Source organism: Sapajus apella, unplaced genomic scaffold, assembly GCF_009761245.1.
Source record: "Sapajus apella isolate SASKATOON/1434 unplaced genomic scaffold, GSC_monkey_1.0 scaffold244, whole genome shotgun sequence".
Lineage (NCBI taxonomy): Eukaryota > Metazoa > Chordata > Mammalia > Primates > Cebidae > Sapajus > Sapajus apella.
This window is the reverse complement of record NW_022437184.1, coordinates 187068-257845: the sequence shown is the minus strand read 5'-3', so window position 1 is coordinate 257845 and position 70778 is coordinate 187068. Positions and strand designations below refer to the sequence as shown.

Sequence of the window (70778 nt, the reverse complement as noted above, 5' to 3'; positions counted from 1 at the left end):
AGTCTTACACAGTCTGCTGTGGTTATAAATATTATAAAAGGAGCGTCTTTTCTTCTGGAGATTGACATGGGCTGGTCGTCCCCTTCCCGGCAGGCATCTCGGCGCTTTGGCACCATGAGCTCCATGTCCGGGGCCGACGACACTGTGTACATGGAATACCACTCATCGCGGAGCAAGGCGCCCAGCAAACATGTGCACCCGCTTTTCAAGCGCTTCAGGAAATGATGCCTAGGCGAGGTGCTTTGTTCCAGACCAGGCCCTTGACGCCCTCGTCGGAAAGGGATCTTCAGTGAAATAGTTTCCTTCACCTCCTTGACTTTCCCTCCAGCGTTGGCCCAGCTCTATTGAGGAAAATGCATCAAGGACTTGGCTCTGCCTTCGTGGGTCATCTAGGGTTTTATAAAGGAGGAGAAGATGATATTTTTTTGTGTTTTCAAACTTGTTGGGGAGTGGGGTCATTTCTGTGTATAAAAAATTGCAGTATTTAAGGTATATTTACGTTACTGTTCTGAATAAACAGAATGGACCATTGAACCATTCTTCATTGTGGAAGTGTTTTTATGCTTTGTCCTGGGCATGGGTAATGTCTGACCAGCCTCCAACAAGGCCCTACTTTGTAGCAAGCTCAGAGGAGTAAGATGGAGCCCATCCCTAGTGAGCATGCTAAGATAGAGGAAGCGTTGGCAGGAAAGGCCTGGAGAACGTGAAGGGTGATCCAGCCAGAGGGAAGAGCCTGCGTATTTGACTGTGGTCCCTGCTCACAGCTTAGCCTGGTGGATTCACACTGGGGCTTCAGCCCCTCAGCTTCCTGCTGTTCTGGTGCTCGCAGCTGTTCCTACAGCTTTTCTGAGGTAGACACCCACATCATGTAGGCCTTCCGGGTCAGCTCCTGGTGGCTCGTCTGAGAGTGACCTCTTATTTCTCCCTCAAAGTATGTTTTTAGGTATTGTCGAGAGGCTAGATTTCTCTTCTAATGGCAGTTTAGTGCCCTTGGGTGTTTAGTTGCTACTTCCTTTATTTTTAATGGCTTTGGGCTGTTCTCTTATGTTCCTGGTATGAAGGCAAAGGTGTTGAGGAAAAGACAGGTCAGGCAGGATTGCTTCTTGAAAGGTAGGCATGCACGAGGCATATCCGCCTTGCAGAAAGACTTGTGATTCTGAGGAGCTCACTCTAACAGGAAGCAGCGCTCACACTTGGGGAGTATTGAAACCCTGGATACCCAGAAGGTATCCAGGCTGTTGTTGAAACCCAGAAGGCTTCCAAGTGGAGTCCCTGCCCATCCCCACAGCTCAGCAGCAGTTTCCCGGCCTCAGCTCCAGCACAGGTCGGCTGCTCTCCGTGATGCAGTCACAGACTGGGGAGAAGGTTTTTTGCGGCTTTCGCCATTACCTTTGCACCAACCTAATATTTCTTTTATCAGAGGGCTTCGAAGCAAGAGCCACCTGACCCACATTCCGCTTCTCTGAGCTGACGTTGGTGACAAACACACTCTCATAATCTGCTCAGTAGCTGGTGCTGCCAGGCATCTAGCCACTCTTACCAGCGCAAACCCTAGGAGCCGGCAGCGGGGCCCTCGCTACGAGGAGAGGATCTGAGCAGCCCCACTCGAGGTGTGCGCCTCAGCCTGCAGACTCACCTATCATGTAACGATGGGGGTTGGCACTCAAATGTTCAAACTTGACTGTAACCGTTACTGTTTTCAGTCTTGCCTCCCGTCATGCCTTCACACTTGAAATCCTCAAATAATACTGAGCACTTCCTGTATTTTCACATTTCTAGCCCTTGTTCTCTTGTCTATTGACAATGTTGAATTTTACCTGTGTCCTGTGATCCTAGAAAATAGATACATTTAAAGGAATCCCTTGTCCTTGGTGTTCTGGAAAATAGCTTACTACAGAGAACTTCCTGGTATGACCCATGGATACCCCCTTATTGACCCCATACAAGGCCAGACACAGGCCTTCCAGATTCCCATTCTTTGCCTCGTAAATTAGCTAAACTGCTTGTCCCTGCTGATCAATGGGAAGAAGATGCTTGTGAATCAAACTTCGGTTTAGATTCTCGTCTACCCCCCAGACCCCTGAACTTCGGCTCATTCCTCCACCCCCTCCCGAGAATAGACTGGACTCAGGGTAAGTCACTGATTGATCTGTCCTACTGTGTCACGCCCCTTCATCGACCTTCCTGTCTTTTACTTGTTTCCCCCTCCCTATAAAAGAAAACCCCATTTACTTAACTCTGAGACAAACAGATCTTATATTCAGTGCATTCTCCCTATTGTAATAGTACACCCCTCCCCACCACTTTGCAACAATCCTTTCAAATAAAGTCTCCCTTTACCAAGTCCAGATTTTTTTTTCTTATTTTTCTTAACATTGCCTGTTCTGTAAACTTAAGGTCCAGATTTTTTATTTGACATCATGTAACAAGTTTTCATCTAAATTTCCAAATGTCTGTTAGTAGCATATAAAAATATAATTTGTTTTTATATTTCAGTTTCTAGATATCATTCAGTTTTTAGATATGCTAAACTCGATTTTTCTGTGGATTTCTAGAAGTAGATCAAAATCAGTGAAGACATAGAAGACTTGAACAATGCTACTTTTTTTTTTCAGCTGTTGTTTATTGACAGGTAGGCTCCATAGCAACAGGCCCGGAGGTGCTGCAGTAGTTGGGGAAAATGGAAGGTGGAGTGTTTGCTGCGGGACAGCTGGATGGAGGGCGGGGACAGATGCGAACTGCAGAGGCCCAGGGGGTTGGGGAAGCAAGTAAGGGCCAGGGCCAGAGTCGGCTTAAATAGAACAACTGCTCTGTGCACTTAAGGCCCCTAACTTGCTGGCTGTTTCTTGACTCCAGATGGTTGGGAGTCCTCTGGGCATCCATTTTCTAAAGGGACTGAACAGAGTACACACAGGAAGGGAAGCTGTCACCCTCTTGCCATCTGGCTCCTGGGGCCTCCAGTCTGGCATTCCTCCTTCTTCCCTTGATTGGGTGGGGTCACATGATGGGCAGCCAGGCTCTGGGCTGTCCCACCAGAGCAGGCGGTAAACACAGCCATGTTTCAGCGTTTATCTTCTTCTCTGGTGTCCCAGCCCACCGGTGCCACACTACAGCCCAGAGTGAGCTCTACGGAGCGTTGCTGGCCTAATGGATGGGTTGGGGGAAGAGGGAGGGGCAGGGGCTGGAGGAGGGGCTCTGGAGTCCATCACGGCACAGGAACAACATGCATGTTGTTGGTGAAGCCAGAGCCAGGGGACCACCCGGTCAGCACAATGTCCACATCTCCTTGAGGAAGCCTCAGGCCTTGTCAACATTCACCGGCGAGTTCACCCAGCAGTCTACGTCCTCAGCCCAGGCCTCCTGGACTGGGTCCTTGCACAGCACAGGGCAGATGCTACAGTTCAGGTGGGCCTGACGAGCTGTCTGGGGATTCCATGTCATAGCAATGATAGGGGCACGTGGGCAGCATCTGGCCACTTGGTGAGCAGAACTGCCAGACTTGGTGAGGACGATTATGGCCCCACTGCAGCACCTGAGGGAGGCCTCCACGGCACCCACAGCGGTGGCTTTTGTGGGGGTCACTGGTAATGGGCGCCAGGTGGTAGAGTTCCTCAAATAATTGAAAGTGGTAGATGGTGGCCTCTGCCTCATGGGCAGTCAGGTGCTGCATGTGCACGGCCTCCAGAGGATAGCCTCTTTGGCTGTGTCTCCAGAAAGCATAATGCAGTCGGCTCCATCCAGGACTGCACTGGCCATATCACTGCCCTCAGCCTGGGTGGGGCGGCGCTTCTTGATCATGCCCTCCAGCATCTGAGTGGCACAGATGACAGGCTTCCCAGCTCAGTTGCACCGCCCAATCATCATCATCTGAGCAAGGAAGACCTTCACTGCAGGAATCTCAATGCCTAGATCACCACGAGCCACCATGATCCCATCACTGGCCTCCAGGATTTCATCAAACCTCCGAATCCCCTCATGATTCTCGATTTTGCTGATTACTTGATGCCCTTCTCTCCCAGGACCTTCCTCACTTCATGGACATCAAATACCTTGCAGATGAATGATGCAAACACCATATCGACATCCTTCTCGACCCCAAACTTCAGGTCCTGGATGTCCTCTGACACAGCAGGCAAGTCACAGCAGCCCTAGGAAGGTTGACACACATCTTGCTGCCCAAGGAGCCACCATTTTCCACCTCTGTCACCGGGAAGTCAGCACCTTTCTGCTTCACCTGGAGAGAAATAAGCCCATCGTCCACATAGATCTTGCTGCCCACTTCCACCACCTTGCAGATGTTCTTGTAGTTCTGCCACAGGGTGTTCTCGTCACACTTTTCCATGTAGGCGTTGTCCAGCGTGATTTTGAGAGTGGCTCCCTTCTTCAGCTCCACCTCTGTGGTGCCGCTGCCCTTGATGAGGCCAGTTCGGATCTCAGGTCCTTTAGTGTCCAGAGCCACAGCAACAGCCCGGTAGAAGATGGGATCAGAAGCAAAGCTTTCCGTGGCTGCGTGCACGTTCTTGATGGTCTCCATGTGGTGCTCATGAGTTCCATGAGAGAAGTTCAGATGCGCCACATTCATTCCAGACTTAATCATCTCCTTTAACATCTGCACTGACCGTGAAGCTGGGCCAATGGTACAGGTGATGCCAGTGTTCCGGGCTGGGATGGGTGGTGAGTCAATGGCGAGGTGGCACATGTGCTCCAGGAATGTGTCAGCCATGGCTGCGTGTAGCTGCTGGGTCTGAATGAAGGCAGTCCCGGCTTCACTATGTGGCTTCGATGTGGCTGCTGAGGTCCTCCAGTGCTGACCAGCTTAGGCTACGCTGCAAATGTGAGGAGGTCAGGAGCCCCAGGACGTGCAGCTGCTGTGCCGACTTGAGCAATATCATTAACAAACTTGACCTAATTGACATTTACAGAATACTGAGTAACAGCAGTATAAGCATTCTTTTCAAATACACAGATCAATTGCCAAGATAGAATCAATTTCCGGCCCTACAAGTCCTAATACATTGGAAAGTATTTAAGCCATTCAAGCTGTATTCTGTGCCCACAGTGGAAGTAAGTTAAAAATCAATAGAAAGAGTCTGGGAAACCCTCAAATATTTGGAAAAGGTAGTAGTTAATTTTAGGTGTCAGCTGAGTTAAGGGATGACAGGTCGTTTTTTGGTGTGTCTTGGGGAGTGTTCCCAGGAATGAGGAGCATTTGAAGCTGTAGACCGAGTAAAGCAGATTCACCCCCACCAACTTGGGTGGGCTTCATATAATCCGTCAAGGGACCGGGCGGAGGAAGGATGAATACAAATTGCAGAACAATATTGATATATTTTTAAAAATCAATTGGTGGGACACAGTGGCTCATGTCTGTAATTACCTAAGGTCAGGAGTTCGAGACCAGCCCAGCCAACGTGGTGAAACCCCATCTTTACTAGAAATACAAAAAAGAAAAAAAAATTAGCTGGATGTGGTGGCGGGTGCCTGTAATCCTAGCTACTAGGGAGGCTCAGGTGGAGGAATTGCTTGAACTTAGGAAGCAGAGGTTGCAGTGAGCTGAGATTGCACCACTGCACTCCAGCCTGGGGCAACAAGAGTAAAACTCCATGTCAAAAAAAAAACACTATATATATATATAATCTTTGTATATACTTAGCAACAAACATTTGGAAGTTGAAACAAAAATACCATTTACAATATCATAAAAATATGCAATGCTTAGGGATTATTTTAAGAAAGATGCCAGTTCTGCCTGTATTAGCCTACTAATTTAATCCTTTTGTTTTTTTTTTTTTTTTTTGAAACAGGATCTCATTCTGTCACCTAGGCTGGAGTTCAGTGGTGCAATCAAAGCTCACTTCAGCCTTGGTCTCCTGGGCGCAATCGATCCTCCTGCCTCAGCACCCCAGTCTGACCCAGTAGCTGGGACTACAGGCATGTGCCATCATGCCTGGCTAAATTTTTTAAAAAATATATTTGTAGAGACAGGGTCTCACTATGTTGTGCAGCCTGGTCTTGAACTCTGGGGCTCAAGTTATCCACCTTCCTTGGCCTCCCAAAGTGCTGGGATTAGAAACATGAGCCGTGGCACCTGGCCAGTTTAACCTATTGTAAATCCAATTCTTAACCAGATTTTTCATGGAAATTTACAAACTAATCATAAAATAAATGTCAAAGAATAAAGAAACAAAAATATCAAAGAGAATTTATAAGAATAGAGCAGTAGGCACAGAACAGAAAAATATACCAGTTGGATGGAATACAGAGCCTAGAAAAATATTGCTGAGAACTTGATCTGTGATAGAAGTAGCATTATGTAAGTGTATATACACACACACCTACGTATTCTCCTACACCTATATCCATTTCAACAATATCTTTAACTATCCCCATGAGTTCACACTGACACCTCTACACAGGGTTTATTTATTTATTTATTTACAGACGGAGTTTTGCTCTTGTTGTCCATGCTAGAGTGCAATGGCGCAATCTTGGCTCATTGCAACCTCCTCCTCCCAGGTTCAAGCAATTCTCCTGCCTCAGCCTCCTGAGTGGCTGGGATTACAGGCACTCGCCACCATGCCCAGCTAAGTTTTTGTATTTTTAGTAGAGACGGGATTTCACCACATTTACCAGGCTGGTCTCGCACTCCTGACCCTAAGTGATCTGCCTGCCTTGGCTTCCCAAAGTGCTGGGATTATAGGCATGAGCCACTGCACCCAGCCCACAGGATTTTTTTATCCTTTATTTTACATTCACAACTTCCTTCTCTTACAGTGGGAAAACTGGCTCCCATCCTACACAATATATTAAATATTTTCTTATTTGCTCCCTTGTAGAATGTACTACAGTCGTTTCAGAGCTGTTAATTTATGCCTCTGTGAAAATTAGATTCTAATTTTAATTAGAGTTCTAATTAGATGGCTCTAATTTTCATTTAACTCTAATTTTAATTAGAGTTAAGTGTTTGTTAGGGATGTTTGGGTTTGTAACCTGAGGGCATAGGGTCACAATCTTGTTACCTGTATTTTTCCCCCAATCCTCCTTTAGTGTGGTTATGTCAGTCATTTGATCAGCAGTTTCATTCATTTGAGGGCTTTTGTATCAAACTTTAGTTTGTATAAGGCTATCCCTATCTTTGTTGATTTTATTTATTTTTCTCTTTTGAGTATGTAAAACACTAACATGATTCCAAAGTCTAGACTGCACCAAAAGTTACATTTAGGAAAGTGCCTTTTTCTTATCCCTGTTTCCTTTATATTTTCCATCCATTTCCTGACATCCCTTGTAGATATCTAGTTTCAGTTTCCGGTTTTTATCTTGCCTGTGTTTCTTTTTTGCTGAAATGAGCAGATACATGTGTATTTTCTTATTTTTCCTTCTTTTTTATTTTTCCTTCTTTCTTACACAATGATATTATACTGTAGATGATCTTTTGCACTTTGTCTTTCTTTAACTTAATACATTCTGGAAATCATATCAGTTCATTGAGGTCTTCCTCATTCTTTACAACCTCACAGTGGTCCATTGTGTAAATTTACCATAGTTCATTTAAGCACTGTTATATGTGTATCATTGAAGTCGTTTAAATTATTCTGCAATTGCAAACAATGCTGCAATAATAAACCTTGTTCAAATGGATTTTCTTACTGTTGGAAGTATAATTTCAGGGTGAATTCCTAGAAGTGGGATTGCTGATTCAAAGGTAAAGGCAGGGACAGGTGCAATGGCTCACGCCTGTAATCCCAGCACTTTAGGAGGCTGAGGCAGTAGGATCACTTGAGGTCAGGAGTTCGAGACCAGCCTGGCCAACATGGTGGAACCCCTGTTTCTACTAAAAATACAAAAATTAGCCGAGCACATGCTTGTAGTCCTAGCAACTTGAGAGGCTGAGGCAGGAGAATCCTTTGAGCCCAGGAGGCAGAGGTTGCAGTGAGCCAAGATTGTGCCACTGTACTCCATCCTGGACAACAGAGCGAGACTCCATCTTAAAAACAAAACAAAACAAAAAAAAAACCAAAAAAACAGGAGACTGGGTATGGAGGCTCATGCCTGTAACACCAGCACTTTGGGAGGCTGAGGTGGATGGAACACCTGAGGTCAGGAGTTCAAGACCAGCCTGGCCGACATGGTGAAACCCTGTCTCTACTAAAAATACAAAAAATTAGCCAGGCATGGTGGCAGATGCCTGTAATCCCAGCTACTTGGGAGGCTGAGGCAGGAGAATCGCTTGAACCTAGGAGGCGGAGGTTGCAGTGAGCTGAGATCGTGCCATAAATGCATATGTAGTTTTTTTTTCTTGGTGTAGAACATTTATTTATTATTTCCATGAATCAAAGTTTAGGTCAGTGGGAAAGAATTTTAATCGATGAATTGTACAATTTCTTCCCACATATCCTGCTTTGTATTTGTATTTGTATTATGTCAGGAGTTCCAGATCAACCTGGCCAACATGGTGAAACCTCGTCTCTACTAAAAATACAAAAATTAGCCGGGCATGGTGGTGGGTGCCTGTAATCCCAGCTATTCAGGATGCTGAGGCAGAAGAATTGCTTGAACTCAGGAAGTGGCTGTTGCAGTGAGCCAAGATCATACCACTGCACTCCAGCCTGGGCAAGAGCGAGACTCTGTCTCAAACAAAACAAAACAAAAAAAACCCTGCAGCTCGAACCATCATGTGCTGTTTTTTGTTCTTTAATTCTCTCTTCCAGGCTTCCTTCTGGACTTGGTCTGTGGGGTTCATACATTTTCCACTCTCGCTGGATGATATAGATCTCCATCCCATGTTGACAATTTGTATGGTTTACTTCTTCATTAAAGAAACAGAGAAGAAGAAAAGAAAAACCCTTCTGCTGTGCTCCCAGGACTGCGAGAAGTGGGGAGGTGGCAATTCCCAGCCTCGTTCACTTCATAAGGGGCTCTCGGTCAACCCCTCAGCCACTGCCGTCCTGAAACCTCGCGCCCCTCCTGCGTATATCGTTTTGTGAAATGCTGCCACGTTACCCCTTACAGGGCTGCACTTACTCACATGTCCCCATTTGTGTGCAATGTTCACCAGTCAGTGTTTGAAGGAGAGAGCAAGGAAAAATTTGAGGGACTGTTCCAGACTCTTGACGACTGTGTGACGTTCCAGCTATTTAAGAGTTTCAGACGTGTCTGCATAAACTTCAGCAATCCTGCATCTGCAGCCCAAGCTAGGATGAAGCTTCATAAAACCCAATTCAGAGGGAGTAAATTAAAACTCTACTTTGCACAGGTTCAGACTCCAGAGACAGATGGAGAGAAACTGCACTCGGCTCTCCCCCAGCCGGCCAAACAATTTCTCATCTCGCCCCCTTCCCCCCACCTGTCGGCTGGCAGCCCGCCAACAGTGCCATGCTAGTCCTCAACTACGACCTCCTCTATGCTGTGGCCAAACTAGGACCAGGAGCCAAGTATGAGCTCCATACAGGGCCTGAGTCCACCCCAAGTGTCGTCGTGCACATGTGCGACAGTGACGTAGAGGAAGAAGAGGACCCAAAGACCTCCCCAAAGCCAGAAGTCATCCGGACTCAGCGTCCTGGCCTGCCACCCTCCGTGTCTAACCACCTGCTCTGCCTCGATGATAACAGCTGTCTCCTCTTTATCATGCTTCCCCCCACTCTTGTTTGTAAAAAAAAAAAAAAAATTGCCTTTAAATTAAAAAAAAAAAAGCATGAGATGCTTGTCTGTCCACTGCCTTACCATCAGAGTGTATTGCTAAATTTTTTAAATTTTGAAGGGTGTTGGCTCATGCCTGTAATACCAACACTTTGGGAGGTCATGATGGGAAAATCACTTGACGCCAGAAATTTAAGAATAGCCCGGGTAACATAGTGAGTCCCTGTCTCTACAAAAACATTTAAAAAATCAGCTGAGTGTGGTGGTGTGCGCCTGTAGTCCCAGCTACTGCAGAGGCCTAGGTAGGAGGATCCCTTAAACCCAGGAGCCGGAGATTTCAGTGAGCTGTGCTGACACCATTGCACTCCAGCCTGGGCAACAGAGTGAGAACCTGTCTCTAAAAATACTCTGAATAATATAATCTCCTATTTTCTTGAGGGTTTTTTTTTTTTTGACAGTCTCATTCTGTCACCTAGGCTGGAGTACGATGTTACCATCTTGGCTCTCTGCAACCTCCTGCCTCTCGGGTTCAAGCTATTCTCCTGGCTTAGCCTCTGGAGTAGCTGGGACCACAGGTGTGCTCCATGACACCCAACTAATTTTTATATTTTTAGTAGAGATGGGGTTTCACCATGTTGGCCAGGATCGTCTCGAACTCCTGACCTCAAGTGATCCACCCGCCTTGGCCTCCCAAAGTGCTGGGATTACAGGCGTGAGCCACTGCTCCCGGTCTTCGCTTGAGTTTTAACATTTTATTTTATTTTTTATTTTCTTGAGACAAGGTCTCACTCTGTCACCCATGCTAGAGTGAGCAGCACGGTCAGGCTCACTGCAGCCTCTGAGGAGTCCTCCTGAGGAGCTGGGACTACAGGTGCACTCCTTCTGTAGATGTGGCTAATTTTTTTTTTTTTTTTAGTAGAGGGGGTGTGTGGCTCATACCTGTAACACCAGCATTTTGGGAGGCTGAGGCAGGCAGATCACTTGAGCCCAGGAGGTCCAGAGCAGCCTGGGTAACATGGTGAAACCCACTCTCTACTTAAAAAACAAAAACTACACGCTCTTGAGTTCTTTTAAACAGGAGTAGGTTAGGAATTTGAAAGGGCTTTTAAAAAGCATCTATGGAAATAAACATATGATTTTTCTCCTTAGATCTGTAAATACAGTTTGTTAGTTCACTCCAATTTATCTACTTTTTCTTTCTTTTTTTTGAGACAAGAGTCTTGCTCTGTCACCCAGGCTGGAGTGCAGTGGTGTGATCTTAGCTCACTGCAACACCCACCTCCTGGGTTCAAGTGACTCTCCTCCCTCAGCCTCCCAAGTAGCTGAAATTACAGTCACCCACCACCACGCCCAGCTAATTTTTGTATCTTTAGTAGAGACAGGGTTTCGCCATGTTGGCCAGGCTGGTCTCGACCTCCTGACCTCAGGTGATTCAGCTGCCTTGGCCTTCCAAAGTGTTGGGATTACAGGCGTAAGCCACTGTGCCCCGCCTTTCTTTTCTTGTATGTGCGTTAAGTGTCTTATCTAAAAAACCACTGTTTAATCCAAGGTTACATTTACTCTTATATTTTCTTCTAAGGGTTTTATAGTTTTGTCTCTTACATTTAGGCCTTTGGTCTACTTCGAGTTAATTTTTATATGTGGTATGAAGCAGAAGCCCGACTTCATTCTTTTGCATGTGGATATCCAGTTGTCCCAGTACCATTTGTTGAAAAGACTATTCTTTCTCCATTTAACTGTATTGGCATTTTTGTCAATAATGAAATTGGGCCAGGTGTGGTGGCTCACACCTGTTATCCCAGCACTTTGGGAGGCCAAGGTGGGAGGACTGCTTTAGGCTAAGAGTTCGACACCATCCTGGTCAACATAGCAAGATCCCATCTCTGAAAAGTAAATAAATAAATAAATAAATAAATAAGTGAAATTGATCCTAGATCTATGGGGTAACTTCTGGACTCTCAATTCCATTCCTCTGCTGTAGAGGTCTATCTGTATGCCAGGGCCACATAATCTGGATTACTGTAGCTATGAAGCAAGTTTTAATAAGTTTTGAAATGAGGGCATATGAGTCTTTCAACTTTGTTTTTCCTTTTCAAGGATGTTTTTGGCTATTCTGGGTCCCTTGCATTTCTCTACATATTTTAGAATCAGATTGCCAATGACTGCAAAACGAGCAGCTGGAATTTTGATAGAGATTACATTGAATGAGTATGTCAATTTGAGGAGTATTAGTAAGATTAAGTCTCACAATTCATATATTAAATGAGATGTCTTTTTTTTTTTTAGATTAAAAATATTTATTAAAGGCAGATTTGCTTTTCCCAAGAAAAAGAAGTACTGGAAACATTCAGAAAACACAAACTGGGTTAAATGTATTCCCAAGTCCATTATCAAGTAAGGTATCACTAAAGGAAAAGATAGGAGTTTAAAATTAGGGAAACCGACACAGGATTTAGACAAGGGAAAAGAAAAACAACTCATCCAAAAAAAGTCAGAATGATCCTTTATGTTTTACAGTCTTCAATTAAGCACATAAAACTGCACTACGTAATATATTTCTCCATGAACTTTTTGTGAAATTCAGATCGCAGTGCGTCATTTACAAATCTTTTGTCTTTCTTCTGGTCATATACACCTATTGCACAGTTCTTGAAGACAAAATCATCATCCCACCTTCTTTTACCTCTGAAGTTGGCCTGAGGCTGGGATGGGCCAGTGAGATTAAGGAGAGGGTTTCCGCTCAGAATGTTTTCCGTACGAATCCTCTATTTTTCAGCTTTTTGTTCTTGTTCCTTCCTGGCCTGCTCTTCAGCTTTCTTCGTAAATTTTTTCCAGTTCTGCAACAAGAGCTGCAGTATCATCATCGTCACTTTCTTCTTCAAAATCTTCACCTTCCTCATCTGTCAGAGGGCCATCTGCATCAAGGTTGGCAGCAGGAATCTGGTCTAACCGTGGCTTTTTTGACACTGAAGAGGAGGTTGTCTGTCCTCGGGTTGGACGATCCCTGCTTTTCTGTCTTGCAGCAGCTCACTCTCTTTCTTCCAACTCTCTCCTGAAGTCACGGTTACGAACCTCTTCAAGGGCATCCTGAGTATTGTCTGTATTTTATCTTTGTATGAGAAGGTAGGTCTCTGCTTGAATACTGCTTTGAAAGTTGGCTCAAGTCACCTTCTCCTTTTCCTCTTCCCCCGCTTGCAGGTTCAAAGGTTGGCCTGGCTGTGGTTGTCAACTTCGTTGATTTGCTGAGGTCCGATGCAGCAGGCTCTCAAGATCATACAGACGCCATGACGACTCTTGGCTCCCGGGATGTCTTTCCATTTCTGTAGGTCTTAAAATATTTCTTTCAGCAATGTTTCGTGGTTTTCAAAGTCCAACTCTTGTACTTCTTTTCTTAAATTTATTCTTAAGTGTTTTATTCTTTTTGATGCTATTGTAAGTGAAGTTATTTTCTTACTTTTGTTTCCAGATTGTTCAGGGCTAATGGGTAGAGATACAACCAACATTGCTTACTGACCATGTGTCCTGAAGCTTTGCTGACCTTGTTTATTAGCACTAATAGCATTTTATGTGTGTTTGGGGGCAGTTCTTTTTTTTTTTTTTTTTTTTTTTGAGACGGCGTTTCACTCTTGCTACCCAGACTGGAGTGCAATGGCGCGATCTCGGCTCACCGCAACCTCCGCCTCCTGGGTTCAGGCAATTCTCCTGCCTCAGCCTCCTGAGTAGCTGGGATTACAGGCACGCACCACCATGCCCAGCTAATTTTTTGTATTTTTAGTAGAGACGGGGTTTCACCATGTTGACCAGGATGGTCTCGATCTCTTGACCTTGTGATCCACCCGCCTCGGCCTCCCAAAGTGCTGGGATTACAGGCTTGAGCCACCGTGCCCGGCCGACAGTTCTTACAATTTTATGCATACAAGATCATGTTGTTTGCAAAACCAAAGTTTTACTTCTTCCTTTTCAACACGGACTTCTTTTCTTTCTTTTGCTCATGTAATTACCCTGGCTAGGATCCCAGTACAGCATTACGTAGCAATGGCAAGAGCAGAGGTGCCTGTCTTGCACCTGGCTTGGGGGAAGCCTTCAGTCCTTCATCATGAACTATGACTTTATGGGTCTATGGGTGCCCTCTCCAGCATCCAGCATCTCCGTGATCCATGCAAGGGGACTGCAGCTCAGAAAGGTTGACTAAATTGTTCAGCCAAATAGCTGGCAACTGAGAAACTCAGGGTTTGAACCTATTTTGTGGCTTTCAAAGGCTCTTGGTGCTTTCCCCCTCTGCCTGAAAGTGGCCAGCAAGGAGAGCGCCCAGGAAGAAATGGGAAACAGTGAGGGCTCAGTGCTGAAAGAGCAGAGCTTCTCCATACTGCAGGTAATGCTGGAAGTCATCCATCCCCGTAACATGCCCACCTCCTAGACAGTGGTTGGCCTGCCCTGTGGGCTGACTCTTTGCTCTTTTGTCAGCAGCATTTGCTGGACCCTGGAACATTTGGAACCCTTTGAGACACATCTTTGTCTGTGTGTCTGCCTCTTCAATGGAGTGCAGGGTTGTCCCAGGTAGGAGTACTTGCTAGGAAAGTCATGTGTTGGGTGTAAATAAACTTTCACTCCTTCTGGTTTCTCATCTGGACTTTTTTTTTCTTAAAAGATTTCCACAGTCAATCTTTATTAATGTTGAGAAGTTCTACTGCCTCACGAGTGTCTCATCTTAAAGAAGTTTTTCTCTGAGAGATGTTTGGATTTCATTTTGGAATTTAGATATGTTCTTCAGATCTTCCTTATGCTCTGATCTGATAATGGAGAAATTAAATAGGAAATGGAGGCAAAAGCAGTTTGGGTGAATTCCCTAAGGTCAAATAGAAAGGTACAGCCCTGCCACAAACCGAGATCCGCTCTTCCAATTTCTACACTGCTGTTTCTTTCAGTCACACAATATTGCTCACAGAATGCCAGGGTATTTTCAGAGACCATTTATTCCCCACACATTGTCCCCGGTGCTCTGGTATGAGAGCTTAGCTGTGAGCACACAGTGTTTGCTAATGTCTGGGCTTGGAGCCTGAGACCTGGGCTTGAAGTTTAACTGTAATGTTTACTGAATGGGGGCCATGGTCCATCTAGTGATCCTCCGTGTCAGTTTCTCCATCTATAAAATATAAATAAGAATGTTGGCCTTGTGGGACTTTTATGAGAATTAATTGACAAACTGTGTAGTGTTTTGTATAATGCCTGGTATATTGTAAATGTGCAATAAATGATAGTTATTATTATAACACTTTTTCACAGTTCAAAGGAGGCTGTTTGAGTTGTTAGCGGATCTGGTTCACCCTGCTGGTGGCTTACCTTCACCTGTGCACATTTCAGCACCTAACTCCCTCTGACTTCACGGCCCAGTCTGAAGGCTGTGAAGACTTTCATGGATGGTGGAAATCTATGTAGCTTTTCCCACTGGCCTAACAAAGATGTCAGGCCGCCAGAGAGTTAGGGTGATTTTATGGAGAAATATTGATTCTCACTTCTAGGTAGGGGACTGTGTATCTTTACAAAGATTATAGGTAAAAGAAAAACAATGCAGTGGTAGACATCAAAGGCCTGAGCCCCAAAATGTGACTGAATAGAGAGCAAACCAGAATATTTTCTCCTCCAATTTCCTGCAGGCACAGCTGTCCTGGGAGCTCCCCACACTGCAAACCTTGGGGCTCCCAGTGTGCTACTGGGCTCCTCTGGAAGCCTGCCCATGGGCATGTGGGAAGGGAAAGGGCGGTGTTTTAGTCTGTTTGAGCTACTGTAACAGAACGACAGACTCGATTATTTTTTAAGGAACAGAAATTTATCTTCTCACAGTTCTGGAGGTTGGGAAGTCCAAGATTAAGGCAACAGCATCAGATGAGGACCTTCTTTCTGTGTCCTCACAGGGTGGAAGGCAGAAGGGGTAAGCCTGCTCCCACAAATTCTTTCTCAAATTTTATTTTTATTTTTAGAGATGGGGTCTTGCTCTGCTGCCCAGGCTGAGGTGTAATGGCACAATCATGGTTCACTGCAGCCTCAAACTCCTGGGCTGAAGCCATCCTTCTGCCTCATCCTTCCGAGTAGCTGGGACCTCAGGCATGTGCCACCATGCTGGGCTAAGTTTTTTTTCTTATGAGGTATCACTATGTTGCCCAGGTTGGTCTAGAATTCCTGGTGTCAAGCCACCCTTCTGCTCTGGTCTGCCAAAGTGCTGGTCTGCCAAATTACTGGTGTGAGCCACTGTGCATGGCCTACAAACCCTTTCCCATAGCAGCATTAATTCATTCATGAAGCTGCAGCCACCTCCTACACTGCACTGGGGATTAAGTTTCTAATGCATGAATTAGGAGGGGAATATTCAGACCATAGCACTCAGGGATGGCAGAACCCTGGCACCCACACCCAGCACAATGGTCATCCCTAAGCACCCCACATTCTTGCCTGGAACATCAGTCAGCCTGGTACACTCTCTGCCCTGGAAGAAGGTGGGGAGGGTTCAGGTCAGGAGTTAGCCTGGAAATCAAAAGGTCGTGCAGCCTGGAATGTGTGGGAGGACAGGCCCCTGTCAGTTCTAAAACCGAGTGCCCTAGAGCCTCCTGCTACATGGTGCTCGAAGCCCAGATGTGCCGTAGACAGATCTGAGTTTGAAGCCAAATTAAACCAGCTTTCAGTGCCCATCTGTGTGACTTGGACAAATAACTGCACCTCTCTGAGTCTCAACATTCTCATCTAAAGAAGAGGGGACTCTGTGCTGTTTACGGGAGGCCTGATGGCATCTGGCAGTGGGTGATCAGCAAGTGCCACCTTCTCTTAGTCACTTAGCTTTGCTCGCTCTTAATTTCCACGCCTATGAAATGGGGATCCTAATCCTCTACCTACAAAGCCCTCAAGTTTAATGCAGAAAAGCACAGACACCAACCTCAAAGATGTCACAAGGCAGGATGGCATGGCAGAAGATAGATGCAAAGTGATTTGGAAAGAGAGGGCATGTTCTGTGCTATGAGGTGGCCAGAGGAGCTTCCATGAAGGGGTGAAACTTGACCTGTCCCAGTGATGGGAGCAGTTAACTAGGCAGAGAAGACAGCAGACATTGCTTGAGAATGAGGAGCGGTGCAGCAGGGCTCAGAAGAAGGAATGTGCATGCCCTGTTCTGGAATCAGTCTTCCAGGAGTCTCTCGCTTTACTGGGAAGCCATGTAGCCTCTTGTGGGTTCAATGCTGACATATCAGTTGACTAAGATGAGATCAAAACATGATGAAATCAGCCCTAAATGGGGAAGGAAAGCATTGAGGGAATAAAAATGTACTGTCAGTGCAGCATTCTCACCCTTAGGTATTTTATTCATGCAAAAACCTGTACATGAATGCTTAGAGAGACTTTATTCATGATTACCAAGAACTGGAAATAATCCAAATGTCTCGAATTGATCAGAATGATCCATAAATGAGAGTACATTCCTATAATGAAATACTAGTCAGCAAGAAAAAGGGACAAGATCCTGATAAATGAAATAACATGGTAAATCCCAAATGTATTATGTTAAGAGCCAGAAACCTGATTCAGGAGGTTGTCTCCTGGATGATTCTGTGCATATGATATTTGGGGAAAGGCAAAACTATAGGGACCTAGCTGGGGTTGACTAGAAAAGAGCATAAAAAAATCTTTTGAGGTGATGGAACTGTTCTATATCTTGACTGTAATGGGGATACACAACTGTATATGTTTTCACAACTCATAAAACTGTGCACCAAAAAGAGTGAACTTGAAATAATGCCACTGGACAAAGGACAAGGGAATTGGTATCTGGGTAGGCAAGCTCCCATTCTAGTCAACTTGGCTTGGTATACTCCACATACAAGGAACTCAACAATCACAGATCACAACAAATAGATTGTACTGTCATCAAATTCTGGGATGTTATGTTGAGACTCGCTTGGGGTGGCTGGCAAAATATTAGGGAAATCTTGGGGAAAGTTATAGATTGTGTTCTCAAACCTTGTGGAAGGCTGAAAGGTTTTATTGGGGCAGGCTAAAGGCAGCTGGTTCGTTTACATTAGATTAGGGAAAAGACAGGGGAAATAAGAGGCTTTCCCAGTTAAGTCTGTTTACCCCAATCCCTTTGTCTCTACTCTGTTTCCTCATGTAAACTTTGTGTTGGATGGTCCTCTCAGGGGAGATCACAGGGGAATTACCCATTAATCGTGTTTACTCTGGGCCTCAGAACCTAAAGCTTTTATTCATAAAACCACTCTTTTAACAATGTTAATTATCCACACGTTTGTTGACTTAGAACCTCTGTTATGAAATCTTTACTGAATAAATGTGAGGATGGGACAGGGGGTCTTGGTTGACTGGCTGCAGTTACCCTCTGAAAGCAGCTCACAAGCATCCCTAGCCCACTTGAATCACTGAAATAAGTGTGAGAGTGCATTCATTCATTGATCATTGAGTCAGGGTCTGCAGGACAGACCTCCACAGGTGGTGATCAACATCACAGGAAATACATCAATAAGATATTTTCAAACCTAAGTTTGATTTCTATCAGAACATGTAAGGGGAGAGGAAGGAGTGTGGGACTAGGAGTTGAGAAAATGGGAGTCATCTTGGCCAGTTGCCTTCTGTCTGACTTGGAGCAAGCCGCTTGAATCATCTAGTAATTAGTCTCTGACCTGTGTTGTCAAAGGGCTGTTGAGAGGGTCACATGAGAAGAATGTATGCTAAAATAATGTATGTTGTAAGTTATAAGTATGGCACACAAATCAGGCAATGATATTGTCATCGATCATGTGTTTTCAAATAGGGAATACAAGTATCAGAATTTAAATGACATATCCAAGAAAAGAATCCTAAGATGAAACCCCATCCTATAGCATCTCAAGTTAAAGAGTTGACACTCTTAAAACAAAATTAAAACAAGCCTTGAATGAATGATTTCAGGTAATTTAGAAGCCATAATAATAAGAAACCTACAAATTACTTAATCTATAAAAGCCTCTGAGCCCTATTTGTTCCAAATAATTCATTTTTTTAATAAAAATATGCTGCTCCATAAGGTGCCTGTGTCCTGTGTGCACACCTTGTATGAGGCATCAGGGCCCACCTGGCGTGGGTGGGGCTGGCCAGGGCTGGCTCCTCAGGATGGGGGCCAGGGCACAGCTCCTGCCACTCTGAGCTGCACCTGCAAGATGACAGAAGGAGGCACTAGGCCTTGGCAAAGTCTGCACTACAGCTGCTGTGGTCTGAAGGCTTGTGTCCCCCAAATTAACTGATGCAAATCCTAACTCCCAAGATGACGGTATGAGGAGGTGGGGCCTTTGGAAAATGATGAGGTCGTGAGGATGGTGCCGTCATGAGTGGGATTACTGCCCTTATAAAAAAGACCCCAGAAGGCTTGCTTCTCCTCTTACCACCCGAGGACACAGCGAGAAGGCAGCTGTCTGCAGCCCGGAAGTGAGCACTTACCAGAACCCAACCATGCTGGCCCTGATCTCAGATGCCCAGCCTCCTGACCTAGGAGAAATAGGTGTCTGCTGTGTCCAAGTCACCTAGTCTATATTAAAGTGATTCGAACAGACTAAGAACAGTTTTTTTTCAGTGGACAGTGAGATCACGAATTAGTTTAACTCCGGGGAAGTAATTTGGCTAAAGTTAAAGTCATGCTTTACCATTGCAGAACAAGTTTCCATTCGGCAAAGTGTTTTGTGGTTTATTTCTTTTGGTACTGGAATGGGATTTCTTTATTTTGCCGACTCAAACAGAAATTTCCTCTTTTTTTTTTTTTTTTTGAGACGGAGTTTCGCTCTTGTTACCCAGGCTGGAGTGCAATGGCGCGATCTCGGCTCACCGCAACCTCCGTCTCCTGGGTTCAGGCAATTCTCCTGCCTCAACTTCCTGAGTAGCTAGGATTACAGGCACGTGCCACCATGCCCAGCTAATTTTTTGTATTTTTAGTAGAGACGGGGTTTCACCATGTTGACCAGGATGGTCTCGATCTCTTGACCTCATGATCCACCCGCCTCGGCCTCCCAAAGTGCTGGGATTACAGGCTTGAGCCACCGCGCCCGGCAGAAATTTTCTCTTAAACGTGTTTGAGTGTCACTAGGTTCCTGCTCTGCGTTGGCTTGGGTGAATCCAGCCATGAGTCAGACACCGCCCCAGCCCTCAAGATGTTTACGGCTCTCCACTCTGGCTGGAAATGTGTTATGTAAACAAGGAAGCCTGGGAAAGAGTTAAAGGATGGCAGATATGTCACAGGCAAAAGCCTGGGCTGGGCTCGCCAGGCACCCTGCCGACGTCCAAGGAGGAAACACACTGGAAAAGGGCAATTTAGTGAGACTCTCCCAGAACTGAATCTGAATCTGTAAGATTGAGTACCACACCCTGAGCCACCAAGATAAATGCCACTTAGAGAGAGAGAGAGAGACAGAGAGAGAGAGAGAGAGAGAGAGATAGCATGTGCTGACTCACAAAGCTGGAATTTACAGAGGGGGTGGTAGGTCTCCTCTAGGCACAGCTGGATGGCAGGTGTCTCCTATGAGGGTGTCAGGGCTTTCTCCATCAGCTGGTCTCTGGACAGATGGCTGCCTACATTCCCAAGCTTCCAGGGGCCTTCAGATTGCAATCCCCAAACAAGAGTGTGTCTGCAGTGATTGTTCTAGCAGAAGTCCCATGGAGGACTCTGCCTCTGACTCTGCCACCAACCCCCGGATGAGGGGCCATGGGGAGCCAGCCCCATCCAAACCTCTGGGACTGAGGAGCACTGCTAGGGAATGTGGGAGGAAGGCTTTCCAAAGAAAGGTGAGTGAGCAAACCTACTGTCTTCCCCTGCGGTTCTTGCTGATACCTACCTTCCTTTTGGAATTCAGCAGCGTCTCATTCTCAGTTACCATCCCATGATCAGTAGCTCAGAAACAGTGAGTGACATGCAGCACAGCCCCTATTCAGCGCCTACTCAAAATTCTCATCACTTTCATGCAAAGCAAGTGTGGTGAAAGGTATAAAAACTTTGGAAGCAGATTTGGGTTCAAGTATTAACTTCGCTCCTAACTTCACTCTTTTGGGAACGTCTCTTTAACTTGTTTCTTCATCTGTGAAGGAGGATAATGTGCCCATGTCACAGGGTAGCTGTGAGGACCAAATGGATTCAGAGGTGCCTATGATCGTGTGTGATGCTCAGCACATGCTTAAAACGTAAACCAGTGTTTGATAAAGCTCATCAATGAAAACAACAGCTCTTCATCATGGAAAGTTAGAGCACTTCGGCAGTGAAAAAACTGCTGCTAAGGCTTTACTGACGGACAAATCCCACTGGGAAATGCCCACATTCTTTGTAGGAAGAAATGTTTATTTTCTGCCTCAAGTGACCAGGATTATCACAGCTTCAGTAGCAATACCCGATTCGCAGTAGAGACGATTTGAGATCTCTGAGTTCTGTCTCCTGGCATCACCAGGCTGGAGTGCAGTGGCATGATCTCGGCTCACTGCAACCTCCCCCTCCCGGGTTCAAGCAGTTCTCCTGCCTCAGCCTCCTGAGTAGCTGGGATTACAGGTGCATGCCACTACACCCGGCTAATTTTTAGCAGAGACGGGATTTCATCATGTTGGTCAGGCTGGTCTTGAACTCTTGGCCTTATGTTCTGTCTGCCTCGGCCTCCCAAAATGTTGGGATTACAGGCGTGAGCCACTGTGCTTGGCCCTGTTCTTCCTTTTTATTGACAACTCTGGGGAAAGTAACAAGATCATACATTTAATTCTTTTTCCTTTTTACCCATTAATTATTAAGTGGAAACCGGCCAGTGGCTTGGGATTGAAGCCCAGGAAGCTGGTGTGGCTGAGAGAATTTCATGCAGACCACAGGGAAGCTTGGAAGATCATCCCTGCCCCACCGTGACCAGGAGGTCGGGGTTTCAGAATTCAGAGGCTTGCTTCCTAGAATGTCTTGTACAGCAGCTCCCTTTTCTGAGCTCCAGTTTGACTATCCCTGTTCTATTCCAGGGATATACACCCTTCATTATCCTCTGCTTACCTACCAGCCCTGACATCTCCATCCTGCATGCTAGAAGTGTATCCGTGGTCATCTGGCTTGGAGTTCCGGGTGGTGTTAAACGCTGTCTCTCCGTTTTACTTCCACAGATGATAGTTTATTGTGTATGGAGTTTATTTACCTTTTAGAGGGCAACCCGTTTTCCTATTTTGCTGCTGTCCCTGGCTGCTGTTGGGAGCAGCTCATGCTTCTCTATTACTGCCAACAGACTGGTTTTCTTGAAGGAATACATCTGTGCAGAATCTCCCAGTTTCAGTTCAGACAGGGACAAGTGGTGCCCTCCTGTTGGAACCTCACTTCTGTTTTTCTTGCTCACTGGAAGGGAAAGGAACAAACAAATGAATAGTGTTTTCCTATTTTGGAAAAGTATTTTTTCAGTTTTTCTAAACTTACATTTAAGATTTATGTATTTATTTATTTATTTTCTACGATGGGGTTTCACCATGATGGCCCAGCTGGTCTTGAACTCCTGACCTCAGGTGATCCACCCACCTCGGCCTCCCAAAGTGCTAGGATTACAGTTGTGAGCCACCGCTCCCGGCCCTAAGATTTCTTACAACATTCCATCCTTTATCCCCCGCCCCTGCGTTGAATTCCTCACAACTATGACAATCATTTACTTTTATTTTAAATAATTTTTTATCATAAAGGCAATATTTTTACAGAAAACTCAGAGACTGAAGTAACATTACATATATATATGTAATATATTCTTCCAATCAGGCTGATTTATTCTATTTCTGGGTTCATATATGTTTTCCACCAATAGTTACCTACAAAACAGTAATAAGAAAGCAGCATACTGCTCTATTGCAGTTTCAGACTGAACATTTATACCAATGTACTGAGACCCTAAAATAGCCTTTGGCTTAAAGGATTATAAACCCTTCTACTATAAAGACACATGTACACATATGTTTATTGCAGCACTATTTACAAGTGTACAAGTCACTCAGTCTATGTTCTAATGATTCGAACAGACTAAGAACAGTTTTTTTTCAGTGGACAGTGAGATCACAAATTAGTTTAACTCCTGGGAAGTAATTTGGCTAAAGTTAAAGTCATGCTTTATCATTGCACAACAAGTTTCCATTCGGCAAAGTGTTTTGTGGTTTATTTCTCTTGGTACTGGAACAGGATTTCTTTATTTTGCTAACTCAAACAGAAATTTGTTCATGAACGTGTTTGAATCAACCCAAATGCCCATCAATGATAGATTGGATAAAGAAAATATGGCACATATACACCATGGAATACTATGCAGCCATAAAAAAGGATGAGTTCATGTCCTTTACAGGAACATGGATGAAGCTGGAAACTATCATTCTCAGCAAACTAACACAGGAACAGAAAACCAAACACTGCATGTTCTCATTCATGAGAGTTGAACAATGAGAATGCATGGATGCAGGGAGGGGAACATTATGCACCGGGGCCTGTCAGCAGGTGGGGGGCAAGGGGAGGGGAGAGTATTAGGAGAAATACCTAATGCATGTGGGGCTTAAAACCTACATGATGGGTTGATGGGTGCAGCAAACCACCATGGCACATGTATACCTGTGTAACAAACATGCACGTTCGGCACATATATCCCAGAACTTAAAGTATAATAATAAAAAAAATAGCCTTCCACTTAACATCATTAGAGCTCAAGGCAAATTTCGGAAACTGTATCTTTGTTTATTTTTATAATTATGGAAACTAGCTTTAGACAACAGCAGAGATGACATCTAAGAGGCAGGAGAGCAGGGGAGTTGCAGGGAACCCTGTCTCCATGTATGTTTAAATCTTTCTTCTCCCTGTCTTTCTCTGTATTCTTCCTTCTCCTCTTTCATCTTTTCCTTATTTCAGTGTTTTCCTTAATTAGCCTTCATAGAGAACCAGCTGCCTCTAAAATCATTGTTTATCTATATTGAACAATTTAATATATGATTGTTTAACAACCATAAATCATTTTTTATCTACATTGAGCAGTTTCACATCCAGAATGGACTGAATTGACTTCTACATATGTGTTCCTTTAATGACTCTTGAGTACCAGTAACTCCCTGCAAAACTTCAAAAGGCTCTCCTAGAGCAAGTCCATGGTGCCATTCTTCATCCTCTGTTGGCTAGCCACGTTGCACTTGTTGGCTAAAGGGGTCCTTTCCTCGATTCCTGCCTGAATGCTACTTCCTTCAGGAGGCCTTTCTTTTGCACTGCTCCTTCCTACCCTATAACTAGATGTGATCGCTTATTGCCACAAATTCCAAACTTATTCAGTACCAGTTTTGTGACAGAGTAACCTGGCTTGTATTTGTGTACCTGTTTTATTCCTCAAATAGGTTACGTGGGTTCCTAAAGGCAGTTTCAAGGTCTTACTCTGAGTACTTTGCAGCTATCATGCCTTATAAATAAAAGGTGCTGCAGTACTTATCAATCAAATTCTTTTCTTTTTTTTTAGAGATAGGGTCTTGCTCTGTTGCCCAGGCTGGAGTACAGTGGCATAATAATGGCTCACTGAAGTCTTGGCTTTCTGGGGCTCAAGCAGTCCTTCTGCCTCGGACTACAGGCACACACCACCACGGCCAGCTAAATTTTTAGTATCTGGGTCTTGCTATGTTGCCAGGATGGTCTTGAACTCCCGGGCTGAAGCAGTCCTCCTGCTTTGGCCTCCAAGATTACTGGGATTACAGGTGTGAGCCACCACACCTGGCATCATTAATCACATTCTGTAAGTTGAATAACTATAGCCTTCTTTGCTTCACCTACATGATACTTCAATTATTCAAATACAATGTAGATTTCACAGAGTTGTAAGGGTATAAACTATTCATTAAAAATAAAATATTTAGCTGAGTGCAGTGGCCTGCACCTATGGTGCCAGTTACTCAGGGGGAGGATCGCTTGAGCCCAGGAGTTCAAGGGCAGCCTGAGCAACATAGTGAAACCCAGTGTCTAAAAAATAAAATAAAATAAAATAAAATAAAATACTTTTATCTGGGCGTGGTGGCATGTGCCTGTACTCCCAGCACCTGGGGAGGCGGAGGAGGGAGACGGCTTGAGTCCGGGAGTTGGAAGGTGGAGTGCCCAGTGGTAGTGTCTGTGAATAGCCACCACACTCCAGCCTGGGCAACACTGCCAGAGCCCTCTCTGCTTGTTTTTTTGTTTTGTTTTGTTTTTGTTTTTGGAGATGGAGTCTTGCTGTTCCCCAGGCTGAAGTGCAATGGCAGGATCAGCTCACTGCATCCTCCACTTCCTGGGTTCAAGCGATTCTCCTGCCTCAGCCTCTCGGGTAGCTGGGATTACAGGCATTTACCACTACTGCCCAGCTACTTTTTGTATTTTTAGTAGAGACGGGGTTTCACCATGTTGGCCTGGCTGGTCTCGATCTCCTGACCTCAAGTGATCTGCCTGCCTCAGCCTCCCAAAGTGCTGGGATTACAGGTGTGAGCTACCGCCCTCTGCCTCCCTCTCTGGTCTAAAAAAAAAAAAAAAAAAAAAAAAAGCTTAGTAACAGTACTTTGGAGACTTAAAAAAGTCTTATTTTTTTACCTTTAGATGCATGAGTACAAACTGTATGAAATCTTGAAATAACGTAGCTCAGTAAGCCATTGAACAATTGACTAGGAAAAGTAAAGTTCCCTTCCTTGAAACCACGTGGCACACCTCTCGCCTTTCCCACGCTCAGTCCCCCCCTGTGCTGGCCGCTTCTTTGTGCTGCCCGACACTAGGCTCTGAATCTAGGTGTGGACTCCTCTCCTCGCCTCTGCATGAAGGTGGGTTCTCGTCTCCAAGCCTTGTGCAACAGGACCCGTCCTTGTGAGGCACCAGACAAACGCCCCACGCTCAAAGTCGCTCACCCCCACCCGGTTCTCACCGCTTCCAGTGGTGTGTGGAATAAAAGCAATGAGCCAGGGGAAAGCCATCCTAATTGAACCTGATTGTCTTTATGAAAGCCCGAGGCAAGATAATAATGTGGTCATTTTACAACAGTAGGATCTACCAGCAAAATCGTCTCACGTTTTTCTTCCGCCCCCACCTTTGAACCTGAGTTACAATAATCTGAGTTGAAATCATAAAGACCTGTTTCTAAAATGCAAGAAAGACCAAAGATATCTTTAGTACACCTTCCGTAGTCATTTCGAAGGACGGAAATGATTTTAGAAATTCCAGTAGACTTTTTTTTGGCTACGGTTGGAAGAGTGGTTGGCCTTAAAACTTGGTGGTTTCAAGGAACGCTTAAGTGTGAATTAATATGATGTGAAGAAATAATAATAGCCTCATTCTCCTGCAGTCTAATCACAGTCTTTTCCCAGCCCCCGGGGAGGGAGCCTTTAATAAGGGTCTGTGTAAACTGATGCCCAGGCGGCAGGAGTTCGGAGGAGCGCTGCTCCGACAAGTTAAGACGGAGGAAACAGCAACCCAAAGGGCAGCCCCCAAACAAAGTTGCTCAGGCAAGCCGACGCAGACGAACGCCATGGCCCTCCTGGCGCGGATCCTGAGAGCCTGGCTGCGACCGGTGCCCGAGCAGGGTGGGCTCCTGGGTGGTGGGGCCCCGCGGCGGCCCCAACCCTCGGGCGCACGGCTCCCGGCCGGGGCGCGGGCGGAGGACAATGGCGCGGGGCGGCCGGGAGCGCAGCCGGCCGGGGGCCAGGCCGAGGGTCCCCGGAGTCTCGCCGCCATGCCGGGGCCGCGGACCCTCGCCAACTTGGCGGAGTTCTTCTGCAGGGACGGCTTCAGCCGCATCCACGAGATCCAGGTAGCGCGCGCCCCCCGGGAGGGAGCTGCCTGGGGCTGCTGCCGGGAGGGCGGATGGCACCGGCGGGAGGGCGCCAAGGAGGGGCGCGGAGTCGGCGGGTCCGGGGGAGGAGAGGTGGGCAGGGCTCCCAGGGCCTGGGGCGCCGCGGCGGGGGGCTGGGGAGACCCGGACTGGGGTTGTCCTGTTAAGGGACCCGGGAAGGGGGGCTGAGGAGAGGACGCCCGGAAGGCGATCCGGGGTTGTGGAGGCAGGAACGCGGAGCTGGGTGGGGGCGTTGGGGAGGGGTCTCCGGGAAGGGGACCCCGGAGAGGGGCAGCAGGCAGAGGGAGCTGAGGAACGCGGTCCGAAAGGAACGGCGGGGAAGAGGCGCCGGGAATGGGTGTCTCGGGTGGTGGCAGCCGGGAGGGGTCCCCTGGAGGGACCCGAGCAGTGGTCCCTGGAGAGGAGGTGGCGGGGAGGGGAGTCGGGGATGGGGTTTCGGGGAGTGGTAGCCGGGGAGAGGCTGCAGGCTGGGTCTCCAGGGACGGGTCACGGGGAGGGACTCAGGCAGGGGTTGCCTGGTTGGGGAACCTGGGGAGGAGGCGCCTCGAAGGGAAACCAGGAATGGCACGGCTGGTAGGGGATCCGGGCGGAGGTCCCGGAGGAGGAGACTTGGGGAGGGGCGGCGGGCGCCCAGTGGTCGCCGCCGGGGCCCGGGAGTGGAGCGCGGGCGGGTCCTGAGGAGCTGGGGCTGAGCGGGCTCTGCCCGGGGCCGGTCCGAGCGGAGCGCTAGGCTCCGCGGAGCTCGGTGTCCTTCTGTGGCCCAGACTGTGTTGATTCATTTCTAGTCCCTTTTGTATTTTGTAATGGGGGAGACGGGGCGGAGGCTCGGAGACTCGGGGTTCCGTAGCCTCTAAGCCGTGGTTGGGGTCGACACCTGGAGTCCGCGCTGGGACTGGAGGCAGGGACATGGGAGGAGCCCAAGAGTCCACCCCCCACTCCCGCCCGCTAGGGCGTTGGGGCCGGCGAATTCCGCTAGCTTCCCACCTGGAGCCTGAGTCCTGTCTTTCCCACGCCCACCCCGTTGCGCCCTTTGTGGCGCCTGTCCCAGCACTCGCTGTTATTTCTGGGATTGGGCCCTTTGGCATTTTCCGAGAACGCCCCCTTCTCCTCGCACCCAGCTCTATCTTTCTGCCCAGAGCTCCGGTCCTTCAAGACCCTTCCCCATCGAAGCCTCTTCTAACTTCCCACCTGGGATTCAGTATTTATTCGTTCCATCAGCCATTCAGTCAAGGAACTTGACGAACCCCCAAACCTCGTTAATAGAAAAACGGGCGCGTAAGGAGCAATTTAAATTCCTGCAGAAATTAAAATTAAAAAAGTATTTTGTTATTTGCTGTTGATGGGTTCAATACAGTCTGCTTTCTAGACTGTAATTTAATTTTTCTTTTTATCCGACCTACTGCCATCTGCTTTTATCCTCACACCTCACCCAGAGTTTGTTCCGTGGACACTGGCTTCTTTGAGACTGACCCTGTTAAAGCCTGTATCCAGTCAGGACATGTGGCAGTTCAGATGGGTATTTTCCATTGACCCGCCCTGCTGCCAGCCTTCACCCTGAGCTCAGCCCCTCCTGCCCGCTGCTCAGACGGTTTCCTTCACCACACCCAGAGCCCTGGGGCACAGACAGAGAGAGTCACAGCTGACTCACTTGGTGCTTTCTCACCAGCGCAGACAGGACCCCGCTGTTCCCAGCTTTATCTTCTTCTGAGTTCTCCTTTTCCTTTCCTCTCCAGGTGGCACTACCCCAACCCTCAAATATGGCACTTGTGGGAACTCTCACCTTCCTGCAGCCCCTCTGAGGACTCCTAATTTCGAACACATGGTTCTAGAAAAACATTCTCTTCCCACTCTCCAAGTTGCTCATTGTTCTGTGACCAATCACATCCAGTTCACTTGCGCTCATCTTGCAATCGCAGAATGTTAGCTAAGCAAGGGTTCTTAGTATTCACCTACATCGCTCACCTCTCATTTTACAGATGGAAAAAGCCGGTTGTTACCGAAGTGACTTGCCTAAGGTCAGGTAGCTGGTGATTGGCAGAGTAGAAATCATAATCTGGGTCACCAGATGCTGTTCAGGGTGTGGTAAAGCTGCAGGATGGCTGGTACCAGGAGTGCTGCCCTCCAGTGCTGGCCCTCTGCAGCCACACATGGAGCCTTGGGCTAGTCACTTACTCTCTCTGAACCTCAGTTTTCTCATCTGTAAAGGAGATTAGCAATCCCCATCCCTCTCATGGGTTATGATAAGGTCAAATAAGCTTAGTGTTATGAAACCGTAATAATAACAAATAATAACAATCAGTATTTCTAGAACTCTTTTCATGTGCCAGGCACAGTTTCAAGCCTTACATGAAACTTATTTCTCCATTTTTTGGGTGAGGAAACTGAGGCACAGTGGGATCTAATTTCCAAAGGTTACCCAGCTAGTAAACTGTAAGCCCAGATTCAAACTCCAGAGTCTGTGCTTAACATCTAAGCAAACTCTAAGTACTGTGACTGACTGTATATTTCCATGGCCCGCCACCAGAAAGTGCTGAGAACTGTCTGTATCATTTCTACCTCCAGCTCCCTTGTGCTGATTGCACCAATTCAGTAGCTGGATTTGCTTGAGGAGTGGCCCATTTCCCGATAGTTCCTGTTACCAGTCATTCCTTCAGTGGGCCCCTTTAGAGACCTGAACTCTTTGGGGGACATTTATTTATTAGGCAGAAGTGACCCCTTGGAGATGGATTCATTCCACTTGAGTCTGAGTGTCTTCATTTTGTGGCAGGTGGACCTCACTCAGGTCTCCAGAAGGAGTGAGCATAAGAGTAGAGAAATGACAGTCCTTCTGGCCTGCTGTTTCTGAGATTGAGAGTTGGAGTGATAAGAAAGCTGGGCAGATACGAAAGAGAGTCTTAGCCACTTTCCCCAGCCCAGCCCTGTCTGTGTCATGCAGAGCCATGTTAGCGGCTCATCACTTTTGTGTTTTAATTGAAAAATTTGGTCCATTTACATTTATTGTGATTTTTTGGGGGGGTAATAGCTTCCTTAAGAAATAATTGACACACCATATAATTCATCCATTTGAAGTGTACAACAATCACCACAGTCAACTTGTAGAACATTTTTATGACCTCAAAAAGAAACCTCATATCCATCGGCTATCACCCCAACTCTCCTATTCCCCTGCTTTTATATCTATAGATTGGCCTATTCTGGGCATGTCATATACATGGAATCATGTAATGTGGGCTTTTATGGCTGGTTTCTTTTACTTTAAACATTTCAGTATAATATTTTTAAGGTTCATCCATGTTGTAGCATGTATCAGTACCTTATTTTTTTTATGGACAAATAATATTCCATTGTGTGACTATACCATATTTTACTTATCCATTCATCAATTCATAGACATTTGGTTTGTTTCCACCTTTTAGCCATAATGAATAATGCTGCTATGAACATTTGTGTGTAAGGTTTTGTGTAGACATGTATTTTCATTTCTCTTAGATAAGTATCTAGGAGTAGAACTGTTGGGTCAAGTAGTAATTCTATATTTAACTTTTTGAAGAACTGCCAGACTGTTTTCCAGAGTGTCTGTACCATTTTACATCATCACCAGCAGCATAAGAGGGTTCTGATTTTTCTATGGCCCTGTCAACATTTGTCCTTCTGATTACGGCCATTCTAGTGGGTGTGAAATGCTATCTCATATGTTTGATTTGCATTTACCTGATGACTAATGATGTTGAGCATATTTTCATGTGCTTATTTACCATTTGTATATCTTGTTTAAAGAAATGTCCATTGAAATCCTTTGCCCAGTTTTTAATTGGGTTCTTCCCTCCCTCCCTCCCTCCCTCCCTCCCTCCCTTCCTTCCTTCCCTCCCATCTTCCCTCCCTTTCATCCCTCCTTCCCTCCCTTCCTTCCTTCCTTTCACTACTGATGTGTTTTTATATATTCTAGGTACAAGTCCCTTATCAGATATGCGGTTTGCAAATATTTTCTCCATCCTAAGGGTTATTTTCACTTTCTTTTTTTTTTAATTTTATTTTTTTAATGAGACACGATCTTGCTATGTTGTCCAGGCTGGACTCAAGCAATCCACCCACCTTGGCCTCCCAGAGTGCTAGGATTACATGCATGAGCCACTATGCCTGGCCCTGTTTTAACTTTCTTAATAATGCTCTTTGAAGAATAAGTTTTAAATTTTGGTGAATTCTGATTATTGATTTTTCTTTTCTTACTTACACTTTTGGGATCATATCTTAAAACCTTATGCTAAACCCAAGGTCATGAAGATTTACCCTTATGTTTTCTTCTAAGAGTTTATAGTTTTAGCATGTATATTTAGATATTTGATCCATTTTGAGATAATTTTTTTACATGGCATGAGAAAAAGGTATAAATTGATTCTTTGCTTGTGGCTATCCAGTTGTCCCTGTGCCATTTGTTTAAGAGACTGTTAAACAAATCCTTTTCCTATTGAATGATCTTGGCACTCTTGATGGAAATCAGTTGACCATAGATGTCTGGGTCTTAATTATCTGCCAGTGATTATGCCAGTACTGCACTGTCCTAGTTACTGTAGCTTTGTAGCTTTGTACTAAGTCTTTTTTTCTTTTATTTCTACTAAAAAAAAAAAAAAAAAAAGGGTTTCATGTGCCGAACATGCAGGTTTGTACTGTCTTTTTTTTTTTTAATATTTCTTCTTAAAAAAAAAAAACAACAACAATGGGACCCATGTGCAGGACGTGCAGGTTTCATACGTAGGTATACATGCGCCATGGTGGTTTGCTGCACCTATTGACCTGCCCTCTAAGTTCCCTCCCTTCAGCCCCACAACAGGCCCTGGTGTGTATTATTTCTCTCTCTGTGTCCATGTGTTCTCAATATGCGTCTTCCACTTATGAGTGAGAACATATGGTGTTTGGTTTTCTTTTCCTGTGTTAGTTTACTGAGGATGATGGCTTCCGGCTTCATCTATATCTCTGTAAGGAACATGATCTTATTCCTTTTTATGATCTCATTTGTTATTATTTGTTATTATTATATGGTGTATATGTACCACATTTTCATTATCCAGTCTATCATTGATGGGCATTTGGGTTGATTCCATGTCCTTGCTATGGTAAATAGTGCTGCAGTAAAAATATGTGTGCATGTGTCTTTATAGTAGAATGATTTATATTCCTTTGGGTATATACCAGTAATGGGATTGCTGGGTCAAATGGTATTTCTGGTTCTAGATCCTTGAGGAATCGCCTTACTGTCTTCCACAATATTGAACTAGTTTACATTCCCACCAACAGTATAAAAGCGTTTTGGTTTCTCCATAGCCTTGCCGGCATATACTGTTTCTTGACTTTTTAATAATCACCATTCTGACTGGTGTGAGATGGTATCTCATTGTGGTTTTGCTTTGCATTTCTATGATGATGTTGAGCTTTTTTTCATATGTTTGTTGGCTACGTAAATGTCTTCTTTTGAGAAGTGTCTGTTCATATCATTTGCCCACTTTTTGATGGGCTTGTTTTTTTTCATGTAAATTTGTTCAAATTCCTTTAAATTCTAGATATTAGACCTTTGTCAGATGGGTAGATTGCAAAAGTTTTCTCCCATTCTGTAGGTTGCCTGTTCACTCTGATGATAGTTTCTTTTGCTGTGCAGAAGCTCTTTAAATAGATCCCATTTGTCAATTTCGACTTTCTTTGCAATTGCTTTTGGTGTCTTTGTCATGGACTCTTTGCCCATGCCTATGTTCTGAATGGAATTGCCTAGGTTTTCTTCTAGGGCATTTATGGTTTTGAGTTTTATGTTTAAGTTTTAAATCCAATCTTGAGTTAATTTTTATATAAGGTGTCAGGATGGGGTCCAGGTTCAGTGTTTAGCCAGTTTTCCCAGCATCATATACCGAATAGAAGATCCCTCCCCATTGCTTGTTTTTGTCAGCTTTGTCAAGGAGAATATAGTTGTAGATGTGTAGTGTTATTTCTGAGGTCTCTGCTCTGCTCCATTGGTCTATATGTCTGTTTTGGTGACAGTACCATGCTGTTTTGGTTATTGTATCCTGGTAGTATAGTTTGAAGTCAGGTAGCATGGTGCCTCCAGCTTTGTTCTTTTTGGTTAGGATTGTCTTGGCTATATGGGCTGTTAATTCTATATGAAATTTAAAGTAGTTATTTTTCTAGTTCTGTGAAGAATGTCAGTGGTAATTTGATGGGAACAGCATTGAATCTATAAATTACTTTGGGCAGTATGGCCGTTTTCACAATATTGATTCTTCCTATCCATGAGGATGGAATGTTTTTCCATTTGTTTGTGTCCTCTATTATTTCCTGAGCAGTGGTTTGTAGTTCTCCTTGATAAGATCCTTTGCATCCTTTGTTAGCTATATTACTGGATATTTTATTCTCTTTGTAGTGATTGTGAGTGGGAGTTCATGATTTGGCTCTCTGCTTGCCTATTGCTTGTGTAAGGGATGCTTGTGATTTTTGCACATTGATTTTTGTATCCTGAGACTTTGCTGAAGTTGCTTATTAGTTCAAGAAGTTTTTGGGCTGAGATGATGGGGTTTTCTAAATATAAAATTATGTCATCTGCAAACAGAGATAACTTGACTTCCTCTCTTCCTATTTGAATACCTTTATTTCTTTCTCTTGCCTGACTGCCCTGGCCAGAACTTCCAATACTATGTTGAATAGGAGTGGTGAGAGAAGGCATCCTTGTCTTGTACCAGTTTTCAAAAGAAAACTTCCAAAAAGCTTCCAAAGCTTCCAGCTTTTGTCCTTTCAATATGATATTGGCTGTGGGTTTGTCATAAGTAGTTCTTAACATTTTGACATATGTTCCATGAATACCTAGTTTATTGAGTTATTAACATGAAGGGATGTTGAATTTTATCAAAGGCCTTTTCTACGTCTATTGAGATAATCATGTAGTTTTTGTCTTTGGTTCTGTTTTTGTGATGGATTATGTTTATTGATTTGTGTATAGTGAACCAGCCTTGCATCCCAGATCTGAAGCTGACTTGATTGTGATGGATAAGCTTTTTGATGTGCTGCTGGATTCAGTTTGCCAGTATTTTATTAAGGACTTTTGCATCGATGTTCATCACTGATATTGGCCTGAAGTTTTCTTGTTGTGTCTCTTCTGGTTTTGGTAGCAGGATAATTCTGACTTCATAAAACAAGTTAGGGAAGAGTCCTTCCTTTTCAGTTGTTTGGAATAGTTTCAGAAGAAATGGTAGCAGCTCCTCTTTGTATTTCTGGTAGAGTTTAGCTGTGAATCCATCTGGTCCTGGGCTTTTTTTGGTTGGTAGACTAACAAGTTCAGAGCTTGTTATTGGTTTATTCAGGGATTCAACTTCTTCCTGGTTTAGTGTTGGTAGGATATATGCATCCAGGAATTTATACATTTCTTCTAGATTTTCTAGTTTATTTGAATAGAGGGGTTTGTAGTATTCTCTGATGGTAGTTTGTATTTCCATGGAGTCAGTGGTGATATCCCCTTTATCATTTTTTATCGTGTCTATTTGATTCTTCTGTCTCTTCTTCTTTACTAGTCTTGCCAGCAGTCTATCTATTTTAAAAGCTAGTTCTTGGATTCATTGATTTTTTTTGGACGGTTTTTCATGTTCTATCTCCTTCAGTTCTTCTCTGATCTTAGTTATTTCTTGTCTTCTGCTAGCTTTTGGATTAGTTTGCTCTTGCCTCCCTAGCTCTTTTAATTGTGATGTTGGGGTGTCAATTTGAGGTCTTTATGGCTTTCTGATATGGGCATGTAGTGTTATAAATTTCCATCTTAACACTGCTTTAGCTGTGTCTCAGAGATTCTGGTACATTGTCTCTTTGTTCTCATTGGTTTCAAATAAATTCTTGATTTCTGCCTTAATTTCATTATTTACTCAGGAGTCACTCAGGAGCAGGTTGTGGTTGTTCAATTTCCATTAAATTGTGTGCTTTTGATTGAGTTTCTTAATCCTGATATCTAATTTGATTGCACTGTGGTCAGAGAGACTGTTTTGATTTCTTTCTTTCACATTTGCTGAGGAGTGTTTTACTTCCAATTACGTGGTCAATTTTAGATAAGCACCATGTGGCACTGAGAAGAATGTATATTCTGTTGATTTGGGGTAAAGAGTTCTGTAGACGTCTACTAGGTCCACTTGATCCAGAGCTGAGTTCAAGTCCTGAATATCCTTGTGAATTTTCTGTGTTGTTGATCTGTCTAATAATATTGACAGTGGAGTGTTAAAATCTCCCACTATTATTGTGTGAAGTCTAAGTCTCTTTGTAGGTCTCTAAGAACCTGTTTTATGAATCTAGGTGCTTCTGTATTGGGTGCATATATATTCAGAATAGTTCTTCTTGTTGAATTGTTCCTTTCACCATTATGTAATGCCCTTTTTTTTTTTTAATCTTTGTTGGTCTAAAGTTTGTTTTGTCAGAGACTAGGATTGCAACTCCTGCTTCTTCTTTTTTTTTTTTTTTTGATTTCCACTTGCTTCGTAAATTTTCTTCCATCACTTTATTTTCAGCGTGTCTTTGCATGTAAGATGGGTCTCCTGAATACAGTGCACTAATGGGTCTTGACTTCTTATCCAATTTGCCAGTCTGTGTCTTTTAATTGGGGCATTTAGCCCATTTACATTTAAGGTTAGTATTATGTGTGAATTTGATCCTTTCATCATGATGCTATTTGCTCATTTTGCACATTAGTTGATGCAGTTTCTTTGTACTGTCATTGGTCTTTATATTTTGGTATGTTTTTGCAGTGGCTGGTACTGGTTTTTCCTTTCCATATTTGGTGCTTATTTTAGGAACTCTTGCATGGGAGACCTGGTGGGAACAAAATCCCTCAGCATTTGCTTGTCTGGAAAGGATTTTATTTCTCCTTCACTTATGAAGCTTAGTTTAGCTGGATATGAAATTCTGGGTTGAAAATTATTTTCTTTAATAATGTTGAATATTGGCCCCTAATCTCTTCTGGCTTATAGACTTTCTGCTGAGAGGTCTGCTGTTAGTCTGATGGGCTTCCCTTTGTAGGTGACCTGGCATTTCTCTCTGGCTGCTCTTAACATTTTTTCCTTCATTTTGACCTTGGAGAATCTGATGATTATGTGCCTTGGGGCTGATCTTCTTGTGGAATATCTTAATGGTGTTCTCTGTATTTCCTGAATTTGCATGTTGGCCTGTCTTGCCAGATTGAAGAAGTTCTCCTGGATCATACCCTGAAGTGTGTTTTCCAGCTTGTTCCCATTTTCCCTTTCTTATTCTGGTTCTCCAATCAATTGTAGGTTTGGTCTTTTTAGGAAGTCCCATATTTCTTGGAGGCTTTGTTAATTCGTTTGCATTCTGTTTTCCTTATTCTTGTCTGCATGTCTTATTTCAGTAAAGTGGTCTTCAAACTCTGATGTCCTTTCTTCCACTTGGTTGATTTGGCTGTTGATATTCGTGTATGCTTCACAAAGTTCTCATGCTGTGTTCTTCAGCTCCATCAGGTCATTTATGTTCCTCTCTAAACTGGTTATTCTAGTGAGCAATTCCTCTAACCTTTTATAAAAGTTCTTAGCTTCTTTGCACTGTGTTAGAACACGCTCCTTTAGGTCATTGTAGTTTTTAATTGTCCATCTTCTGAAGCGTACTTCTGTCAATCGTCCATTTGATCCTCTGTCCAGTTCTGTGCTCTTGATAGAGAGACATTGTGATTATTTAGAGGAGAAGAGGCACTCTGGCCTTTTGGGTTTTCAGCATTTTTTCACTGATTCTTTCTCATCTTTGTGAGTTTGTCTAGTTGTGGTCTTTGAGGCTGCTGACCCTTGGATGGGGTTTTTGTGGGGGCCTTTTTGTTGTTGTTATTGATGCTGTTGTTGTCACTTTCTGCTTGTTTGTTTTTCTTTCAATAGTCAGGTCCCTCTTCTGTAGGGCTGCTGCGGTTTGCTGGGGGTTCACTTCAGGCCCTATTTATTTGATTATCTGATTTGCTCCTGTGCATGGAGATGTCACTCAAGGAGGCTGGAGAGCAGCAAAGATGGGTGCCTGCTCCTTCTTCTGGGACCTCTGACCTCAAGTGGCGCCAGCCTGATGCCAGTAGGATTGCTTCTATACAGGGTGTCTTACAACCCCTTTTGGAGGGTCTCACCCAGTTGGGTGGCACAGGGAGCAGGACCCATTTAACGAAGCACTTTGTCCCTTGGTGGAGAGGGTGAGTTTTGCTGTGGGAAAACCCACTAGTTTGGGTTGCCCAGATTCCTTAGAACTACCAGCTGCCACTGGTGCTGGTCACCATTCCCATCGGGAGTTCAGTAGGCTTAAGCAGATTCCAGCTGAGAGGCTGTAAGAACTGGTGTGTACCAGGGAGGGTTGGGATGGTTGGCTCTGGTGGGACGGGTTTGAGAGTGGGATTTTCCGATCTGTGGGTGGCTCAGTTCTGTGGAAAAAGCAGTTTCCCCGGCTGGGTAGCGGGCTCACTCACCACCTCCCTTGGCTGGGGGCAGGGGATTCCTCTTCCCCACGCGGCTCTCAGGTGGGCCTCCACACCACACTGTTCTTCCTTCTCTCCGTGGCTTACACCAGCCTTCTAGTCAATTTTGATGAGAGAACCCGGATTCCCTGGTTGCCAGTGAAGGACTCACATGCTTATTATGTTTTTTTCAATGGGAGCCTCTGAGCGCCACTGCTTCTAGTTTGCTACCTTGGCCCCTCCCCCTGTACTAAGTCTTAAAACAAGAAAATGGGGTTCACTAGCTTTGTTCTTTCTCAAGATTGTTTAGGCTATTCTGGGTCTCTTGCATTTTCATATGAATTTTGGGATCAGTTTATCAATATTTACAAAGAAGCCCACTGGAATTCTGACAGAGATTGTGCTGAATCTATATATCACTTTGGGATGTATTTCTAACTCAACAATATTAAGTCTTCCAAGCCATGAACATGGGATGCCTTGCCATTTATTTCAGACTTCTTAGATTTCTTTAAACAATGTTGTGTAGTTTTCAGAGTATAAATTTTACACTTCTCCTGTTACATTTATTTCTAGGTATTTTATCTTTTATATTTTTTTTGAGACAGGGTCTTGCCCTGTCACTCAGGCCCGGGTGCAATGATACAATCATTGCTCGCTGCAACCTCTGCCTCCTGAGCTCACATGATCCTTTCACCTCAGCCTCTGGAGTAGCTAAAAATATATATATATATATATATATATATATATATATATATGTTAGCTACTCTGCAGTAGCTAATTAAAATGTGTGTGTGTGTGTGTGTGTGTGTGTGTGTGTGTGTGTGTGTGTATTTATTTATTTATTTAGAGACAGAGTTTCACTCTTGTCACCCAGGCTGGAGTGCAGTGGTGCAGTCTCAGCTCATTGCAACCTCTGCCTCCTGGGTTCAAGTCATTCTCCTGCCTCAGCTTCCTGAGTAGCTGGGAATACAGGTGCACACCACCACGTCTGGCTAATTTTTGTATTTCTATTAGAGATAGGATCTCACCATCGTGGCCAGGCGTGTCTCAAACTCCTGACCTCAGGTGATCTGCCCACCTTGGCCTCCCAAAGCACTGGGAGTACAGGCATGAGCCACCACATCTAGCCATGCATTTTTTTTTTAAGAGACGGAATTTTGCCATGTTGCCATACCTGATCTCAAATTCCTGGGCTCAAGCCATCCACCCACCTAAGCCTCTCAAAAGTGCTAGGCTTACAGGCAGGCATAAGCCACTGCAGCCGGCCAAGTATTTTATTTTTTAAATGCTATTGTAAATTCAATTGTTTTTCAAATTTCGTTTTGGATTGTTCACCATTAGTGTATAGAAATACAATTGATTTCTGTATATTGATTTTGCGTCCTATTGAACTTGTTTATTATCTCTAATAGTTTTTAAGTGGGTTCCTTAGGATTTCTATATGGGAGATCATGTCATCTGCCAACAGAGATAACCTGACTTCTCCCTTCCCAATCCAAATGCCTTTTCCTTCATTTTCTTCCTGGAAGTCAGTTTTAGAGGTTCGTTACAGATTGTACACAGAGGGCTTGCTCTGCAGAGTAGGCTGGGCACTGCTTAGGCAGAGCTATTGGGCCCATGGGAAGGGGTCGGCAGACAGCGCTCTGTTTGCTCTGCACATTTGTCTCTTATAATGACATTTCTCTCTTGCTGCTTCACACAGCTAAGGTAGTTTTAAGAAATCCCTAAAGAATAAGAAAACTTCCATGATCATGCCTGTCATCCCAGCACTTTGGGAAGCTGAAGCAGGAGGATCACTTGAGGCCAAGAGTTCGAGACCAGCCTGGCAACATTGAAAAATCCCTGTCTCTACAAAAAATAAAAAATTAGCTGGGCGTGGAGGTGTGTACCCGCAGTCGTAGCTACTTGGGAGGCTGAGGTGGGAGGATGGCCTGGGCCCAGGAGTTGGAGGCTGCAGTGAGCTATGTTCATGCCACTGCACTCCAGCCTGGGCAACAGAGCAAGACCTTGTCTCAAAAAACAAAAACAAACAAACAAACACACACAAAAGAGATGGTTATGTGAAAACATGTTTATTTCAGCAGTATGTAAGTTACTGCTCTGACTCAGATCTGTATTAGCACTTCCCTCTGCCCCAACTTTCTGCTCCTCTAGCACACAGGGATGTTTACGTTAAAGGTATATCATATCTATGTATTTTTTCCTTTTTTGATTTCTCCATGGTATTGCAGCAGAAGCACACACGGGAATATGGAAAAATCTTCAAGTCTCACTTTGGTCCTCAGTTTGTAGTATCTATTGCAGACCGCGACATGGTGGCTCAGGTGCTCCGGGCGGAGGGCGCCGCGCCCCAGAGAGCCAACATGGAGTCCTGGCGGGAGTACCGAGACTTGCGGGGGAGAGCCGCCGGGCTCATCTCGGCGTGAGTATGGGGGGCCGGCTGAGCCAGGGGCTGGACGGGGAGCTCAGGGAGAGGCCCCCTCCTCCAAAGCTGGGTTCCCAAAAGCCGCTCTTAAAAAAGCACAGAAACCCCGGTGGAATGATGTCAGACAGCCTCCCTGCGTGATCTCGCGGACACGGGGGCCGCGCGGCCCTGCTGGGCTGTCTCCTCCTTTGTGCCGAGTTGTGGGTCGGGAGACAGGTGGGGTGACACTGGCCTGGTGGCGGGCAGAGCGCTTCTGAAGCAGTGCTTTGTGGCTTTGGGTGTCCATTCAGTGACAAACGAGGCAGTCAAAGCTCACGGCACCCTTGCCTGTGCGCAGGGGAAGGAGGTGGTCACTATTTCAGGAAAATCCCTTTGAGGAGGGGCTAAGAACCTCCAGCCGTAGTCGCCACGCGGCGATTTTCCTGTCTCATAGCCGGCTGTGATTATTCATTTTGAACCAGCATCACCAACACCTCTGTGCCTTCCAAGAAAGAGATCGTGGCCCGTGGCCAGGCAGGGAGGCCCAGGGCGCCTGCAGATGCCCTGGTCCGGTTTCCATGGGGCGGGGCTTCGGTTAGCAGCTCTTTTTATATCTATGTCCTTATACATGAATTGGGGAGAAATACAGCCACCAATTTCTCAAGTAAGGTAAAATAAGAATCACGACCAGATGTCACCAGGGTCCCTTAATTTCCGTCCTGAGGGAAATAATTAAACAGTACCTCCTGGATGTTCAGGCATAGAGGGCCCGAAGGCTGAGGCAGAATTTCTCTGCTGCCTACCCCCTCAGCTGCAGGCTAAGAAGCCTGGGTGGGTGCCCGGAGGCCCTCTTGGGCTGAGATGGAGTGAGGCGGTTCTGGTGACTTCAGCACAGTGGATAGCAAAGGGAAGGGCAGTGCCCAGACCCAGACACGTGCTGGCTTAGCTTCAGTCCCCCAAAGCTGATCTGGAGGTGAAGCTTTGAGAGCAAGTGGCCTCTCTGCAGGTGGGAAGCGGGGCAGGGATGGGAGGGAAGCCACCCAGGGGTGTGGAGGTGTGGGTGACGCTTGGCAGTTGAGGCTCAGTCCCACCATGACCCTCTGAGAAACTGCAGAACACTCTTCAGACCTCCAAGGGGTTCTCTCAGCGCCCTGTCCTCAGTGGGGAGGAGTGTGCTCGGCCTGCTACCTGGGCGCTCTCCGAGAGCAGCCAGGAGCTCCAAGGCCCCACACCCTGGCTGCAGTCACTATTTCTTTTCTCATACCAATACTTACTGCATTTATATATCCATACATATGCACTTTTTTCTCTTTTGCTAATCAGCAATCTCATTTCTTTATTACAATATTACTTCAAGAATTTTCAAAGGAAGTCATATCACTTTTGCTGAAGATGATTACTACTGGTAGTTTTTTTCCTTAAAGTTTGCTTCAAAGGCAAGAGTGTACCAAGCTCTAACAGGCTCCAGGGCTGCAATTATAATTCCTCTCTCCCCAGCAAAAAATCTTTCCTGTCTTAATTCCACTTTGACTGGCAGATCTTGTGCATTCTTTATGGCTGAAAATTTTTCTCAGGGGTTCCTTGAATTCTTTCCCAGAATGTTAGCGTGAGTAAGATGATTTGAAACTCACTTTATTCTCCTAGGGAGGGTGAACAGTGGCTCAAGATGAGAAGCGTACTGAGACAGAGAATTCTGAAACCAAAAGATGTGGCCATTTATTCTGGAGAAGTCAACCAAGTTATTAATGACTTAATTAAAAGAATCTACCTCCTCAGGAGCCAGGCAGAAGATGGAGAAACCGTGACCAATGTCAATGACCTTTTCTTCAAATATTCAATGGAAGGTGAGGCGGAGTCAGGCGGGAAGGAGGGAGGAATGGACGCTTGCCTCAAACCAGCCAGCAGATGTCATCATGGAGCATCCCCTGGGTCCCAGGCACTGTGCTAAGTCTGGGACATACATGCACATCACTCCCACGGTGCTAGCGTGACGCTGGTGTGAACCACCGTTGACCGGTGAGGAAACTGAGACTTAAGGAATAACTTCCCAACGGCACGCCCCCATCCCTCTTCTTAGAGTCAGTTTCAAATTCAGGTCTTTTAAACTTGAGAATCCATGTTCCTCACTACGACACTTTTTGGAAAGGAGCAAATTTTAGAGGGCATTTACTTCAAACTTGCTCTAGCTTTTAGTCATGTTGGATGGGTGATACATTCCTGTTCAAACAGCAATACCAAAAGGTTCAGTGAAGGTCTCCTTCTTTCCTGAATGCAGCGAAGATCAGTAGTCTCTCATGTATGTGTCAAGAGATGTTTTATGCACATACAGAAAAATGCATGGGAATATTCTTTTTATTTTTAAACAATAAATGGCAGCACACCACACACACTATTCTGCCCTGTGCTTTCTCTTAAGAATGCATCTTGGGTCCAGGCGCTGTGGCTTACACCTGTAATCCTAGCACTTTGGGATGCCGAGGCGGGCAGATCACCTGAGTTCAGGAGTTCGAGACCAGCCTGGCCACCATGATGAAACCCTGTCTCTACTAAAAATTCAAAAATTAGCCAGGCCATGGTGGCAGCTACTTGGGAGGCTGAGACAGGAGAATCTCTTGAGCCCAAGAGGCAGAGGTTGCTGTGAGCTGAGACTGCACCATTGCAACAACAAGAGTAAAACTCATATCTCAAAAAAAAAAAAAAAAAAAAAACACCCAGGTCTAAAAGGGTGAAGTTTGTGTAAAAAAAAAAAAAAAAAAAAAAGATGCATCTTGGAGGACCTTCTGTCAGCTTTCTCATCTTTTTTTTAAGAAAAAGTTTACCTTCAAGTTTCACTCAAAGTAACTTGGCAGAGTTCCAATATTCATGTTCTCTAAACATAGTAACAAAATCATCCGGGAAGGAATGGTAAACACAGTGTGCACCTCTGCCCAACCCGGATCCAGGCCACTTCTGCTGCGCCTTTAGCTCTCTGGGTCTGGGCTTCCCATTTTGGCCAGAAGGAGCCACTTTTCAGTTCCTCGGGCTGGGCAAGTGGCTGGAAGGCGATCCCCAGTGGACAGGTGGGGCAGGAAGAGGTCCTGTGGGGTTTGCCACCTCCTTCCTGAAAGGAGGGTGTCAGGGGAGAGCAGTGAGAGGCTAAACGATGTCCCCTCCCTAAAGGCTCATCCTTTCAGACCTCTGCTCCAATCCTCTCCCAGGGTCCTCTGCAGCCTTGGCCAAACTACTTAAATTCTCGGAGCCTTCGCATCTCCTCCGGAGAGTGGGCTTCTTCATCTGTGTCTCCCAGGGCTGTGGGGCTCCTTAGATGAAGCAGCAATAGCACCGTCCGTCAGCCCTAAATGCCAGCAGCTCAGGATGCAGAGAAATCCTCAGAGCACCCTGCAGCTCAGGACGCAGAGAAATCCTGAGTGATGATGCCACATTCATGAAAGGCACCTAGACCACATTTGAAAGTTGCGTTTATGGCCCGATGTTGCCTGCTGCTTTGGTAATAATCTAGAAGAGGGTTTTCAAATTCTCTTTCCCGTCTAGGAGTGGCCACCATTCTTTATGAGAGTCGTTTGGGCTGCCTGGAAAACAACGTCCCACAGCTCACTGTGGAATACATCGAGGCTCTGGAGCTCATGTTTAGCATGTTCAAAACCTCCATGTACGCAGGCGCCATCCCCAGATGGCTTCGTCCCTTCATCCCAAAGCCCTGGCGGGAATTCTGCAGATCCTGGGATGGACTCTTCAAATTCAGTAAGAGAAGAATTGAGACCACCATTTGCAGAAGCAGGCTGACCTGCCATGTCATGTTTCTAACTCTCATCCACAGCAGAGGAGGCTTACATGTAGTCATGTGTTGGTTTTTGGACCTATAACTTTGGATTTTTTTTTTTTTTTTGAGATGGAGTCTCACTCTGTCACCCAGGCTGGAGTGCAGTGGTGTGATCTCAACTTACTGCAACCTCTGCCTCCTAGGTTCAAGCGATTATCATGCTTCAGCCTCCCGAGTAGCTGGGATTACAGGTACCCACCATCACCCCCGGCTAATTTTTTTGTATTTTTAGTAGAGTCGGGGTTTCACCATGTTGGCCAGGCTGGTCTCGAACTCCTGACCTCAGGTAATCGCCCACCTTGACCTCCCCAAATTCTGGGATTACAAGTGTGAGCCACTGCACCCAGCCATGGATTTGTTTTTTAAAGAAGCAAAAAGCATGTGGGTTGTGACTACAAGAAACATGATCAATTTTTCATTTTAAAACAAGTTTTATTTTAACAAGCATGCTAGCAGGGACACACACAAGTAAATGTGAGATGATGTCTTTAGTCCAAATAAATGGGTCAGTGTTTAAAATGTAGAGTTTCAGGCCCATGAACATTCATTTGAACATTACAATTTCTGTTCAAATCCAAGGTGAGATTACAGAGAGATTCATTTTCTTACATGACTAAAAATTTTACTATAAAAGCATTTCCAAAAAGAAAGAAGTGATTTTCAGAATGCTTAGAACAATGCTCTAGAGCAATGCTAACACTGAAAAAGTGTTTCATGGTGTCTTTTCAAGATCAACATTTAGGCCAGGTACGGTGGCTCACACTTGTAATCCCAGCACTTTGGGAAGCCGAGGTGGGCAGATCACCTGACGTCAGGAGTTCAAGACCAGCTTGAACAACATGGCAAAACCGCGTCTCTACTAAAAGTACGTAAAGTAGCTTGGCATGGTGGTGCATGACTGTAATCCCAGCTCCTCGGAAGGCTGAGGCAGGAGAATTGCTTGAACCCGGGAGGAAGAGGTTGCAGTGAGCCGAGATGGTGCCACTGCATTCCAGCCTGGGCCACAGAAAAAGAAAATCAACATTTATTTGAGTACATGAGTCCTGAAGTCTGTACTAAATGGTAACAAACAGATAAGAATGCCTGGCATTTTCCCCTCCACTCATTTTTTCTTCTGGAAGTGTGCTAGAAAAAAAAGCGTTTGCATTTTTGTTACTCATATTATATAAATAATTTCTTTGGCTATCGGATTAGTAAAGCAAACATCTGCAAATATCTTACAGCTTGTTTTTAAAAAGGAAGGTATGTTTAGCTTGTCTTTTAACTTTTCATTCATTTACATAAGCAAGTGCATGAGTGAAGCTCCCAGGCTGACATTAGATAAATTAGGTTTCCTTGCTACTGGTTTAGTTAAGTTCCTGGGAGGACAGAGACCGAAAAGATGATTCTCAACCCAAACTCCTTTCAAACAGGCCAAATTCATGTTGACAACAAGTTGAGGGACATACAGTACCAAATGGACCGAGGCCAGAGGGTGAGCGGGGGACTTCTCACATACCTCTTCCTTAGCCAGGCGCTGACGCTACAGGAGATATACGCCAATGTGACCGAGATGCTGCTGGCCGGCGTCGACACGGTGAGTCTGGGGGTCCTGGGTCTCAACAAGCAACGCACGATAACCCCTTCTTCATCATCTCATCGATGTTTTCTACCTTTTTTGTGTGTGTGTGACAGAGTTTTGCTCTATTGCCTAGGCTGGAGTGCAATGGCACAATCTCGGCTCACTGCAACCTCCACCTCTCAGGTTCAAGAGATTCTCCTGCCCCAGCCTCCAGAGTGGCTGGGATTACAGGCGCCTGCCACTACACCCAGCTAATTTTTTGTATTTTTAGTAGAGACGGGGTTTCACCATGTTGGCCAGGCTGGTCTTGAACTCCTGGCCTCAGGTGATTCACCCGCCTTGACCTCCCAAAGTGCTGGGATTACAGGCGTGAGCCACTGTGCCCAGCCGTTGTCTACTTTTAAGGCAGATTTGTTTAGCGTACTGTTCATGTTTGTACTGGGCCTACTGCACGGCTGAGGGGCTCTAGGAGGAGAAAACTCTGCATATGCAGTCATGTGTCACTTAATGACGCAGATTTGTTCTGAGAAATGCATTGTTGGGTGGCCCTGTCATTGCGCAAACATCTAAGAGTGTATTTGCACACGCCTAGATGGTAGCCTACCATACAGCTAAGCTGCGTGGTGCAGCCTACTGCTTGTAGGCCACTTCAGGCCCCTGAAACACAGTGCTAAGGATGTGTGTATCCAAACATACTCAGACGTTGACGAGCTACGGTACAAGTGTGGTATTACAATCCTATGGGACCACCATTGTATATTTGGTCCGTCATTGACCAAAACATCATTATACGATGCATGATTGTATATTAAAGGTCAGGTGCATAATGATTTCTGTGAAAAGCATAACCACAATTCCATTATCACACACACAAAGTCATAATAAACGTTTAAAGTTAAAAACCTTATTATTTCTCATTTAAAATATTCTGGGCCATGGAATTCATTTTATAAAGCCAAGAAGTCATTTCATTCAACCCCTAATTTGTTCTATAATTTTTTTTATTCCATTGACAGAAATTTATTTTTTGATTAAGACTACAATCTGAATTGCCTATTTATAGTGCAAGTCCATCCAGGATTTATGCTAATTAAGGTTTTTTTCCCTATCAAGAAAAAGACTCCTATGAAAAGAAAATAATAGCTCAGGGAAAAAAATGTAAAGTTCTCCACAATAATTATATTTCATTTAAATTTGGAAATAAAAAAAGGCTCTGAAGCAACAATTGAACTGCCTGCTAAAGAGAGTGTAAAGAAAGTAAGCAGTTTGGTTGAGTATGTGTGTGTGTGTGTGTGTGTGTGTGAGTGTGTGTGTGTGTGTGTGTGCGCGCGCATGCGTGCGTGCATCAACAAATTCCCTGTGAATGGAGCCCAGTAGTGTGGCAGATCAATGATATACCATGACCAGGGAGTGTTCATGTCAGAATGAGACAGAGCACTGCCCATTAACCTGGGGGTAACCCACAGGCTATCCTATGAGAAAGGAAGAGGCAGACCAGGGTGTATACCGTGTACTGTGAATAAGACGCAGAGGCACCGTCCTCCCTCAGGCTATGTGCATGTGCACATGTGTCCATGACTGTGTGAACACAGAGCAGGGCATGGAGGGAACACACTCAGTAGTTAACCTGGGTTTCTTGGTTGGCTGGGGTGGCATGGTCCAGGGGGATAGGGAGACAAGTTCCTTTCAAAAACACGAGTAATATGATACAATTAATAGGATAAGTGTGAAAATGATCTCCATGTAGGTACAGGTGCAGAGCGGTTGCAAAATTTGCTAAAAGGAAGTGGCGAAACAGGGAAAAGCTAGGCTGATGCTTTCAGTAGGTGGAAGATAATGAAATTTCTGGCCAGAAACTGAGGAAGCTGTGGGCTGGGGTGCTTCTGGTGATGTGGTGGAAAGTGAGAATTTAGATTGTGTGATGCTTTGCTGTTTCCAAAGCATTCTATGCACACCCTGCCTGCCCCCCATTTCCCTCTGAGGTAGGAGTCATTGACTTCGTTAACAGGTGGGAAAACCAAACAACCAGGCTCATCATCGCAAAGCTTTTCCTTTGCTCGGGTGCTTCCCGACCTTGAATAAGCCACATCCCGCACAGACCTCCATCTTAAAAAGACAAAAAAATCTCAGGGCTTTATTTTTATTGTAATGTCACTTAAGCATGTAAAAGCAAAAACCAAAACAAAACACAGAGCATAAACTCCTTACTCTTTTGGATCTTGTGCAACAGTAAAACAAAAATATTTGAATTAAATGCAAAACAAATGGTACAATCAATTAAGATTCTAATTAACTATGCGTATGTGATGGCGTGGGTTTGCTCAAATTAAGACACCACTTGAAAGGTGAAGGAATGAATGAATGGCCTGGTCGCTGAGCTTGTGCCTCCTGCCCCCTGGTGGTAACTGAGAACATCACAATGAAGTGGCATTCAGGAGGAAGCTGTTCCCTTTAGCATCCTACAATGAAAGCCAGGGGACAAATTCTTACAACTTCATACTGATTTTTAAAAATCGATGTTATTGTAGCATAATTTGTGCACAGTCAGCTGCATCTATTTAAGCTGAATAATGCCATACAGATTGTCGACAGATGCAATCATTTATGAAACCACTGCTACGTTGTTCTAAACATTGAGGAGAATGGAATCACACAGTATGCTATCTTTTACATCTGGCTTCCTGCATGCAGAAGAATGACTCGGATTCATCCATGTGGAGGCATACAACAGCAATTGATTCTTTTTTATTACTGAGTAGTATTCCATTGTATGGATATACCACATCTTTCCATAAAAATCTGATCTTAATAGAAATTTTCTATTCCCTTGATAGGAAGCATCTAAGTAATCTTTTATTATTTATAAGAGCTTACACATTCTATTATGTATACAGGAGGCCTGACCTCTAAAACAGGTAGTATCTTTTACAAGAAAATGATATCAATATTGCCTGTTTAAGTCAGTTTTTTTTTTTTTTTTTTTTGTGAAAGAAAAAGGCCTTTATACTGTGGCATTTCCTTGTTTACAAGAGAGTGAAGTACAGTCCCATAGATGATAGTATTGATTCTAGTGAAAATCTTGGGATCTATGAGAATAAAATAATTCTTTTCAATAAGTAGAAAGGTTTGAGAAAAGGCATAAAAAATGACAGTGCATTGCACCGATGAGCTATTGACTTACTCTGTGTGGACCTTCTTGGATGAAGGCCGGGCATGATGGCTAACTAGTGATCTTCTGTGTACTCCAATCTCTAGATCAGAGCAGCCAGAGTGGGCCAGGCCCAATGTCCTGGGCCTGGGGATGCCAGGAGGCCCTTTCTGGCACATGCTGAGTAAGCTGAGTAAGCCCTGCAAAAAAGGTCGCACAAAGTCCCAGCAGATCCTCCAGGCTCTGTGGCATCCCTGACATACTGCTCTTCAGTGATTAAAAAATCTTCCGGGATCATTTTTCCTGTGGCTCTTCATGACAGGACCACGTGAATCACAGAGTTGACATCACTTTCCAAATATGTTCGTTATTATTATTTTCTGCCATGAATTAAGGAAAGAGTCTTTCGTTTCAGTAAGACCTTAAGTGCTGTATGGAACTGGATGAGTTTGACTTTGCAGCTGTGTATTCCCAGGGGACAACATACCTGCCACTGCGTCTGTTGTCAGTCCCTGGTGTTACTCATTGCCTGCCTCTGTCTGCCGCTTTCTCTCATTAGACGTCCTTCACCTTATCCTGGACAGTGTATCTCCTGGCAAGGCACCCAGAAGTGCAGCAGACAGTGTACCAGGAGATCGTCAGGAATTTGGGGGAAAGGCATGTTCCAACTGCAGCTGATGTCCCCAAGGTCCCGCTGGTCAGAGCTCTCCTTAAGGAAACCCTGAGGTAAAAGCCTGGCCAGATGCTGTCGACAAACCGTGTCCCTTAGGTCTCTGGTTTCTATCATAACAAGTCCTCCAACTGCCCTTCACGGCTGACTGTTTAGGACGTGGATGTTCCTGACTATTACTTTTTCTCTGCTTTTGTCGGAAAAGCAGAAAGACCATTCTGTTTTATGAGGTATTATAATCCTTGTTCTCTGTAAAGATCTTTGGGCTGGGTGTGGTGGCTCACGCCTGTAATCTCAGCATTTTGGGATGCTGAGGCCGATCACCTGAAGTCAGGAGTTCAAGACCAGCCTGGCCAACATGGTGGAACCCTGTCTGTACTAAAAATACAAAAATTAGCTCAGTGTGGTGCTGGGCACCTGTAGTCCCAGCTACTTGGGAGGCTGAGGCAGGAGAATCACTTGAACTCAGGTGGCGGAGGCTGCAGTGAGCCGAGATCGCACCAGTGCACCCCAGCCTGGGCAACAGAGTGAGACTCCATCTCAAAAAAAAAAAAAAAGAATCTTTGGAGCAATCATTGAATATTGTCCCTGCTTTAGCCAATAGGCTCATCAGGGGTTTCCCAACATGATCCTGGGTCAATGCCCTTTGATTTTGTTCCTCTGAAGATAACATGAAACAAGATTGATTTGTCAGGAAAATAGTTTGGGTTGTTGGGTTGATTTTCAGACCTCGGTACAAACCTCATGGTACTTGTGTGAATGTCCTCATCTGGGTTGAGACCCACCCAGTGAGGCTCATTTATCCCAGATGGGCTTTCCTGACAAACAGAAAAGCCAGAGGGATGTGGGTTGTCCTGGGTTGAGGGGGTGCTTTGGATGGGAGATGGGATTAGGGGACAGATGACACCCCTTCCCCAAAACAGCATCCTCTGTGAAGAAATGCTGTGACGAAGAACAAAGGCTGTTTTCTGCAGTATGTACTAAAGAATTCTTTCAAAGCCGATTTGATAATGACCCTCAACCTATATAACATGCCATTTAATCTCAAAAAAAAAAAAAAAAAAAAAAAAGAGCCGGCTGTAATGTTTATGGGTATTTGTCAATTAAAGTTTTATTCAGGATTTTCTGAGATAATCTGATGGCTGAAGTATCTTTTCTCCAAATGCATTTCATGGGACCTTAAATCCTATGAACTATTCCTTGATAAAGTGGTCCTGTGGTCACAGAAAATATTAGAAACTTGGAATTTTCCCTGCTAGGAACACAATGTCATATTAAAGGCTTGGCTTTGTATTTTGCACATATTTTGCTTTGGGAATCTTTTCCACATTCCTCAGAATACTCACTGGCAAAGCAAGCCAGCAAAGAAGCCTCGAAGGTCCTTGCAAAATGTTTCAGTTGAAACTGTACCATGTGTTACTTTTTAAGAATTTTTATTGGAAACGGCAATATATCCAGGGTTCTGAATGTTCAGTAAAATATTGTGAAAGTCACCATATCATTCCTGTCCCCACTGGCTCCTTTCCAGGCTGTTTCCAGTGCTGCCAGGGAATGGCCGGGTCACCCAGGAAGACCTGGTTATTGGCGGATATCTGATTCCCAAAGGCGTGAGTTTGGGGCCATGGGGGTGGGACCAGGCTTTGCGGGTCGGGGTTGAATTGGCACCTGCTCTACCTTCAGAAAGTCTTTGTCCCTCAGCAGAAGTCAATAGGTTTCCTTTTCTTTTGCATGTATTTTAAGAAGAAGAGGGGGTGCTGGGAGAAAGGAGGGGAACTGTGTGATCTCACTGCTCTGGAAACTGCTCGCTAGCAAGGCAGCCCGTGCTCCCTGGCGTCCTCCCCAGTCCGTGTGGAAGAGGCTGGTCACTGCTGGGAGTCTCTGAAGGGCTTGAATGGCCTTCTCAGTGGCTGCAGTGACATGTGGGGTGCAGTGTGGAGCGGGAAGGCAGGCAGCTGCTGCCATCCTGGGTGTGTGTGGACCCAGGCGGCCCCCAGGTGGGAAGGAGCACCCTGGGGGACTGTCTGGCTGCGGCTCTGGGCCCTGCCCTGCTATCAAGTGATTCCTCTCCTTAACCCTTTCTGTCATCCCCGATTTCCTCAGACCCAGCTGGCCCTTTGCCACTATGCCACATCATACCAGGATGAGAACTTCCCTCGGGCCAAGGAGTTCCGTCCCGAGCGCTGGCTGCGGAAAGGAGACTTGGACAGGGTTGACAATTTTGGGTCCATCCCCTTCGGTCACGGGGTTCGCAGCTGCATCGGGCGGAGAATTGCGGAACTGGAGATTCACCTCGTCGTGATCCAGGTAGGGTGTGGAGGCCAAATATTGGCCTTTGGGCTTGACCTCTTTCTACTGGGCTCACCTGGATAAAGACTTCCAGGTTAAAAAGAAAACACGATTTTGGAAACTTAAGAGCAAGAGCTGTCAGGCATGGTGGCTCACAACTGTGGTCCCAGCTACTCAGGAGGCTGAGGCGGGAGGCTCACTTGAACCCAGGAGTTTTAAGCTGCAGTGTGCTGTGATCTCACGCCAGCACTCCAGCCTGGGCGACAGAGTTAGACCCTGTCCAGAAGCAAGAGCTCTGCATGAAATCCCTTGAAAATGCCTCCCCATCTCCCATGCCCACCCCGCCCCCCAACCATGGTAGCCACCTTCAACCCCATGGCCACCTGCCTTGCTTCACTCCTCCTTGGGATCGTGTGGATAGAGGACAGGCCACAGCCTGAAGATTTGGAAGGGGTGTGTGTCACTGGGATTGCCAGGGTCTCAGAGCCCAGGTCTCCTGCCATCACACTGTGAGTTAGGAGAGAGGGGAGCGGGGGTCAAATGAGTAGTCTTCAAATGCTAGGTGGCATAAAGCCAGCAGGGGGCACCTTACAAGGCAGACTCCTAGCCCTGCGTGCAGTCACCAGTTTGCTGTGTCAGGGTGGGGTGTCCACTGCTGCTGCTGATGCCAATGGCTGGGTGCGTGGGCTACACTCTGAGAAACCCTGGAGGTCTAAGCGAGGCCCTGTGGGGTTTGGGGACCTCACCCCCACCTCTGGTGGCCATGTTTGCAGTTAGGAGCTGGCGTCTCAGGCACCCTCAACAGCAGGTCTCCCAGGTAAGACGTAGCGATCCTCTTGCCGGTCTCCTTTGTTTAACTGAGCCCACAATTTACATGAGCGGTGGTTCTCAAGCTCCTTAGGATGTAAAACATCCGCAAGCCCCAGGTGTTGTTAGAGAACACCTTCACGTTAAAGTACATAACTCTGGATTTGCCCCGTGTCTGGCTTCCAGCTGCAGCAGGAACTAAATAATACCTGAAGGAAATTTTATAAAAGAAAAACTGATGACGGAGAAAATTCCGCCCGTTAGTCTCTCCTGCAAGTCGGAGAAGACAGTCTTAGCAACGGTAAACCTTGGCCTGACGTTTGGGAGCGCCATCGTTGCCTGAGCATTGGGAGGATGTGGGGGGTGCCTGGTGACCTCATCTCCCCATTTTACTGATGAGGAAACTGAGGCTCAGAAAGCAGCAGCCACTTGCCAAGTCCCACAGTGGCAGGTGCATGGTGGGAACCAGGTGTCTTGACTCTTTCCCCACAAGTCAGGCAGGTGCCTCCTACAGGCTCATGGGGAGCCCGGAGCTGGGCAGAAGGGAGAATGAGGGACCAGGGAAGCCTGGGCTGCTGGGCGGAGCAGGAGAGGGATTCTGGATGGTCACGCTTGGGTGGACACTGGAGCTGGAAAAGGCGAGGGTCTACTGCCCAGGGAGGAGGCACAGAATGATGTGTGGGGAGAACCCCCACTGGCTCGGGGCTGGCTCTGGAGCTACAGGTGGCCCATGAGGCTCTGCTGGCGTGGGGCTGGTGGGATCAAGTGACCATCCCACCTGCCTGGGGATGTGACCGGTGCCCCTGTGCCCAGGAGCATGTGAGTGGCAGCTCAGTGTGTGGGGGGAGCTCAGGGTAAGCAGGCTTCACCCCCGATCTGCTACTTGCTGGCTCTGGGACCTTGGTAGGTTTCTCAGCCACTGAGCCTGTCGCCTCATTCACAGAAGGGGCCAAATCCCTGCCTGACAGGTGTGTGAAGAGTAAAAACAGTCCATGTGCAGAGTCTGTGCCCAAGAAGTGGAAGCTGTTCTCATCCTCTGCACTAAGTCAGCCATGGGGAGTGTTTCCCGGAAGGTCTCAGCTCCCTAAAATGCTGCTGTGCGTCTCGCAGCCACTGCACCCTCCCAAAGGGCATCTGTGAGTTGGGAGGGAGGCTTGTTGCCCCCGGACTCCAACTGCCTGGAGAACCAGGAGAGACACCCTAGCCAGAGGCCAGCGCTGAAATGGGATTTGAAGCTCATCGTGTATCTTGTTTGCTGCTGTTAACATACAGATATACCTACTAAAAAGTTTTTGCTTAAAAAGTCCTCATTTCGCCGGGTGCAGTGGCTCACTCCTGTAATCTCAGCATTTTGGGAGGCCGAGGCAGGCAGATCACCTGAGGTTGGCAGTTTGAGACCAGCCTGACCAACATGGAGAAACCCCATATCTAATAAAAATACAAAAACTTAGCCAGGTGTGGTGGCACAAGACTGTAATCACAGCTACTCAGGAGGCTGAGGCAGGAGAATTGCTTAAACCCAAGAGGCAGAGGTTGTGGGGAGCTGAGATCGCGCCATTGCACTCTAGCCTGGGCAACAAGAGTGAAACTCTGCCTCAAAAAAAAAAAAAATCCTCATTTCTACCTGGGCAAATGTAGAAAGGGAGCATCATGATCTGTTTTTGAGATGGAGTCTCACTCTGTCACCTGGCTGGAGTGCAGTGGCACGATCTCAGCTCACTGCAACTTTCGCCTCCTGGGTTCATGCAATTCTCCTGCCTCAGCCTCCGGAGTAGCTGAGATTACAGGTGCCCATCACCATGCTCAGATAATTTTTGTATTTTTAGTAGAGTCAGGGTTTCACCATGATGGCCAGGCTGGTCTTGAACTCCTGACCTCAAGTAATCCACCCGCCTTGTCCTCCCAAAATGCTGGGATTACAGGTGTGAGCCACAGCACCCGGCCCGTGATTCTTTTTCTTTTTCCTTTTTTTTTTTTTTTTTTTGAGATGGAGTCTTGCCCTGTCGCCCAGGCTGGAGTGCAGTGGCCCAATCTCAGCTCACTGCAACCTCTGCCTCCTGGGTCCAACCGATTCTCCTGCCTCAGTCTCCCGAGTAGCTGGGATTACAGGCACCCGCCACCATGCTTGGCTAATTTTTTTTATCTTTAGTAGATACGAGGTTTCATCATGTTGGCCAGGCTGGTCTCGAACTCCTGACCTTATGATTCACTAGCCTTGGCCTCCCAAAGTGCTGGGATTACTGGTGTGAGATACTGTGCCTGGCCCAGCCCATTATTTTTAATTGTTAAGAAAAAAAAAAAAAAAAAGAGGGAATGAAAGAACAGTACCAGGAATGAGCAGAGAGACACAACTGTAGAGACAGGAGGTGATTTTTTTTTTAAATCAAGAAAATAACTCAAACAGCTTTTTTTTTTCCATGAATTTGAAGACTTAGATAAAGCACTTAGATTTACTAGAAAAAGTAGAAATGATCCAAATCGACTCAAATGAAAGAGAACAGACCTAAGATACTGAATCAGTGAGAACGGATCCAAGAAATGAGTCAGTAGTAAAAAGATTTACCCCTAAAGTATCCTGAACCCAGACAGGATTATTGGGAAGTTTTGTCAAATCTTCAGGGAACAGGTAATCCTCATGGTATACAAACAGGGAATAGAAAAAGGAAGTCTCAGTTTGGGAGACTTGCAATAACCTTGATAGTCAAACCTGGAAAAGATGAAATGGAAAATAAAAACTATAGGCCAACCAGACTGATTAATAGTTGAAGATGAAACATATGCAAAATGAACAGTTGGCAGGCTGAATGTATGAAACAGAAAGGCATCTTCACCCATCAGGCGTATTCAGGAATGCAAGGATGGTCTGCCTAGAGAAAATCTGTCAGTAGAATTCACCACGATAAAGAGGAGAAAAATCACATGATCACCCCAAAAGATAATTGATAAAATTCAACACCATTTCATGAAGAAAGTCTCTTGGCACATAAGCAGCAGTGGGCCTTTCTTTCTTTCTTTCTTTTTTTTAACTTTAAGTTCTGGGATATATGTGCCGAACCTGCAGGTTTGTTACATAGGTATACACATGCCATGGTTGTTTGCTGCACCCATCAACCCATCATCTAGGTTTTAAGCCCCACGTGCATTAAGTATTTGTCCTAATGCTCTCCCTCCCCTTGCCCCCCACCCCCAACAGGCCACAGTGTGTGATGTTCTGCTCCCTGTGTCCAGGTGTTCTCAGTGTTCAAATCCCCACGGTGTGGCCTTTCTAAGCCAAATAAATGGTGTCTGGCCCAACAGTACAGGGAAATGCCTGAAGGCTTCTGGGAAGGAAAGGAACAGCTTTCATGGTGTGATATTAATGTATTCTCTTAAAATCAGGAAAAAGATATTTGATTGAACAGAAGCATGTTTGGAAGATCCACCCCAACTCCCTGGGAGTTGGAAACTGGATGTGGGAGAGGGGACAGTGTTATCTTTTGCCTCCTGCATAGTTTTAAATTTTTCAACAAACCACTCAGAAAAGGAAACATACTGAGTGGCACGATGGCCTTGAAGTCAGGAGACCCACGTGTGAATCTTCCCTCTAGTGCATGGGAATGAGCAGGCGTTTCCAAGAGGTCAGTGCGAGGGGTCAGAGGTTAGGTGTTTAAGCTGAGCCACCCAGATGGCAGCACATGGTGGAGCTGCCTTAAGACATGCGGTTCCGTTCATTTCCTTAACAGTGACAAAGGCATGAGTTCTGCCTGCGTCCCCATTGCAAGCCTTGACCTTTGAGCCCTGGTGCCTGCCTGACTCCATCTGGAGCCCCAGCCCATCCTAGGTGCAGCTTCCTTGCCTGGGAGACGAAGCTGGAGAGAGAGAAAGAGGAGGGCAGGGACAGCCTGGGTCCCAAGTAGGAGACTGTGGTGTCACTGGCTCCTCTGCCCCTGCACTGTCCAAATGGGCTGCAAGTAAGGCCTGCCCTCCCCGCAGGAGTCTGTCTGTGGACAGAAGTCTTTAGATCGGGTTACTTGTGTATTCCTAAGCACAGGCTGACTTTGAACATCAAGCCCTGGCCGGCCGGTGCGGGAGATGATTGCTTTAGGGTGATGGCTACTTTGGTGTTCTTTCAAACTCAGTGTGTAGGTACATTCCAGTTTCACCCTGGGAGGCAGGGCCGGTTCTGCTTTTGAACTGTAGAAATGAAAAATGGAATCAAAGGTACGAACCAAGAATATTTAAATTCAGGACAGGAGCATGACGAAGTCTTTTGGATTCAGCTCTCTCCGCCTCTGTTTCTGGCCAGGTCTGAAGTGGCTGCAGATTCGGAAGCAGCAGGAAACACAGAATTTCACTTTGTTCTGAATTTCCCCCTGCTCCTTTGACGCCTTCTTCATCTGCACCTACAAGGGAAGCAACAGAGTTAGAATTTGAAATGGTCAATGAAACTTAAGCCATCTGAGCATCTGCCTGCACCTCTGTCCCACCGGCTGTGCAGCTGCTCAGCGGACATGCCAGGCTCTAGTTCGGGATCTAGAGTTCTGTCCCCAACAGTGGGCTCCCTACTGACCCCGAGGTTCTGTAGCTTCAAAAAGCTGGACCTGGGTGCTCACTGCCTCGGCTCTCTGCAGCCCAGTGCCCACAGGAGTAAAAGCATTCAGGGAGCACTGGGAGTTTTCTGCTGTTCCAATTCTGACCCATTCTCTCTCTTTCTCTTCTTAGTTGCTTCAACATTTTGAGATCAAAACATCTTCTCAGACTAAAGCTGTTCATGCAAAAACCCACGGGCTCCTGACGCCAGGGGGGCCCATCCACGTGCGATTTGTTAACAGAAAGTAAGCCTGGGTTTTAAACCCGGGCTGAAGTAGCAGACCAGCTCGCCAACACACACTGGCTATGCGTGTGCCACTGATCACCGTGGCAAAGAAGGCGGCATCGCTAGAGTCTGTCTCGTGATAGACTGGCCTCCCACATCCCAGGACACTTGTAAATCTTTATGCAAAGCAATGTAAAAAGGCTGCTGTTTTACTGGTGCATACCAGAAGTTGCCTTTTCTTTGGGGGAAACAGCCGTTTAAAAACCAGGGGCACAGAATATTCATGCTTCATACATTGTGCAAAACTCAGTTTTGAATGACTGGCAGTATCCTATGCATTTACTTTTACAGGGAAATGGTGCTTTACTTACAAATTCTGTTAATTGAATATCTGTTCTCTAATACTGGCATCCGGGCTCCATGTTAGAAGGCGATTTCAACTTGCTGTTTCTAATTTGAAGAGGGAACATTAAGAATGCCTCTGTAATACTGTAATTATGGGAAGAAAACACCAGAGGCAATATTTTATCCTGAGCACCAGATTTAGATCCTGTTGAAGGGCTCAAACTTAAAAGGGCCAGCTGGGCGTGGTGGCTCATGTCTGTAATCCTAGCACTTTGGGAGGTCAAGGTGGGAGGATTGCTTGAGCCAGAAGTTCAAGACCAGCCTGGGTGACATGGTGAAACCCTGTCTCTACAAAAAATAAAAAAATTAGGCTGGGCATGGTGGCTCACGCCTGTAATCCCAGCACTTTGGAAGCCGAGGTGGGTGGATCACGAGTTCAGAAGTTCAAGACCAGCCTGGCCAAGATCGTGAAACCCCATCTGTACTAAAAATACAAAAATTAGCCAGGTGTGGTGGCAGGCTCCTGTAATCCCAGAAACTGGGGAGGCTGAGGCAGGAGAATCACTTGAACTCGGAAGGTGGAGATTGCAATGAGCCGAGATTGTGACACTGTACCCCAGTCTAGGCGACAGAGCAAGACTTCGTCTCAAAAAAAAAAAAATTATCCAGGCATGGTGGTGCACACCTATGGTGCCAGCTACTGGGGAAGCTACGGCAGGAGGATCATTTGATCTCAGGAGGGTGAGTCTGCAGTGAGCTATCTATGATGGCACCACTGCACTCCAGCCTGGGCGAGAGTGAGACTCTCTCTCAAAAATAAAATAAAAGGGCTGCATTCTTACTTTTCTCTCCACAACTAGTGTTTAATTTTCTAGTCATAATGCCTAATGAAGTTGACTATTCGTTTTTATTTGGAAGAAATAATAAAAAAGAGAGCTCCTGGTGAAATTAAGAATAATCAGATTTTCTAACCAAATCTAAACATAGAGCAGAGCAGCGTATAAGAACTGGAAATATAACTGCATAAAATTTTGTGGCCAAAGTTGTGAGAAGTAATTAAACAGGCAGCGTGGCAAACAATGTAACTTTAGAATACCTTGATTTCAAGGAAAAATAATTACATAAATAGAGATGCTACAGATAAGACAATATTTTTATCTTCATGGTGGTGTTGTAAATATCCACACGAGAACCCCGACCCGGCCGTGTGCCTGAGCCAGGCTCTCAGGGAAGCCCTGTCTCCGGGAGGGCTGGGTCCTGCTGAGTTCCGTTGCCTTCCTGCTGCTCACTGGTTGCTAAGAGGAGACACCTGGCCAGGCTCAGTGGCTCACGCCTGTAATCCCAGCACTTTAGGAGGCCGAGGTGGGCAGATCACGAGGTTAGGGGTTCGAGACCACCCTGGCCAAAATGGTGAACCCTCATCTCTACTAAAAATACAAAAATTAGCCGGACGTGGTGGCGCGCACCTGTAATCCCAGCTACTCAGGAGACTGAGGCAGAAGCATTGCTTGAACCTGGGAGGTGGAGGTTGCAGTGCACCACTGCACTCCAGCCTGGACGACAGAGTGAGACTTTGTCTTAAAAAAAAAAAAAAAAAAAAAAGAGGAAACACCATGATTTCCTGTTGTTCTTGCCTTGTCTTCATGCCTGAAATATCTGATTCCCAATTCCACAATTTCCTTTACATAATCCTTCTCCAAAATTTACTTTCCTACTAATATGGATCATACAGTTTTTTTTCCATGTAGTAAGTCACTCTGCAAAATAATAACCCTTAAGTAAAATAGACATAGTATCCATTTCACATACCAATTTTGTTAAAGTATACAATAAGGTTGAAATCTCTGTGTGATAGCAGAATAACTCTAGTATGAATGCTGGCAGTGTACAGGTAAATGTAAAATTGGGTTGTATTAACTGGCCAAGTGTTGGATCAATTACTTTGAGGTAGCCGTATATGCATGTTAAGTTTTATAAACTAGATGAAATTGCATTCTGTTTGAGGCTGAAATTTAAAAATATTGAGAATAACTAGGCGACTTGAAGTGCCCTTTTATTCCCTGGGTGTATAGGCGGTGTGACCCTCTTGTGAAGTGTGGCTCTGTCCGGGGATCAGCACAGGGTGAACAGAAAGCACCTGTGTCCGTTGCTCAGTCTCACTGAACAGGAAGGGAAGCAGCCAGACATGGGGGCCTTGTGATGTGATGTAGCGGGAAGTGCAGGGTGCCACCTAGGAAGCATCCGTGCCAAAGAAACAGATTCAGCTGGACAAGTTTCTAGGTTCACTACTGGTTTATAGGAAATATTGGATATACAGGGAAATGTCAAAACTCCATGGGGGGCTGGGCATGGCGGCTCACACCTGTAATTCCAGCACTTTGGAGAGGCTGAGGAGGGAGGATTGCTTGAGGCCAGGAGTTTGAGATCAGCTTGGGCAACATAGTGAGACCCTGCCTACTAAAAACAAAAAAAGAATTAGCTGAGTGTTGTGGTGCATGCCTGTAGTCCTAGCTATTTGGGAGGCTGAGGTGGGAAGATTGCTTAAGTGAGCCGTGATCTGCCCCTGCACTCCAGCCTGGGTGACACAGTGAGACACCATCTCACACAAACAAACTCCATGGGGATGCAGTCAGCAAAATCCAGAATAGAGCGAGGTCTATAGGGCCAATGTCTTGGGTTTCCAACAAAACAATAAGTGACAGGCAAAGAACAAGGGGAGGGGCCAGGTGCGGTGGCTCAGCCCTGTAATCCCAGCACTTTGGGAGGCTGAGGGCAGTGAATCACCTGAGGTCAGGGGTTTGAGACCAGCATGGCCAACATGGTGAAACCCCCCTCTCTACTAAAAATACAGAAATTAGCTGGGCATGGTGACTGGCGCCTGTAATTCCGGCTACTCGGGAGGCTGAGGCAGAAGAATCGCTTGAACCTGGGAGATGGAGGTTGCAGTGAGCCGAGACTGTGCCACTGCACTCCAGCCTGGGCGACAAGAGCAAAACTCTGTCTAAAAAAAAAAAAAACAAAACAGATAAAAACCCAAGAGTCGGGGAGAACAGTTAGAGATGAAGCAATAGGAGACATACGAACCAAGTGCAGATTCAAATAAACCACTTGTAAAAAGACATTCAATAGATAATTTAAAAAATAAAAGCCAAACATATTAATTCTCCCAATCAATGGAAAAGAGTGCAATCTGGGGAAATTTGAATGCTGACTGTGTGTATTTGATGATATTTGGGAATTACTGTTAATTTTTTTTGGTGTGATATTGGTGGTTATGTTTAAAAAAAGAGATCTTATCTCTTGGAGATATCACTTAAGAGTATGAATGTTTATGGCTGAAATGTTATGGCATCTTGGATTTGCTTTAAAATAACCCAGCTTGCTGTGGGAGGGGGCAGGTAATGTGTGTATGGGAAGGTGGGGAGGCTGCGGGAGGAAGAGATGGCCCAAGATTCAGCAGATGTTGCTAACCGCAGAAGCAGAGTGATGGGGGGGTGGCGCATGACAGGGTGCTCTCTATTTTGTGTATATGTGAACATTTCCATAATAAAAGATGCCTTCAGAAACAAAAGACTGATCAATAATCTCATCATTTGTTCCTTTTTCATTTCTATTCACGATTACCAGCACAACTGATTGTAAATTAGGCTCTGCAAGAGCTCTACCTTCCTTTTCAATAGTGTTAGAGGCGGAGCCTCACACCTGTAATCCCAGCATCTGGAGAGGCGAAGGTGGGAGGATTGTTTGAGGTTAGGAGTTCAAGAGCAGCTTGGGCAGTAAAGTGAGTCCCTATTTCTACAAAAAAATTAAAAAATTAGCCAGGTGTGATGCATGCCTGTAGTCCTCGCTACTGAGGAGGCTGAGGTGGGAGGATTGCTTGAGCTCGGGAAATTGAGGCTGCAGAGAGCCGTGATCTCCCCATAGCACTCCAGCCTGAGTGACAAAGTGAGACCCTCCATCTCTTAAAAAAAAAAAAAAAGGTATTAGAAATGATTGACTTAACACACTGCAAACGTACAAGGGTTGTGCTGGAGTTTGGGGGACCTGCCAGGGCCCAGGTAGCCTTTGCAGCTGAGAAGGGAAGACAGGACAAGTCAGATAGCAGGAAGGAAAGAGAAGCAGGACCCTGGGGTCCCAGCGGGGGCTAAAAGGGGTCAAGCCACAGGGTGTGACAGCAGGGGGTGGTGGGGGCCATGGGGGCACTCCCTGCCTGAAGGTTTTCAAACTCCATTTTTTTTTTTTTTTTTGAGACAGAATCTCACACTGTCACCCAGGCTGGAGCGTAATGGCACAATCTCAGCTCACTGCAACCTCTGCCTCCTGGGTTCAAGCAATTCTCCTGCCTCAGCCTCCCAAGTAGCTGGAATTACAGGTTTCCCACCACCATGCCTGGCTAATTTCTTTTGTATTTTCAGTAGAGACAGGGTTTCGCCATGTTGGCCAGGCTGGTCTCAAACTCCTGACCTCAAGATCCACCCGCTTTGGCCTCCCAAAGTGCTGGGATTATAGGCATGATCCACCGTACCTGGCCTTCAAACTCCATTTTTAAGAACGTGCTGGGCAAATGAAAGGGCTCAGCTGCTGGCCGGGTCTGGGAAGCTGGCCAGGGGTCATGAGTGAGGCACAGGGCCCAGCACAAGCAAATGCCAGCATGAAGTGGCTCCACAGCCCCTTCCAGGCCAAGGCAAGCACACCCATCAGGAAGGTGAGGGACAAGCAGAAGCACAGAGGCAGCAGAACCATTTAGGTAAAAGTAAAAAGGAACTTATCAGAGGGACACTGGGCATTCGCCAAACGGAAGGACCAGCAGACCAGCCAAGCATCGGCTGGGGCCATCCAGGGACCTTGGCTGAGGATCGGGGCCTCCCCAGCTGCTTCCGCACATTTCAGCGGCTCCCCTGCGGGGGCGTGGCCTGTGATGGACAGGCGCTCTGACAAAAGCCGGAGGCGGGAGAAGCTGAGCTGGCAGCCACAGGTGTCCACTGGCCAGCATCACCAGTCACTGGGCCACATGTTCTCTCTCCCTTGTGTCCTCTTACCCTCAGGGTCCCTGTACACCTGTGTGTCATTTCCAGCCCCTCCCTCTTCCACTTCCAATGAAACCTTGGGCCATTTTCAATACATCTTTTATTTATTTATTTTTTTGAGACGAAGTCTCGTTCTGTGGCCAAGGATGGAGCACAGTGGTGCCATCTCAGCTCACTGCAGCCTCCGCCTCCCAGGTTCAAGTGATTCTCCTGCCTTAGCCTCCTGTGTAGCTGGGATTACAGGTGTACGCCACCATGCTCAGCTAATTTTTGTATTTATTTATTTATTTTTTTTAGCAGAGACAGGGTTTCATCATGTTAGTCAGGCTGGTCTCAAACTCCTGACCTTGTGATCTGTCTGCCTCAGCCTCCCAAAGTGCTGGGATTACAGGCATGAGCCTCACCTGGCCTAAGTTTTGTATTTTTAGTAGAGTGAGGGTTTTACCATGTTGGCCAGGTTGGTCTTGAACTCCTGACCTTAGGTGATCCGCCCACCTCTGCCTCCCAAAATGCTGGGATTACACGTGTGAGTCCCCACACCAGTCCCCAATACACCTTAGGTCACTTCCTGGAAAGAAAATGCTCACCAGTGACTTTTAGCCACTGCCACACTCTCATTTAAAAATGAAAACATCCAGTCCAGTGTAAAGAAAACTTCGCTTAAAACAGCATCTCTCCTCCCTCAGCTCAGGGCAGCAGAGGCTGGATGCCAGCAGGGCTGGGTGCTGTTGGCCTCTCCGTTTCCTGCCTTGCTCTACCCCACTCCCACCCTAGGCTTCCAGGCTTCTTTGGTTTGGAGCTGGGGGAGGAAGAAGGGGTGGGGTGAGACAGGAGCCCCTTGACTGATGCCTCGGAGACCTGGCCTGAGCCTCTTCAGCCTAGGCAGACACAGATGCAAAATGGACTCTCCCTCCTGGGTTCTTTCTCAGGAGTTTTCCTAAACAGGAAGCCTCCAAGCAGACTTACCAAGAAACCGGTAGTGCCTTTTCTCCAGGCGGCTTCTTATGACTGCCCATCAGCCTTGGGCATCTGGGGCCCACTTCTGCCTGGGAGCTAGACCCCTCCAAGCACTTCTCCGGGGCAGAACCTAAAACCCTCCCACAGACTCCCCTGTGTTCCACCCTCTCCCCACCAAAGATAGGTGATTGGAAATGGGAGGTCTGATCACTGGTCTTTCCCAGTCATTTACAGAACAAGAACAATGGAGAAGAGAGTGAATCTATAAATCTAAGCAGCAGAACTGCAAACACGCGGTGTGACTCAGTCTCGGGGCTCAACTTCTCCCTTGGCAGAATACATTTAGAGGGTCCTGAAATTTTATTTTCTTTTGCAATATAAATAGAGTAATACTGTATCATTCCACGACTTGCTCCCTCCATCGTTTTAAGTGATTTATTAAAGTTGCTACAGTGAATTTGCTTCATTAATTTTAACTCTTCACAGTATTTCATGGTACTGATACAGCACCATCTACTTACCCACATTCCTAGAAGAAGCCTTTTCAACTAACGCTTTCTTTTATTGTAACTACTATTGTTTTTATTATACTGATATACAGGAAAACGTCAAACAGCCACAAAAACAGAATAATGAACCACCGTGTATCCAAGCTCAAAAATTTCTAACACCTCATTGCCAATCTAATTTCACTGATATCTCCATTTGCTGGAGAACATCACATTTATTAAGAGTTCAGTATATATCTCTAAAACATATGGATTCTTTAAATAAAACCCATAATGCCATAAAATAGCTAAAAATTTAATAATGATGCATTGTAATTACCATATCCAATCAGTATTCAAATTTTCAATTGTCTCATAAATATAAATTTTTAAGCAATTTGAATCTATTCAAATAATGCCTATTCCTTGAGATGGACTGATTTGTCTCTTAAATATCTTTTAAGGTTCTCCCTCTCTCCCTCTCTCTCTTAAAATGTTTTTTTTCACAGTTTATTTCTTGAAGAAACTGAATTGTTTACCCTGTGGAATTTCCCACAATCTGAATGTTGCTTATCTCATTCCTATGTCATCGTGTTCTTCTATCCCCTGTTTTTTCCTGTATATTTATAGCTAGATCTAGAGGTCACTCTCATTCTTAAATAACTTAGATGAGTGTGAATCTCTATATTGGTGGTTGTTTTCTCTCGGCACTTTGAAGTTGTTATTCTGTTGTCTTACACTTTGGTTTTTGCTGTTGAGAAGTCTGAGGTCAGCCCATTCTCACTCTGCAGGCAATTTATGATTTCTCTCTGGCTGTCATTGCTCTTGGTCTTGAAGTTCTCCTATTTCATTATTTTTATTTCTTTTACTTACAGCTCATTAAAACAAAAAATAAAAACCTCCCTGAATTAGAACATGCATATCTTTCATCAATTCTGGAAAATTCTCAGCCATCATTTCCTTGAGTATTGGTTTTCTCCGTTGTCTTCACATACTCATTCAGGAGTTTCTAGTACACTGAAACTGGATCTTCCTTCTTCATTCCATGATTCTTATCTTTCCCTTCAAACTTTTCACCTCTTTGTCTCTTGAGTGGCATTCTGGGAGATTTCATCAGTCTAGTTTCCAGTTCCCTATTGCTTCTTCAGCTATGTTTTATCTGCTGCTAAACATGCCAATCATTTCAATAATTGTTGTTTTCAAGTTTATAAACACGATTTGGTTCATTTTCAAACATGCCTGGTCCTTATCTTAAAAATGTCTTGCTCCTGTACCATCCCTTGACTGCTTCTTTTATTGAATGATTGTAAGCATACTTATTTTATAATCTGCATCCGTTTCTTCTGTTGTTTGGAGTTCTCTGGAGTTGAGTTCTTCGGCCCACTATTGCTTAGACTCTTGCTTACTCTGGCTTGTTCCCTCGTTTGCTTTGTGGTTTGGGCCACGCGTCCCTGTTGGTGGAGCTTTACTTGTAGAACATGTGCAGCCCAGACTGAGGGTATGTTCCTCAAAGGAGCTTTGGATTTGCTCTTGCCAGACATCCGATGGGTGTTAACAGCTTGGAACTGCTATTTTCTTATTATTTCTCAACAGTGGGATTCCTGGACAATACTTTCAGGCAGGCCTGAGGCTGTGCATTCTCATGGAGACATTTTGAGACAATCTGAGACAGACACAGTCTTTTGTGGCCACTTTTGGTCAATGGATAGATTTTTATATACTCTCCAAAAGTAGAGCCCTTTGATAATCCTCTTTGTGGGGTAGCCTTGCTTCTAACTCCCCTCCTCTCAGCCTGGACCACATTGCTTTCCTCCATGGTTAACGAAACAAGCCCCTTGGAAACTGCTAGCCTCCCCATCCAAGGCAGCCAAAGTGTCAGCCCCACTGACATTTGTGGTTTTCAGTTTCCTCTTGGTGGTAGGTAATGTCCCCTGCCCCAAAGATGCCAACATCCTAGACTCCAGAACCTAAGAATATACTAGATGGCATGCAAATTGCAGATAAAATTACCATTGCTAATCAGTTGATTTAAGATGGAATGATTGCCCTGGTTTATCAGAGTGGGCCCAGGATCATCACAAAGTTTCATACAAATGGAAGAGAGAGAGACAAGAGAGGAGAGGAGATCTGATTACAGAAGAACGACCAGAGGTGCACTGCTGCAGACTCTGAAAATGGAAGGGGCCACAAGCCAAGGAATGTCAGTGGCCCCCTAGGAGTGGATAAAGCTATGGAAATGGATTTTCCCCTAGGAAATGCAGCCCAGTGAGTCTGACCGCCAGAGCTGTAAGAAATTTCTGTTGCCTTAAGCCACTAAGATTATGGTGACTTTTAAATGGCAGGATAGAAAAATAACACACTCTCCAACATATTTGGCATTCAGCCTTTTTTTTCTGTGGACTCATGCACAGATCTAGAGGAACACATATTTTGTCCAGCATTTCTAGGTATTTTGTAGTGGGAGATTTTTATACCTCCGTTTACCATATTGCTTGCACACAGAAGCTGTGCCTTAATTTTAGAAAGATTCTCAATATCTTTCATTCTCAGTCTTTTTGTTTGTTTGGGTCCCTCTGTTGTTTTCCTCTTTCTCAGTCCACTAATATTTTTTGTCATGAACTTTACAGAATAAGGGGAAGAAGGACCCCAGTGTCTCCCACGGGATGGCTTTTGGGTCAAACATAGATTTACGCAATGAAGCTTGGATAGGAATGATCTTGATGGACCAGGCATGGTGGCTCACTCCTGTAATCCCAGCACTTTGGGAGGTCGAGGCGTGTGGATCATCTCATGTCAGGAGTTTGAGACCAGCCCGGCCAACATGGTAAAATCCCTTCTCTACTAAAAATACAAAAATTAGCAGGGAGTGGTGGCAGGCACCTGTAATCCCAGCTACTCAGGAGTCTGAGGCAGGAGAATCACTTGAATCTGGGAGGTGGAGGTTGCAATGAGCCGAGATTGCACCATCGCACTCCAGCCTGGGTAACAAGAGGGAAACCTGGTCTCATAAATAGATACATAAATAAATAAATTTAAATAAAAATTAAAAAATAAAAATAAAAAATAAAGGAATGGTCTTGGTGGGTCCCGAGATCCATGCAGCACAAAAGGACCCTGCCCCAAACCACCACGCTGTGTCCACGCCATGTGTCTCTTGGGGTGAAACACAGCAGAAGAGGAAATATTTTAGTCACTGCCAAACGCTTTTTTTATATACAGGCTCTGATTTATAATTTAGATCTTATATAATAAACACTTTCCAATAGAACTATGTTTAGAACCGCACTGGCTTGTTTCATCTTGGACTCTCGCCAAGGACCTGGCTCTGCTGTGGCCAACATGTGGATGTGGACAGTGGATCAGCAGGCTCTTCAGAAAGGGCTGTACCATCAGGAGATCCCTGCCGGCCCCAGGACGTGGCGGCAGCACCACTGTGATACCCCAGGGACCTATGTGGGTTTTTAAATGTCAGCTATGCGGTAGGCGATCGTGTTATTACCACACATGGATTTCTAAATTACTGCCTTAATGAAAACTAAGATCACCATGTTGCTTCCAGAGTGTCTTCTGGTCCCCCCAAGTCTGAGTCACGAACGTCGCAGGTGGGATTGGAGCAGCTTCAGAAAGTGGGCACCCTCCAGCGACCCCCAGGGACGTCTGAAATTGCCTTCTGTGTGAGAGGAAATGTGGCCAGAATGTATTTTGTTTATAGACAAGCTTTTGAAACGAAAGCAACCGCAACTAAGTGTGTGGGTTTTTAGCAGACACAGAGAGAAGGAGAAGTAACACCCTGTCAGGGCGTGGAAGCCATTTCCATGAAAAGATGATTCCAGAGGTTCCCGGGGCGGGTTCCCTGAGCAGACAGCACCCAGCAGCTCTGCCTCCGGAGGCTGTGCAGAGAGCCCCCAGAACACCACACAAGCATCTGCATGGTGGGCACAGCAGGCTGCTGGAACCAAAGGCTCTGATCTCCCCTCGTTATTGTCCCGAACGTCACTGCTGGACGGTGAATCCGCAGACCCTTCATCCCTCACCCTGCCTGAAGCTCCCAAAATGAGTAGCAGGACGTGTGGGCCCCCCTGGGCTTTGGATGCAGACAGATGGGGCCCGGGTCGGTCCAGTCTTCCCTGCTGTCCAGCGCTTGGCCTTGGCAAGCACTCGAGGGCCCTGAGGTCTTTCCGTAAAGACCAGGGATAGCCACCGCCATTCTGCTTGATAGGGATCCGATGTGCTCATGGACACACGGTCTCTGGCACATAGCTGGGCCTCCGTAAAGGGTACCTCTGTGTGTGTCTGCCCCGCGCTGTGGATGAAGCAACCTGCCACTAAGTAACCGCCCAACCCCACCGCACTGCATTCAATCCGATGGTGGGGAAATGGTTCCAGTTCTGGCCCCAGTTTAGCATGGTGCCAGAAGTCATAAGGGAAGTGAGGACTGGGATTGTGTGCACCGTGAGGGAGAATCGCAGGGATTGCATCATGACAGAAGGGAGTGCAGACCACGGCGAAGTCCAGGTCACAGTGGGGAAACACGCCGCGTGAGGTGCAGGCTTGGGTGTGAGTCCTGGCTTCCTCCCCTGCTACACTTCTTTTGGCTATTTCAGAGCCTCTACCGACTGAGCCTCCACCGACTCAGCTCCTTTCTTTCCGGGCTTCTTTCCTGAGGCTCCCGCCTGCTCCCCCGGGCTTCGGTCCCAGTCTAGTGTCAGCTGCGTTGGAGCCACTCAGCTCTGCCCCCACCCGGCCGTGTGTTGGTGCTGGTTTGTGCCACGCTGGCTTGGAGGAGCTGATCATTAAGTGAGCATTGAAACAGGCGTGGCAGGAGTGTTCACACGATGGAAATCAGCAAGCACGGTTTCGGTGATGTCTGGGCCACACTTCACAGGTGAAGGACACAGTCCCGGTAAGACTGCCTTACTACAGACCCCAGCTGCAAGTTTGGTCCCAGGTCACCCTTGCTTCCGATCAGCTGGCTACAAATTCAGGGATTCGGGTTTGACAATTTACTGGAATGACTCACGGAACTCATGAAAGCACGATGCTTAGGACTACAGTTTTATTATAAACTCAAAGATACAAATCAGAACCAGCCAAAGGAAGAGATGCATGAGTGAGCCCTGGGAGAAGCTTCTGTCATTCCCAGACACGACTGTCTTCCTTGCACATCATGTGTGATGATTTGCAGAGTGTTGCCACCCAGGGAAACTCACCCGAGCTGTGACGTCTGGAGTTCTTATTGGGTTTCATTACATAGGCGGGGCTGATTGGGTCAGTGCCCACGGGACTCCATCTCCAGCCCCTCTCCCTTTCCTCGGGCCAGACTAATATCTCAAACCTCCAACTCGCTCCTTCCACGATTGGTCTTCCTGGCCTGGTGGCCCCCATCCAGAGTCACCTTGCCAGCATAAATCATGGGCTGTGGCCCAAGGATCCATCATGAATAATAAGGGTTTAGAGGCGATCCCCCAGGACCTAGGGACAAGGACCCACCAAACTGTTGATCACACAGCTACAGATCAGCACTCACTGCCCCCTCCTCCAGCCTCTGCCTCCCCCTGTTCCCATTCCTGTCTCGAAAAGCAGGCCCGGGACAGGCCAGCCTCATCTTTTCCTAGCAGGCAGCATCATGAACAGTACAAGCCTCTGGCTGGGTGCCACCCAGCCCAAGCTGCTGGAGAAATTCACCTTTTGCCTTTCCTCCCTTGGGACCTGCCCTTCTCTTCCGCTCGCCTGCCCTGCATTTAGTGACCTGAATCTCCGGCTTTCTATTTGTCCCTGCCAAATGTTATCTTTGCTGGTTTTAGCCTGTCCTTCCGCCTGTTGGATCATTTTTATATTCCGCTTTTGTTAACTCAGACATGGAATGACTGTGTCGTGCTGTTCACAGTTTTGGCAACTGCAGTTCCCATGTTTATGCAAGTCATTGGCAAGACCCTCCGTCACCCATGGCTATGGCTCTCCCGGCCTCCGGGCAGGGGTTTGGGCGTGTCGTTAATACATTGTCCGTGTACTTCACTGCTCAGATCCTCCCCTCCCTGCTGAGTCTCCCAGGCCTCACACGTACCCAGATGGGTCTCCAGGGTTACTGTCCCCAGACCTCGTGTGCAGGCCACACCCGCTGGCAGCTCCCACAGCCAGGGCTATCCTGGCCTCGCACAGTGGCACCCTTCGCTCTGCCTTTGACGGAGTTTGGTGGAGCTCTCCCACAAGCAGAAAGGAGGCCCCTCTTTCCCACCCTGAGCCCATCCTGTCTCCTCACGCTGCATCCTCAAAAAGAGGGTGCAGACACCTTCCCTCCTCCCCACTTCTACCATGGGACTTGCACACACTTTTCCTTAAGAGCCTGCTCTGGGGGCTTCCCTGCTGCACGCGCCCAACCCCTTTAGTTTCAGACAACCACAGCTGAGGAGCGCCAACTTTTGCGAGGGCTTCCTGTGTCCCAGGGACATTTTCCTTCTTCCTGTCTCTCAGTCTTCACCACGGTCCCCTGAAATACTGTTACTACCCCCCATTTTTAGATAAGAAAACAGGCTTGGAGATACATAGTCAAAGCTCACTCCAAACCATCATGAGCCACAGGTCTAGGTTTGCATCCAAGCTGTCCACACATTCAACAGGTGTTTACTGAACACCTACTGTGTGCTGTCTGCCCCGGAGCCCGTGTGCCTTCTATGCCACCTGCCGCTTCTCATGCTGCTGAGGATCCAAGACTGGTGGGAGTGCTGGGTGGGAATGGGAGGGAGTGGGTAGGTGCCAGGCCCCCGGTGGAGGCGGGAGGGGGCGCTCGTGCTCCTGTCCACCCACTGGATGGGGCTGCTTGGCCGGGTGTCCCAGGTAGTGCTGGGTCAAATTGTCCGTCCACACCTTGTGGGCTTTAGGGTCTTTCTCTAAGCCCAGGGATGTCTAGCCATGCCTGGGGAGCACTCAGGAGTGACCAGGAAGCCACCCAGAGGGGTTCCCATGTCGTGCTGGGATGTGGAGGGGACTGGAGCCTGCTGGGACTTGGAGGCCCCCTGACTCGTGACCTACATTTTGATTTCTCAGAAGTTGCAGCTATGGAGTCTCTGGAAGGTTGATGGCCCAGGAAGACACAGGAGGATGGACCCCAGAGGCAGCTTCTATGAGCAGAGACATGCCTGGAATTCTGCAGTTCATATTTAGTTAACATTTTTAAAGTTTAAACGTTTTAAATTCTGTGGATACAAAATAGCTGTCCATATTAGTTTTCTCCCTGCAAACTTTATTTTGAAAATTGCAAGCCTATGGAAAAGTCGAAAGAGTAGTACAATGAACACCCGTTTCTATCTCACCTGGAGCCACTACTTAGTATTTGGTCAATTCTGCTTGGTCTCTTTCTCACACTGTGTGCTTGTGCTTGTGTGTGTGTGTGTGTGCATGTGTGCACGTGTATGTGCATGTGTGTGCACGCATGTGTGTGGATATGTGTGCATGTGTGTGTCCGTGTATGTGTGCAAGTGTGTGCGTGTGTGCATGTGTCAGTGTGTGTGCAAGTATGTGTGCGTGTGTGCATGTATGTGGGTGTGTGTGTTATGTG

The 70778-nt window shown here is 46.0% G+C and overlaps 2 protein-coding genes and 3 pseudogenes across 4 annotated transcripts in view; 3 read left to right on the top strand and 2 right to left on the bottom strand.

The window, feature by feature from the left end:
* The window catches only part of ERCC3 (ERCC excision repair 3, TFIIH core complex helicase subunit), a 35866-nt gene extending 35329 nt beyond the window's left edge, over positions 1-537 (top strand). Inside the window, exon 15 of one of the 2 annotated variants that reach the window (XM_032271684.1) lies at positions 94-537. In XM_032271684.1, coding sequence (XP_032127575.1) covers positions 94-225 — 132 coding nt within the window. In that variant the 3' untranslated portion in view covers positions 226-537. The remainder of the gene's footprint in view (positions 1-93) is intronic. The other variant, XM_032271685.1, reaches the window with a different exon arrangement.
* A 2299-nt stretch (positions 538-2836) lies between these two features.
* Positions 2837-4868, bottom strand: LOC116545062 (annotated as a pseudogene). Its single transcript, XR_004266174.1, has one exon. The product of XR_004266174.1 is annotated as a pyruvate kinase PKM pseudogene (transcript).
* Positions 4869-8665: 3797 nt separating this feature from the next.
* On the top strand, positions 8666-10720 carry LOC116545066 (annotated as a pseudogene).
* A 1289-nt stretch (positions 10721-12009) lies between these two features.
* LOC116545065 lies at positions 12010-14992 on the bottom strand (annotated as a pseudogene).
* Positions 14993-26144: 11152 nt separating this feature from the next.
* On the top strand, positions 26145-56479 carry LOC116545051 (cytochrome P450 27C1). The gene is made up of 9 exons (XM_032271650.1): positions 26145-26426; positions 39147-39337; positions 40964-41163; positions 42851-43060; positions 44552-44715; positions 48408-48574; positions 50047-50125; positions 50619-50822; positions 56313-56479. The coding sequence occupies exons 1-9, from the start codon at positions 26145-26147 to the stop codon at positions 56427-56429; spliced, it is 1614 nt and encodes a 537-aa protein (XP_032127541.1). The 3' UTR covers positions 56430-56479.
* Positions 56480-70778: the final 14299 nt, after the last annotated feature.

Bases quoted from the DNA above. Each gene is read 5' to 3' on its own strand.
- LOC116545051 (XM_032271650.1), top strand. From the start codon at position 26,145: ATGGCCCTCCTGGCGCGGATCCTGAGAGCCTGGCTGCGACCGGTGCCC. The intron at 44,716-48,407 runs GTGAGTCTGGGG...TTCTCTCATTAG, and splicing joins TGCTGGCCGGCGTCGACACG to ACGTCCTTCACCTTATCCTG. The intron at 50,823-56,312 runs GTAGGGTGTGGA...TTCTCTTCTTAG, and splicing joins TTCACCTCGTCGTGATCCAG to TTGCTTCAACATTTTGAGAT.